The 60,948-nt window shown below is 54.2% G+C and overlaps 2 protein-coding genes across 2 annotated transcripts; one reads left to right on the plus strand and one right to left on the minus strand.

Annotated features, from left to right (window-relative positions):
• Positions 1 to 1,898: 1,898 nt before the first annotated feature.
• On the minus strand, positions 1,899 to 5,719 carry SSR3 (signal sequence receptor subunit 3). Its single transcript, XM_054386012.1, has 5 exons — positions 5,581 to 5,719; positions 4,784 to 4,910; positions 4,149 to 4,247; positions 2,956 to 3,087; positions 1,899 to 2,368 (listed from the first exon to the last, which is right to left on the minus strand). Exons 1-5 carry the CDS (start codon positions 5,717 to 5,719, stop codon positions 2,302 to 2,304), a joined length of 564 nt encoding a protein of 187 aa, XP_054241987.1. The 3' UTR covers positions 1,899 to 2,301.
• An 18,617-nt stretch (positions 5,720 to 24,336) lies between these two features.
• TIPARP (TCDD inducible poly(ADP-ribose) polymerase) lies at positions 24,337 to 46,274 on the plus strand. The gene is made up of 5 exons (XM_054385976.1): positions 24,337 to 25,331; positions 39,751 to 39,919; positions 40,841 to 41,022; positions 42,697 to 42,972; positions 45,567 to 46,274. The coding sequence occupies exons 1-5, from the start codon at positions 24,394 to 24,396 to the stop codon at positions 46,012 to 46,014; spliced, it is 2,013 nt and encodes a 670-aa protein (XP_054241951.1). The 5' UTR covers positions 24,337 to 24,393; the 3' UTR covers positions 46,015 to 46,274.
• Positions 46,275 to 60,948: the final 14,674 nt, after the last annotated feature.

The following is a 60,948-nucleotide window of genomic DNA, read 5'->3' on the forward strand; positions in this document are numbered from 1 at the left end:
CTTGCTCCCCACCCCCCAGATATTGATAAGCATTGATCAGATCCCCTCTCAGCCTTCTCCTCTCCAGCCTCAACATCCCCAGGGCTCTCAGCCTTTCTTCACAGGAGAGATGTTCCAGTCCCTTCATCATCCTCATAGCTCTCCTTTGGACTCTCTCTAGCAGGTTCCTGACCCTTGGGGAGCCCCAAACTGGACACAGCACTCCAGGTGTGGTGTCCCCAGGGCAGAGCAGAGGGGAAGGAGAACCTCCCCAGCCCTGGTGGCCACACTTTGCTTGATGCACTGCAGGACACCATTGGCCCTCTTGGCCCCAGGGGCACACTCAGTGCTTGAACTTCTGCAACTGGCCATAAATAAATATGCAGGAATTTTAAGACCTATTTAGGGTTGTTTTGGTTACTTCACCCCTCCCCAGGAGCTGACAGTAAATATTTCTCTGCTCCTTTCCCCCCTTCTTCTAGCACCAGTTGGCTTGGTAAGATGATTTCAGTCAGCATTTCTTGCTCCTTGAGTACTTCCAAGGGGGTTCAGCTCTGTACAGTTCTTTGTAGGACCCTTGTATTCTAGTCCCTTCCCTCCAGGATGATCTGCAGAGGGTGTGATCCACCTGAGCAGATACTACTACTTGTCTCCTCCTCTATTTACTCTGATGAGCTACGTGTCAATGAACTTGGCTGCTCTAATGCCCAGCAAGGCAGTCTGACCTTGACTTCTGCTTGGACACAATAAAAGCATTTTGTGCATCTGATGTTCTACTTGGGAGACCTCTTACTAAGAGCAGGGTGGACTGGGGCCCACCAAGGGTGCACATGGAAGCTGGCTGTGTACCACCCCCCAGGGACATGCTGACCTTACCCTGGTCAACGGACAATCAGCTTGGGCTGGGGGAGTTGGGTACAGCTGGGGAGCAAAGGGCTGGGCTGGGACTGTCAGAGTCATGAAGGTGGGAAAAGACCTCTGAGTCCTGGGAGATTGAGAGGAGGAAGAAATTCTTGACAGTGAGGGTGGGGAGAGACTGGCACAGGTTGCCCAGGGAGGCTGTGGCTGCCTCCTCCCTGGAAGTGTTCCAGGCCAGGCTGGATGAGGCCTTGAGCAACCTGGGCTGATGAAGGTGTCCCTAGGGGTCCATGGAACTGGATGATCTTTGAGGTCCTTTCCAACCTAAACCATTCTGGGATTCTATGAGAAATGTTCCATCACCTGTGAGCAAGACCCTGCAATCCCAGATTGGTTTGGGTTGCAAGGGACATTGAAGCTCTCCCAGCCCCATGGCCATGGGCAGGGACACCTCCTGCTAGCCCACCTTGCTCAAAGCCTCATCCAGCCTGGGTGTGAACACCTCCAGGGAAGGAGCCTCCAACAACTTCTCTGGGCAACCTGTTCCAGTGCCTCACCACCCTCCTGGGGAAGAATTTCCTCCTCCTGTCTGATCTCAATCCAGCTTCTTCCAGTTGGAAGCCATCAGCCTTTATCTGTCACTCCATGCCCTGGTCCAAAAGTCCATTTGCTGGTGTCACTTCTCAAAGAGCTGAGGATGAAACCAGGGGAAAGCCAAATGCCCTCTGCCCAGAGGTGTTCAGGGGCAGGCTGGAGGAGGCTTTGAGCAGCCTGGGCTGGTGGGAGGTGTCCCTGCCCATGGCTGGGGCTTGCAGCTGGATGGTCTTGAAGGTTCCTTCCAACCTAAACCATTCTAGGAGTCTATGATTTGAAGACTGCTCTCTTCTGGAAGCAGAGCTGACCTCTTCTGCCCCCACACACAGAGCCTCCTCCCACTGAAGGAGGGGCCTGCCCATGAAAACACCTGGGTTGTTTTTCTCTTTTTTTCACATGAAGACTGAAAACACAAAGAATTAAATGACCAAAAAAAAAAAAAACAAACCAAACCCAAAAACCTCTTTTATTAAAACTTTCCAAGTTACAACCAGAAATGGTGGATTTGTCACTTCATGCTGAGGGACTTAGGCTCAGTCCCCAGCCTGACAGGAGGGACAAGAGTTGGAGCAGAACCACTTGTGCTGGTCTGTGGTACCACCACACCTCTGTGGTGCTTCTAAATGAGGTTTGGTAACTGCTCCCTAGGCTTTTCCCTCCCACTGTTAAGCACAACCTAACCATTCTTAATTGAATTATGGGCTGACACCAAATGTGGCTGCAACTCAGTCCTTTTGGAGCCAAACCTTCCCTCCCACACCCTCAAGCATCCAGACTGTATTAAAAAAAAAAAAAACAAAAAACCCCAATAAATGTGTGCTCCTCCTCCATTTTGGGATGGCAGAACTAAACTGCTGTGGGGTTTGGGGTCTACTTGGATCCTGTAGACAGCAGAGCAATCAGGCCAGATGAAGCACTGATGGACAGGATGTAGTTGCTGGAGAGATGAGGTTAAGGATATAGAATTGGTTCACAGCTTGCATTTCTTTTGGATGGTTTATAGGGGAAGGGGGAAAAAAAATCATTTGGAGTAGCTCTGCTGTGAGGCCAGGCTGAGAGAGTTGAGGTTGTTCAGCCTGGAGAAGGGAAAGCTCCAGGGAGACCTTCTGGGGTGGCCTTGCAGTGCTTCAAAGGCTGAGCAGAAAGCTGGGGGCAGGTTTTTGAGCAGGGCCTGTTGGGAGAGGACAAGGAGGAGTGGTCTGGAACTAAAAGAGGGAGATTCAGACAGGAGAGAAGGAAGAGATTGGTTCTGATGCTATGGATGAGACCCTGGAACAGGTTGCCCAAGGAGGCTGTGAATGTTCCCTCCCTGGAGGTGAGGTGGTTTGGGGAGAAGGGACCTTGATGAAGCTTCTCCTGTCCAGCCTGGTCTTGAACCCCTCAAGGGGAGGGAGACATCCACACCTGAGGTTGCCCAGGGAGGTTGTGGGCAGTTGTGGATGTCTCCCTCCCCTTGAGGGGTTCAAAGCCAGGTTGGATAAAGCCTTAAGCAAGCTGGGCTGGTGGAATGGCAGCAAAGGATACACAGTGGGGTTGAAGTTCTTCAGCACAAAGAAGGAAGCAATGATGACCAAGACCAGGAAGAGAGTGTTGTTGTAGAAGATGGAGAAAGTTGTTGCTTCATAGTCTGCAACTTCATTTTTCTTCCACAGAATCCTAGGAGCAAGCAGAGAGATTGTTTTGGGTGGATTTAAATTCAGGCCAATCCTTCACAGCCACCCAGAGTGTAGGAACTGCTGCTCTTGTTCCAGCCAGCTTCCAAAAGACAGCAGCAACTCATTCCTTAAAGCCAAATCGCTGCATCTATACAGGAAAAAAAACCAAACCAGCCAAGAACTAATCCCTAACAACCAGCTTGGAGTCTTAAACCTTCCAGGCATTGCTGCAACAAAGGAATCACAGAATCACTCAGGGTTGGAAGGGACCTCAAGGATCATCCAGTTCCAACCCCCCTGCCATGGGCAGGGACACCTCACACTACAGCAGGTTGCTCACAGCCACCTCCAGCCTGGCTGCAAAAACCTCCAGGGATGAGGCTTCCACCACCTCCCTGGGCAGCCTGTGCCAGTCTCTCACCACCCTCATGGGGAAGAATTTCTTCCTCACATCCAATCTGAATCTCCCCATTTCCAGTTTTGCTCCATTCCCCCCAGTCCTGTCACTCCCTGACACCCTCAAAAGTCCCTCCCCAGCTTTCTTGGAGCCCCTTCAGATACTGGAAGGCCACAAGAAGGTCACCTCGGAGCCTTCTCCTCTCCAGACTGAACAGCCCCAACTCTCTCAGCCTGTCCTCATAGCAGAGCAGCTCCAGCCCTCTGCTCATCCTCATGGCCCTTCTCTGGACACCTTCCAGCATGTCCATATCCCTCTTGTAACAGAGGCTCCAGAACTGGATGCAGTACTCCAGGTGGGGTCTCACCAGAGCTGAGCAGAGGGGGAGAATCCCCTCCCTGGCCCTGCTGGCCACACTTCTGATGCAGCCCAGGCTCTGGTTGGCTCTCTGGGCTGCAAGTGCACACTGACAGCTCCTGTTGAGCTTCTCATCCCCCAGCACCCCCAAGTCCCTCTCCTCAGTCCCCACCCAGCCTGGATTTGTGCTTGGGATTGCCCTGACCCAGCTGCAGGACCTTGCACTTGGTCTTGTTGAACCTCCTGAGGTTGACTTGTGCCCAGCTCTCCAGCCTGTCCAGGTCCCAAGGAGGGACCAAGAAAGTTACCTTTCATCCTTCTCCTTCCGAGACATCTTCCTGTTGTCTGCCTCAGACAGCTTGCGAGTGACTTCTTTGGAAACAGCATCTTCTCTTTTCTGTGCTACTCTGTAGAACAAGAATCCACCATCTGAAACTGAAAAATCAAAAGGAAACCTTCCCCTGGGGCTCGTGGGAAGCTGTATTCACACCAAAGAATGAAGCTCTGTGGTGACACCACACGGTTTGGCTAAGCTAAAGGGCAGCAAGCAACAAGCAAGCAAAGAAAATCATAGCATGGCTCAAGTGGGGAGGGAGCCTAGAGACCATTTGTACTGTTTCCTTGTAGTTTCAGACTCATTATTTACAGAATGAGAGAATCCCAACATGGGGAGGGGTTGAAAGGACCTCTTGAAGTCATCCAACCCCCCCTTCTATAAAGGAGGGTCACCCAGAGTAAGTCACACAGGAACACAGCCAGGCAGGTAGTCCATAATTGCAAGAGGAAAAAAAAAAAGAAGCTAATATTAGGAAATAATTCTGTGTAAAACAGCTTTTGGAGTAATGTTTCAGACATTTTTCTTCATTAAAAAAAAAGTAAATTGCTGGGTTTTTGCCAAATTATTGAACAATCCATTCTGCTCCCACCAGCCAGCAGAACTTACTTGTGTTTGAGAACAAACTTGACATTCTTATAGGCAAAAGCTACCAGGTAGGTACTGATGAGGGTCATTACACTGTACAGGACTGCAGACTGAACAAGATCCATGTGCCATATCCTCCAGTAAAGCCCTTAGAAGTAAGGAAAAAAAAAAAAAAACAGAAAAAAAAAGACATTTTGAGTGGTTTCTCTCTCCAGTGCCTCCACAGGAGTCCTATGCGGTTTACTAATCTGGCACTGCTTCTGCCAGACCAAAGCCAATTCCTGCAAAATCAGCTGGGGGGAGGTGGGGCGGAGGAGGTCGACCTGCATTAAAAAATATTTTCCAACAGAGAAATTCGTTGCGTTTGTGGCTGGAAGGAGCCTTGAGAGAGACCACGTCAGCAGCCTGCCAGCTGCAGGCAGCGCCGGCACTGACACGTCAGTGCTCCACCAGCGGCTGCTCCATCTTTACAGCCCACTCAACAACCACCTACCCCAACCGCCTTCCGAGCTCGATCTAACACAGCACACGCAGCCAACACCATCCTGCGGGGAAGGGTTGTAGAAAGCTAGGCCAGGCCTGGCCACAAGCAACCCGGAGACTGCTCCCCGCACTCGGCAGCCGGCCCGGAGCCCGAGGTGGGATGCGGGAAACCTCTAACCGCCCCCCTCATGATCTGCCTGACCACCTCGGGGCCTGCTGCCACACCTCGGGACCTGCCCACACCCCCCCTCAGGGTCTGCTTCCTCCGCTTAGGGCCTGTCCCTTCCCCCGCTCCCAGACCGCGGGGGCTACCCCGAGCGCTCCCCGTGGCTCACAGATAGGGATGGCGGAGACGATGAAGGCATTGCCGAAGAAGAGCGCCGAGGATTTGGCCGAGAGGTTTCGGCTGAAGTCCTGCAGCAGCAAATCCTCCTCCGACTGCTGCCGCCCGCCGGGACCGCCTTTGGGAGCCATGGCAGGACGCGGGGCCGAGCACCGTCAGCGCAGCAGGAACCGCTTCCGGGTCAGGCCGCCAGGGGGCGCGGGAGGGGCGGGGCCGCCCCCGAGCACTTCCGGGGGACGGCGGCGGGAAGGTGCCGCCGCTCGCGGGCCCGGGTCGATGAAGGCGTTACGGCCGTCATGGCCGTTACAGCCGTTAGTCGCCCGTCTCCGGCGTGGCTCTCATCGCTTCCCTCCGCGGCATGAGGGAGGAGCCCGTCCCCCGCCGCTGCGGCCCCGGCAGGTCTCCGGCAGGAGGGGGCCCGGGGCCCGGTGGCTGAGGCAGGTGAGTACGCGAGGGGCCTGCGGGGCTGGTGGCTGAGGCTGCAGAGGTTTGGCCGAGGGAGGGAGCGAGGCGCGGCAGGGCAGGGGGTTGTTTCCCCTGATGTCTTGACCCGGGGTAAGCCGAAGCCCCTGGGAGCGGTGCAGCTGCCGGTCTCGGCCTGTGCTGCGCTTTGGTCACACGTCCTCGGAGCCAACAAAGCCCATGGCCCCCGGGTTGCGTGAAGAAGAGTGTGGGCAGCAGAGTGAGGGAGGTTCTCTTCCCCGCTGCTCTGCCATGGTCAGGTCGCCGCTGGAGTACTGGGCCTGGTTCTGGGTTCTCCAGGTCAAGAGAGACAGAGAACTGCTGGAGAGAGTCAGGTAGAGGCTCCAAGGTACTGAAGGGGCCTGGAGCAGCTCTGTGAGGAGCAAAGGCTGAGAGCCTGAAGAAGAGCAGCCCCAGAGGGCAGCTGAGCAATGCTCAGCAAGAGCTAAAGGATGGGGCAAGAGGCTGGGGCCAGGCTCTGCTCAGTGCTGCCCAGGAACAGTACAAGAGGCACAAAGTGGAGCCCAGAAGGTTCCATGTGAGCAGGAGGAGAAAATTGTTTGGTGTGAGGGTGCTGGAGGGCTGGAGCAGGCTGGCCAGAGAGGTTGTGGAGTGTCCTTGTGTGGAGAGCTTCCAACCCCCCCTGGGCATTGTGCTGCTGGGCAAGCTGCTGGGGGTGCCCTGCTGGAGCAGGGGCTTGGGCTGGGTCAGCTCCAGAGGTCCCTTCCAACCCCTCCACACTGGGCTTCAAGTCTAGTGAAGTCAACCTTATTGTTTTAATTTCTAGAAACATTCCCTGATCTCTCTATGTGCTCCCTGTTTGGAAAGCCATGGGAAGTGCTCCACACTGCATGCTTTTAACACTCCCTCTGCACATTGGAGTAGTATCATGTGGGAGCCTACAGGCATGTTGGGAATTAACCTCAGGGTCTGCCTTGAAAGAGGCTTTGGTGATGTGATACAGATGTGGTGTTCCTGCCCTGATGAAGTTGAATTCTGACTCTTGATATGGAAATCTGTGATGATAGAGATTTGTCATTCCCATCCCTGCAGGAGTTTCAAAGTTGTGGAGATGTGGTGCTGAGGGATATGGTTTGGAGGTGGCCTGGCAGTGACTGGGTTAAGGGTTGGGCTTGACCTTAAAGGTCTCTTCCAACCTAAACACTTCTGTGATTCTAAGGACTCTGCTTTTGACTTTGTAATAGATTCCCAGCCCCAAACTGAGGGTGGATTTGCCTGGCTGGAAGTGTTTGAGCATAGCCATAGTGATGTCACTTAATGTCATGTTATCCACAGGCAATGAGGAGAGTTGTGCTGCTTCTAGCAAGACCTTCCTCCCTTGGCTTGGAGCAGGGACTCCTGGGCTGGATTAAGCAACACCTCAACCCAGCAGATGAAGTTCAGGAGCTCTGAGGTCCAGCACAAACACCTGTGAGTACCAATAGCAGCTGTGCTGCAGCACAAAGGCAGGTCTGGGGCTCCTCAACTGCCACCTCAACCAAGGTCCCAGCCTTCAGCCACGTCCTGCTCCTCATCCCACAGGCAGGGGTACCTGTGCTGGGTACCAGTACTGTACCAGTGATGGTATTGGGAGATGTGGCCTCTGGGGTTTGTCATCAGTTGCTGGTGCATGAATCCTTGCTGCAGTTAATCAGCACATGAAGCTTTCCTCTGCCTGAATATTACCTTAAACATTGTCCTCAGATGCTTTTAGTGCTGTTGAGCAGGCTGGTGATGCCTCCTAGACCTCATGGGACTGTAGTAATATTGAGCTATGTCTTCTAATTATTATTAAGCTGTGTATTCTAATTATTTCTATGGCTTAAAATGGAAGAATAAAAAAAAAAAAAAACAAACCCTAAACCCCCAACCACACAAAATTTGTTTAAAAATGATAAGGAGCTTGTTTTTAAGGTGAAGTCATTTTCTGTGGACATTACTGAGATCATCAGAGATGTTTTAGTGGGTTGTTACCTCAAGGTCATAGAATCATAGAATGGTTTGGATGGGAAAGTACATCAGAGATCATCCAGCTCCAACCCCCTGCCATGGTCAGGGGCACCTCCCACCAGCCCAGCTTGCTCAAGGCCTCATCCAGCCTAGCCTTGAACACCTCCAGGGAGGAGGAATCCACAGCCTCCCTGGGCAACCTGTGCCAGTGTCTCTTCACCCTCACTGTGAAGAATTTCTTCCTAATCTCCAGTCTAAGTCTTCCTCTTCCAGCTGAAATACTTGGGTACCTCCTCCCTGTTCCTTATGCACTGCACCTCTGTGCTACATGAACATGGTCTGAAATTGCTTCAACCACTTCTTGCTTCTACCAGTGGGAAGTGACCTTAACCTGCCCCAGGGAAGGTTTAGGTTAGATATTAGCAGCAATTTCTTGCTGCAAGGGTGGTCAGGGATTGGCACAGGCTGCCCAGGGAGGTGGTAGAGTCACCGTCCCTGGAGGGGTTCAAGAACCCTGTGGCCATGGCACAGGGCTTGGTGGCCATGGTGGGGTTGGGTTGGTGGCTGGACTCAATCTGGTATTTGGCTGTTAGAAGGCACTGGGGGATCCATGGTGAGAATGGTTCCTCAAGAGGAGTGGAGATTGATCCTAGTTTCTTCCTCAAACACCTAGCAGGTGCCCTCAGTCACTGCTCAGTGTGAGGGTGGAATGGAATGAAGCTGAACTGAAGCCCTTGCTTTGGGCTTCCATGGGAAGGCTGCTGTCCTTCTGTAAAGGTGAAGGACAACAATTGTTCCAGGCAGTGGAATGGTGAAAGATGGCCTTGAAAAAAGAAATGAGGCCTTTGCTTATTTAACAGTCCTGGCATTGGTGAGCTGTGGCTTTAAGCAGAACATTGCACACAACAAACACTGAGGCTTCAGACTCACTTGGATTACATCAGGCTTGCTGCCCCAAAAGTAAACTGGGACACTGATCTCTGTCACAACAATGCAAGTTTCTGCTTGAGTGCTTCAATCTCCATTGTGCTGACCGCATCTTGGCTGAGTCCTGCTTCAGAAGCTGTTGGGAGCATAAGGCATCAAAATCAGAGGAACAATGGCTCCCTGACCCCAGAGCAAACTTCTCCTGACACCAGGAACAAGAGTGCTGTTCTCTCTGCAATCCTTACCCAGTTCCTTTCTAAACCACAGAAGTGGTGGAAAACCCTCTGGAAAATGCACAGGTTGTCTTTGCTGCTCTTGTTTTTCCTTCAAACCTCTAAGCTGGACCAAGGTGAAATTTGCCCACAAGGGCAGTGACATTTCCCAGCAGGGTTTCTTTGCTCTGGTTTGTTGTTGCCACTTCTGTGTGGACCAGGTGAGCCTTGGGGTCCCTTCTGTGACAACACAGAAGTGTGGGGCTGGAAGGCAGAATCTCCAAGGCAGGTGATTGAAGTCACTTTGCTCTTTAGCAAGCTTTTCTTTCTGAAGGAAAAGTGCAGTGGTGTGGAGCTGTTGGGAGCAGTTGATGCTCAGTAGTTCCTTTGGTGGCTGATGTCCTCTTTAACAGAGGGATTCTTCAACACCTTCAGAAGTGTGTCCCTTTGCAGGGCAGTGATCAGCAGCACAGAATCCCAGTGCAGTGGGGTTGGGAGGGACCTCTGCAGATCATCCCACAGGTCCTTTAGTTCTTGCTGAGCATTGCTCAGATCCCCTCTGGGGCTGCTCTTCTGCAGGCTCTCAGCCCCAGGGCTCTCAGCCTGAGCTGCTCCAGGCCCCTCAGCAGCTCTGCAGCCTCCCCTGGACTCTCTCCAGTAGTTCTCTGCCCCTCTTGAACTGGGGAGCCCAGAACTGGCCCCAGGACTCCAGCTGTGGCCTTATCATGACAGAGTAGGGAGGGAGAAGAACCTCCCTCAGCCTGCTGTCCATACTCTTCTTCATGCACCCCAGGAGACCATTTGCTTTGGGCACAAGGTCACATTGCTGGTTCCTAGCAGTGTAGACACAGCCCAAAAGGTTCATGAGTAAGACTTCATCTTGAGCTGTGCATTGAAATTCTGGAGGAATTCTCGTTCTGGCTAGAGGAAATCTGAACAGATTGCTTTCCGTGTTGCCTCTTGCATCCCCCCTGCTCCCCAGCACTCAGCTGGGAAATAAATTCCAGGGTTTTGAAAACTGGTTTAAGTTTTCACATGCAAATTAAATCTAAATTCCAACTTTGCTTCCTCAATGGCATTTGTTCCAGAGCCTGGGAACTAAACTATGTAGAGAATTAAATCAGAGCAGAGCAAAAGCTTGGCTGTGGCTAAGACTGAAACCCTCTCTTTGTTCCCAGCTGCTCTCTTCTAATGTTCTCAAATCCCTCTGTTTGCTTGAGTGTGTTGAAATTTATCCTGCAGCAAGGGATTAGTGTGCTGAGGGATGGCTCAGCTGAGTGGGGATTGCTGAGGCACAAAAGCCAAACCTCCTCTGAGTAAACACATGACACTCATAACCTGAGCAGCATGGAGGAGAAGCTTTCCAACTCCTGTGTGTGCTGCTTTATTAGGGAGCATTCTGGGATGTCTGAGGTTTAAAATTGGAGATCTAATCTGGCTGGATTATTTATTTCAGCCAAATGTTTTCTTGCTGTGGTTTAGAAGGTAGCCCCAGAAAGCCCCAGGAAGGTAGCCTGGAGGAGTAGGCTGGGGAGGAATGGCCCAGTCTGAGCCAGGGTTGTTTCCAGACAGTTTTGAGAGGAAAATTTGAGGAATAATCTGTGACTCTGGAAGGAGAGGAGAATGTTTGAGTTACCCTAAGCATGAGGAAGAACTTCTTCAATGTGAGGGTGATGGAATACTGGAGCAGGCTGCCCAGAGAGGTTGTGGAGTCTCCATCTCTGGAGAGATTCCAAACCCACCTGGATGTGTTCCTGTGTTATCTGCTCTGGGTGAGGCTGCCTTGGCAGGGGGCTGGACTTGACCATCTCTAGAAGTCCCTTCCAACCCTTACCATCCTGTGATCCTCCTCTGTGTTAGGAAAAGGGAAGATAGTTGCAGTAATCACAGAGTGACTGAATCACTTTGGTTAGAAGAGACCTTTGAAATCATGGAATCCTGAGCCTCACCCCAGCACTGCCAGCTCACCACTGAACCATGGCCCTCAGCACCACATCTCCATGGCTTTGAAACCCCGCCAGGAGTGAGGACTCTATTACTGGCCTGGGCAGCCTGGCCCGGGGCTTCATAACCCTTTTGGGGAAGAAATTGTTCCTCATGTCCAACCCAAATCTCCCTTAGTGCAACGTGAAACTGCTTCCTCTTTCCTGTCACTGGTTACAAGCCCCACCTGGCTCCAGCCTCCTTTGAGGGTTTGTAAAGAAAGGTGATGGCAGCTCCAAGCCCACAGGACCATTCCCCACATCTCCACCAGCCCATACATGCAGAATCATGGAGGTGAACCCACAGGAGCACATCCTTGAGCTGATCTTTTTCAACCTGCTGCAGTAATGCTTTGCTGTGCTCACCTTTGATTTCCGAAAGCTGCAATTTGCTGTATTTCTGTGATGCTGTATCTGAAGGGAGCTCAGGGTAGCAGATGTGACCCATTTTTGGTCTCTTCAGATGGTCTCATCTGCTCCAGTTTCCTACTTTAGCCTTTTCAAAGGGCTGGTTGCTGTGTTCTGCCTGCAGGCCAGATGAATGAAATCACTGCTAAGCAGCTTCTCAGGGGCTGGCTTGCTCAGCATTCATACCAGAGACAGTGTGGAGCTGACCACACTGCTGAAGGCAACATCAAATATATGTCAAATATATGGCAAATAACTGAACTTATCCATCTGGCTTGGATGGGTGGAAACTTCACTGCCTTAAAAACTGCCTGGGCCCAAAGAGCGGTGGGGAATGCACTCAGGTCCAGGTTGTGGCCAGTCACAAGTGGTGTTCCCCAGGGCTCAGGACTGGAGGCAGTTCTCTTTAATGTCTTTATCAATGATCCAGATGAGGGGATTGAGGTTGGATGAGGCCTTGAGCAACCTGGGCTAGTGGGAGGTGTCCCTGCCCATGGCAGGGGGGTTGGAACTGTATGATCTTGAGGGTCCCTCCAAACTCAAACCATTCTGTGAATGGAGGCTCCCTCAGTAAGGTCATAAATGACATCAAGTTGGAAGGGAGTGTAGATCTGCTGGAAGGTCAGGGGGATCTACAGAGGGACCTGACCAGGCTGGATCACAGGATGTCACAGGTTGGAAGGGACTTTGCAAAGAGATCATCCAGTCCAACCCCACTGCCAGAGCAGGAATAGAGAGGAATACATCCAGACAGGCCTTGAAAGTCTCCAGAGAAGGAGACTCCACAACCTCTCTGGGCAGCCTGTTCCAGTGGTCTGTGACCCTTAGAGTAAAGAATTTCCCCTTGTGTTGAGGTGGAACCTCCTGTGCTGTAGCTTACATCTGTTGCTCCTTGTCCTATCATAGGGAGCAAGTGAGAATGGATGGTCTGAGGTTCAACAAGGCCACGTGCTGAGTCGTTTGGATCACAATAACCCCATCAATGCTCCAGGCTTGGGGCAGTGGCTGGAAAATGCCCAGCAGAAAAAGGCCAGGGAATGTTGGTTGACAGGGGCTGAATAGGAGCTAGGATGTGCCCAGGTGGCCAAGGAGGCCACCAGCATCCTGGCCTGGATCAGCAGTAGTGTGGTCAGCAGGAGCAGGGAAGTGACTGTCCCCTTGTGCTGGGCTCTGCTGAGGTTGCACTTCAAATCCTGGATTCAGTTTTGGGCCCCTTATTCCAAGAAGGGTTTTGAGGGCTGGAGCAGGTCCAAAGAAGGGTAACAAAGCTGGGGAAGGGTCTGGAGAACAGGGCTGGGGAGGAGCAGCTGAGGGAGCTGGTGTAGAATGAATGTTCCAAACAACTCTACAGTTCCATGATGTTACATTAATCAGTTTGCATTGCTTGTGTTAGTGAAGGACACATCCTGAGTGTGTCCACTGGTTATACTAATCTGAGACCTCCACAAGAGGGTGCAGCAGTTCCACAGAATCCCTGCAAACCAAACCAGGGTGGGACCGTTTCATGTGTCTAAATCAGCTTCCGAGCTGGATGGATGCTTTCCTCAGTTTGATGCCCCAGAGTGTCTCTCTGGTCTGTAAGAGGGCCATGGGTGGCTATGTGATGCTTGGCAGGTGAGCAAGTTAGGAAGGTTCATTTTTGAACAAGAGCTCTGTTTCCAGCAGTCCTGTTTGTACAGCAGTGCTGATCTTCCCCTTTCACACAATCCCAGAACACAGAGGTTGGAAGGGACCTCTGGAGCTCAGCCAGTCCAAGCCCTGCTCCAGCAGGGCACCCCCAGCAGCTTGCCCAGCAGCACAATGCCCAGGGGGTGTTGGAAGCTCTCCACACAAGGACACTCCACAACCTCTCTGGCCAGCCTGCTCCAGCCCTCCAGCACCCTCACACCAAACAACTTTCTCCTCCTGCTCACATGGAACCTCCTGGACTCCACTTTGTGCCCCTTGCCCCTTGGCCTGTCCCTGGGCACCACTAAGCAGAGCCTGGCCCCAGCCTCTTGCCCCCCAGCCTTTAGCTCTTGCTGAGCATTGCTCAGATCCCTCTGGGGCTGCTCTTCTGCAGGCTCTCAGCCCCAGGGCTCTCAGCCTTTGCTCCTCACAGAGCTGCTCCAGGCCCCTCAGCAGCTCTGCAGCCTCCCCTGGCTCTCTCCAGCAGTTCTCTGTCTCTGGAACTGTGGAGCCCAGAGCTGGCCCCAGGACTCCAGCTGTGGCCCCACTAGGGCAGAGCAGAGGGGTCTAAGATTCCTGTCTCTATTCAATAGCAACAGGGCACAAGGAAGCAACAGGAATGAGTTCAGTTGGTCACTTTCTGATCATCTCAATCCCCAGCAAGGAGGGTCCCAGCCTCTTTCTGAGGCTCTAGCATGAAGCTAGGCAGTGGTGGAGTCATGCCCTGGGCAGCCTGTTCCTAGCCTTGAGAAGCCTTTCCATGAAGAAACTGTTCTTTGAGTCCAACCTCGACCTCTGCTGCTGCAGCTTCTGGCTGTTTCCAGAGGGGCCAAAGAGGGATGGAGCCCACCAGGTGTCACTGCAGGCAAGGCTGCCCGAGGCCAAGTGACACTTTGGTGCCCTCCTCTCTCTTCCCATGCATTAGTGAACACCAAGTGCATCCTTTCACCCTCCTGTAAACGCTGCCAGCACTTACTTGACTTAACAACAATCACCCAATGAAAGGGCCAGGGCTGAGCTTGAAGAGGGAGGCTGGAAGTAACCACAGAAAATAAATCCAGCTCTTTATTTATGCAGCTTCTAGGGGAGAGAAAAGAAATTGGATAATAACAGGAATTCTTTTCCTGCAAGAGTGGTCAAGGATTGGCACAGGCTGCCCAGGGAGGTGGTGGAGTCCCCATCCCTGGAGGTGTTCAAGAAACCTGTGGCTATGGTTTAATGGTCACAGTGGTCTTAGGTTGAAGGTTAAACTTGATCTTGAAGATCTTTTCCAGCCAAACCAATTCTGTGCAGAAGGGATGACTAGGTGTGAAATGTGGGTGGTGGAAGCTCTCCTCAGCTGTCTCAGAGGCTCTGGGTGACTTGAAGCTGGGCCAGTGGAGTGCTGCTGGACCCCAGCTGCTTTAGGGGCTCCACCCCAGGGCAGAAGGAAGAGCTAGCAGCAGTTGTGACCAAAAGCAGAAGCACCAAGAAGGCTTCTTCGTGCTCCCATCCTCCTCTTTGTCTCCCCTGGCTGTGAGGAACAGATGCTTGAAGCTCTCTCTCGAGCTGGGGCTAAAATTCTCTTCCAAGCCAAACAATTCTACGATTCTCTGCTCTCTGTGTGTCTGACATTATCTGATGAAAAGTGGACTCTTGCAGAAGTCTGCTTGGTCTGGCAGAGTTGGCACACCTTGGTGAGGGGCTCAATTCTCAGGGCCTCTCTTTCCCCATCTGCTCACTTTTAAAACTGTGTTGTTGACATTTCCTTTCCCCTTGGCACTCACCTAACCTGACTTGCTGGCACAGGTCCACCTCGGAGCAGGGGTAGGGCTTGGAATGTTATTTGAAGGTGATTAGCACTCCTCATCGAGCATTGGTATGGAAAAGAACCATCTGCTTGGCTCATTTGAAAGCATTCCAATGGAAAAGAAAAAATAAAAGGAGCTGCAGAGCTTATTCCTGAGTTTCAGTTTCATTTAGGTAAGAAATGTTCGTTTCCTCTTCCATCCTGCCAATTAATGTAGCAGGGGGAGACCAACTGAAGGCACAAGTTGATATTTTTACTAAAATAAAGGTGGTTTGACTTTAGTTGCAGAAGGAAACAGATTAGAATGATTCAGTAGCTCGAGAGGAACAATTTTCATGCCTTTTTTCTTTTTTCCCTTGACTTTTAACATTCAAATCTGGTGCTCCACAGCCAAGAAAGAGGCAGAGACATTTGGGTGCTCCCTTTGAAGTGCTAAATAGCTCGACCCGATGTTTCAAGTGCTGTTGTGTGACTCAAGGGACCTACATCCTCTTCCACTTGCCTCTGACTTGTTGCTTAACCTTGGCTAGGTCTCATTTTGTGTCTTTGCTTAATAGTTCCTGCAACCAAGCTGAAAAAATATATTCATTTAATGAAATTGCAGCAGAATATTGCAAGCAAAAAACCTCAGAAATTGCAGATTTCAGGATTTTTCTGTAGCACAGTAATGCACTGCTTTGTGTCTGGTGGGAAATCCAATGCTGTAAAGCAATTTAAAAAAGACATTTAAAAGTTGGTTGGAGAAATGAGAGAGAAATTTTGTGGAGGAAACCTCTCAGTAGTCGACATTTTGATTTGCTGTGTGTGGGATTATGGTAGGCACACAGAGAGCACAACTGCACTGAGATTCCTCACCAGAGGGATATTTTTCTTTGGTGCTCTGAAAAGTAAGTTGCTGGTAGCTTCTTATTGTTTCTTTGAAGGGAGGAGCCAGAGCCAGGTGAAGAAGCAGTTTGCAAGACAAAAGCATCCCCAGAACATGTGAAAGGGGAAAAGGTTAGGCCTTGATTGCTGGCTGTCTGCATTAACTGGGTTACACTGGCACCTTCTTGGCCTTGCCTGGGTTTATAATGGTGCCAGGTACCACCCTTGTTGGGAGGGGACAGAGAATGTGGCCAGGAATGGAGAAATCCAGTGGTTTTTTCCTGCTTAGCAGGATTGTAGAGAGAGCTGAGATCAGAGCTTCGGGGGAGGGGGAGGAGGGGGAGTGACTGCTCCTCTCCCTTCTCCTTGCTGAAAATGCAGAGAGCAGGAGTTTGTGCAAGGAGGCTGGCATGGAACTGCCTCAGAGGAGTACATCTCTTGTGTGCCACCTAGCACCCCAGCATCCTTCCAGCTCCAACCAGTGTTTGTTGGGCCTCAGAGGAGCACATCTCTTGTGTGCCACCTAGCACCTCAGCATCCTTCCAGCTCCAACCAGTGTTTGTTGACTTCATGTAAAACCCATCAAGTTCGACCCTGAGCAACCTGATCAAGTTGGGACCCTGATGGGGCCCTGAGCAACCTAATGTAGTTGGAGATGCCCCTGGTGACTGCAGGGGGCTCAGAGAAGGTGATCTCTGAGGGTCCCTTTCAGCCTGATGCATTCTGTGAGGGGCCAGTTAGCCTTCCTGTGTGCTGAGAAGTGAAGAGTGTTCCTTGTTCAAGTGGTGAGGTAGGAAAGGGGATTTTGTTTCTGTCACTAAGGGAAAACAAAACATCGTGTTGGAGCCTGAGAACTTTTTGTTGAGCTGAAGACTGAAGCCAAAGACACTTCCCCTCTTTCATCAGCAGAGAAGTGAAGTGTGCATAGAGTGATTGCTGCACTATTTGCAAGTCAGAGCTGTAAATTGCTGCATTCTCCCTGCTGCATTTCCCATCTGAAAGAAATAATGAGAGCTCTCTTCCTCCTGCTTGAGGCTTTCAACCTCTACTTAAAGCTGAGCTCATCCTTTCCTGGTCCTCGTGGGTGCTCTCTATATTTGTGGGGGTTGCCTTGATGGATTTCCTTTAATTATCCACTTGTTTGGAGAAAGGTGGTTATTCCAGGCCTCTGTCTTCCCTCAGTCCTATCCCTCCAGCCCTGTTGTTACCTCAGCCTCTCCTTCATCCACATATGCTGCTTATTTATATCTCAGGCATCAACCAGGCTGTTCCACACAGATCGTTTCTGTCCTGCTCAGAGAAGATAAATGCAGGAACATGCTGGCTAAATGAGGATGTGACACATACAGCCACTCAGCCTGCTTGGGAAAGCAAGCTCTTGTTTTGTCAAGCCCAGGCAGAGGGCAAGGCTGTGCCTGGTTGGTTTTGCAGACAATTAATTTGCAGATGATCCTTTGGGATTGGATTAGGTGAGCTTTAAAGGTCCCTTCTCACCCAAATCATTCGTCTTGGTGCCTGGATGTAAGTTTGCCACCATGCCCACAGAGCATACAGGTCTTGCTGGCTTAGCTTGGTGCTGAGGGACATGGCTTAGTGGTGGACTTGGCAGTGCTGGGTTAATGGTTGGACTCTATGATCTAGGAGATCTTTGCCAACCAAAATGATTCTGTGATTCATCATTTTATTATTATTATTGCTGTTGTTGTTCCTATTTGCCTTCAGGCTGCTGTTTTAAAATACAATTTCTCAACCCCTGTCCTGTTAATTGTGAGGATGAAGAAAGCTGAGGGATCCGTTTCTGTAGGTTATGCCAGCACACACTGGGCTTGACTGTCTGAAAAGCTCTTGAAAAGTAGGCAGAGCAAGTGCAGGAATCTCTTTGCTTCCCTCAGCTGAGCGGTTCAGTTCCCTGAGCAGTTCAGAAGTGAATAGGAGCTGGATCCCGAAACTCCTTCAGGTCCTGCTCCACGTTGGTGTGTTTCTGGTCCATGGAAGGACCTATGTCAGTGTGCCCACCAGAGTCTGGGTTGCTTCAAGTCCTCATACACCCCTGGAGGTGTTCAGAAGACAAGTGGATGTGGCACTTTGGGCTGTGGTCAAGTGGCCATGGGGGTGTTGGGCAGAAGGTTGGACTCGATGACCTTAGAGGTCTTTTCCAAGTTTAATGTTTCTATGATTTGGTTTTGGTATCTACACCTACAGGAGCTGACTTTACTCAGCCTCTGCTGTGTCAGTTGATGAGTCAGGCCCCATCCAGCCTGGCCTTGAACACCTCCAGGGAGGGGGCATCCACAACCTCCCTGGGCAGCCTGCTCCAGTGTCTCCCCACCCTCACTGTCAGGAATTTCTTCCTGATCTCCATCTCAATCTCCCCTCTTCATCTTAAATCCAGGTGTTCAAGGCCAGGTTGTGGAGCCTCCTTCTGTGGAGAGCTTCCAACCCCCCCTGGGCATTGTGCTGCTGGGCAAGCTGCTGTGAGTGCAACGCAGTGGCTTGGACTGGATGATCTCCAGAGGTCACTTCCAACCCCTACTATTCCATATTCTATATATGGAACAGGTTGCCCAGGGAGGTGGTAGAAGCCTCATCCCTGGAAGTTTTTAAGGCCAGGCTGAATGTGGCTGTGAGCAACCTGCTCTAGTGTGAGGTGTCCCTGCCCATGGTAGTGGGGGTTGGAACTGGATGATCTTGATGGTCCCAGTCTGTGATTCCACAGCAAGAGATACTCCATCCACCCCAATTTTCCCTTCTTGTCATTTACCTCTTGGTAAACGATGTGGTCAAGTTAGTGATGCAGCAACAAGGTAATGGTGCTGTGTGTGAGCTGCTGACCCTGTCCTGCTGAAGTTGCCTGCAGCCACCCAAGCTGTGTGACTCAGCGGGGAAGCGTCCCAGGCTGCCACACCAGCAGCTGCTTGCTCCAGCCCTACCGTGCTCCCTCACACGCACAGCCTGCAGCCAGCAGATGACAGCATGCTGATGGCTCTGGGACAAAGGGAACTTCACTCTGCTCTGAATGGATTCCACCTACCAAATCCCCCCTCCCCAGTGGAATTCAGTCTTCCCTGCCTTCCCCCTGCCCCCTTTCCCCCCCTCCAGTGTCACAGAATTCCACAATCCCAGTGTGGCAGGAGTTGGAAGGGACCTCTGGAGATCATAGAATTGTCAGGGTTGGAAGGATCAGCCAATTCCAATCCCCCTGCCATGGGCAGGGACACCTCACACTACAGCAGGTTGCTCACAGCCACATTCAGCCTGGCCTTAAACACCTCCAGGGATGAGGCTTCCACCACCTCCCTAGGCAACCTGTTCCATATATAGAATATGGAATGGTAGGGGTTGGAAGGGACCTCTGGAGATCATCCAGAGCAATCCCACTGCTAAAGCAGGAACACCAAGATAAAGTCTCACAGGAACACATCCAGGCAGGTTTGGGACGTCCCAAACGTGGAGACTCCACCACCTCTATGGGCAGCCTGCTTCAGTTCTCCATCACTCTTGAAGTTCCTCTTCATGCTTAGATGGAATTTCTGATGTTCCAGTTTGTGCCCATTGCCCCTTGTCCTGTCCCTGGGCACCACTGTACAGCAGCTTGCCAAGGTCAGGGGGGGTTGGAATCTCTCCAGAGAAGGAAACTCCACAACCTCTCTGGGCAGCCTGCTCCAGGCCTCCAACACCCTCACAGCAAAGCAGTTTCTCCTCCTGTCCAGGTGGAACCTCCTTGGTTCCAGTTTTTCCTCATGTTTTTTTTCTTGATGTTTAGATCTCACCCAGGCACAGCTCCAAGTCCTGGCAGCTCCGTGTGAGATGTGGGCTGAGCTCATTCAGGGTAGGTACAGAAAGTGAGTCACGGTGACTTCGTTCCAGGATGAACTTCTGGTTTGCTTCTTAGTCATCAATTAGCCTTCTTTGAGCAACACCCTGTGAAATCCAGCAGGGGCTGGAGCTTCAGAGCCTGGACTGTTTGTTGCTGCTGCGTGACTCGGGAGGGCTGCCGTGGGGTTCAGCTGGCATGTGCCGGGCAGCAGGTCCCTCCCGGTGTGCCAGCAGGCACAGGGACACCCACCCCTGGCTCTGCCCTGCCACCGCTCCCTCTTTGCCTGAGGAAGTGCCCCTTGGTAAGGCTCTGGGGAGGTGGAACTCCAAATGAGAAAGGGCTTTCTGAGCTGGGATCTGCTGGGGATGAGCTTGTCGTGTGCTGGAGGTGTCCGTGCTGAGGTGGGGGCTCAGCGCGGGGCGCCTGAGGCACGCCAGAGGGAAGGAATAATTGTCACCGATTGTGACAACGGTGTGTGGGGACAGGGCAGGCTGCAGCCTGGCCAGCTCTGGTTTTTCATACCGGGGAGAGGGTGGCAGGGGCAAGGAAAGGGCTGCAGGGCAGGGGGTAGGAGGCTGCTGGGACCGGAGGAAGCTGCTGCGGCTGGGAGAAGCTGCCGGGGCTAGAGGAAGCTGCTGGGGCATCCAAACTGTCCGGGGTAAGGAGGAGGCTGCTGGGGCTGGGGGAGGCAGCCAGGGCTGGAGGGAAGTTACGGGGACTGGAGGAAGCTGCCGAGGCACCAGGAGGACTGTGCCTGGAGTAAGGAGGGGGCTGCAGGGGCTGGGGGAGGTTATCGGAGCAGGGGTAGGAGGCTGCTGGGGCCGGGTACAGGGAGAGTAAGGGGCGGGGGGTGCCGGGCAGGGAAGCTGCCGGGGCAGGAGGGAGGTTACCGGAGCAGGGGGAAGGCGGAGCGGCAGGGGCGGATCGGCTTCCCGGTTGGGGCGGTGGGCAGCGGCCTCGTCACCGCCTCCCTCCCCCTGCTTCCCTCAGCTCCTCCTCCTGCCCAGGCCTCGCAGCTGCTGCCTGCCCGAGCAGGCTGGGAAGCGATATTTAAAGCAGCGAGGAGATGTGAGGGCCAGAGGAACGGGCAGGGCGCTGGGACAGCGACCGCGGGGCCGATAGGGCGGCAGACGGCCCGGGGATCGCTTCCCGCAGCGCCCCGGCTCGGCTCCCGCTGCTCCTTCCCTTCCTCCTCCTCCTCCTCCTCCTCTTCCTCCGCCCCTCACTCCCCACCGACCGAGCGACCTCTCCCCGCCGCCGTTTCTTGGTAACCCCGAAGGCAACTCCAGAAGCAGCCCGGGACGGGGGCACCGCAGCCGCTGGTTTCTGCATTTTTAAGGCGGAGATAGAGGTGTGTGAGCAGCACCCGGCTGCAGCAGGAGGGGAATTGCTTTCTACCCTACACACACACTGCAGAAGATTAATCTTGTTTGGAAGGAATCCTTTAAATTGGGTCAAAAGGCTGGAATCTGACTGGAGGGGAGAGCACAAGCCGGTAGGTTTCTGCCTATTGAGAGGCTGCAGCCCTGCAAGAAAGTTAGGTCTGGCCGTCCGGGTGAGCTTGTTTCTATTGTTAGCGTTGCGTTTGGGCTGTCGCTTTGATAGTTTTAATTGATTTTAGGAGCGCTAGACTTGGCTTTCTTCAGCAAAGGAAAGGAAATGTGGTTGGTGTGAGGTTGGGGGTGGAGGAGTGGGGGCTGAAAGCTCCCCTCCAAGAGCTCAGTCCCTGGTGAAATGGATTGTGCAAGCACAGCATTGCCGGGCTGGTTTCGGAATAACAGCGACTGATCGGGGGGTTAAAAGGCTGAAACAGAAAGGCCAACAAACTCTGGTGTCCTTCTTTTGCCACCGCTTTCTGTCTTGGGAGTTGTTTGAGGGGTGGGAGGGATCCAACTCTTTAAGGCAGCTCTTTAAAACCAACAGCCAAACTTAAATGATAACCAAGCGAGCAGTGAAAATACTGAAACAGCATTAAAGGTACGGCTGGAAAGGACCAGAACTCACTTCTTTAGCTCCTCGGTACAGCAGAACCCCTGGGGAGATCCTCTCGCGTATCTCAGGGGTTGTTAAACCTGGGCACCACGAAGTGAAGCAGCTGATTCATGTTGGAACGGAGGATTTTTATACCTTTAAAGCTTGAAGCTGGTTTAGAAAGAGACTTGTTTGATGCATCTGTGGAAGAATAACAGAGGATAGCAATGATTTGGGAGCTTGCTTTAAGTGGCAGACAAGGGATTGCTGGAAATTTTCATCTAGAAACAGTTGCTGGAAAATTCAACTTAAGAAGAGTTGCTTTAGATTTTCATCTAAAAATGTTTTCTTTATTTTTTTCATACCTAAAAATAGTTGCTTGAAATTTTCACCTCGAAATAGTTACCTTCAATTTTTAACCTAAAAATGGTTGCTTGATTTTTTTTTTTTTTTTCCTCCCCCCAATAGAAATAGTTGCTTTGAATTTTCAACCTAGAAATGATTGCTGGAAATTTTTTTCCATCTAGAAATAGTTGCTTTGAAATTTTTCCATCTAGAAATGGGTGCTTGGAGGTTTCCATCTAGAAATGGGTGCTTGGAGGTTTTCCATCTAGAAATGGGTGCTTGGAGGTTTTCCATCTAGAAATGGGTGCTTGGAGGTTTTCCATCTAGAAATGGGTGCTTGGAGGTTTTCCATCTAGAAATGGGTGCTTGGAGGTTTTCCATCTAGAAATGGGTGCTTGGAGGTTTTCCATCTAGAAATGGGTGCTTGGAGGTTTTCCATCTAGAAATGGGTGCTTGGAGGTTTTCCATCTAGAAATGGGTGCTTGGAGGTTTTCCATCTAGAAATGGGTGCTTGGAGGTTTTCCATCTAGAAATGGGTGCTTTGAATTGTAGTTGCTTTAAATTTAATCTAGAATAGGAAGCTGGGGAGGTACAACTCTTCCTTTTTTTTTTTTTTCCTGGCAATCCTGACGTGCTGGTTCCCAGGGCAATGCAAAAACTTTGGGAATGATTGTTCCAAAATAAGGAAGCCTCAGTGAAAAGTTTTCCAGAGCAAATCAGCAGCAGTAAGAAATTATTGCAGTTTTCCCCCCGCCCTGTTTCTTGGGATTTTTGTATTGAAATGAGAAGGTGCTTTGCTTGGAATGCTTTTATCCAGCCAGCAAGTCTTAATGTGCCCCAGTCTAAGCTTCCAGGCTACCTGTGAGGAGATTGAAGAGGGTTTAATTAAATACAATCAAACAGCACAAGATTCCTGATTAAAAGGTGCATGCAGCTTGCTGTCTGGTGACATAGAAGCCAGGCTGTTTATTTATACTTCAGGGGGGATGGAAAAAAGGTATTTCTCATCTTAAAATGATTATTTTTTCTTCTCTGTTCCTCAGTAACTACCTCCCTTCTGCTTTCCTCGGGGCTTAGTTGGAGTTGTTGTTGAGTAGCCATGCGTGGTGGGTGACAGCAGGGTGACAGAGTGCAGGCAGCCTGTGCCACCTGAGTCAGAGGGTGAGAGAGTGCGTGGGCATGTGAGAACCTCTGTGGGCATGTGAGAACCTCTGAGTGTGGAGTGGGAGTGTCTGGGAAGTGAGGATGAGACCAGCTGTGGCGGATGTGGAGCAGCAGGAACAGGGTGTAAGCATTTGGAATTCCTGTCTCCAAAACCCCTTTGAATTCCTGTCTCCAAACCCCCCAAGGATTAAGGGTCACAAAGATGGGGAAGGAGTTGGAGAACAGGGCTGAGGAGGAGCAGCTGAGGGAGCGGGGGGTGTTCAGTCAGGGGGAGGCTGAAAGGAGGTTGCAGTAAGGTGGGGATTGGTCACTTCTCTCTCCTATCAGGTGATAGGGCAAGAAGAAATGGCCTGAATTGTTCCAGGGAAGGGTTAGGTTGGAGATGAGGAAAAAATTTGTTTGCTGCAAGAGTGGTCAGGGATTGGCACAGGCTGCACAGGGAAGTGGTGGAGTCCCCATCCCTGGAGAAGTGGGCATGGCACTTGGGGACTTGGTTTAATGGCTATGGTGGTGTTGGGCTGAAGGTTGAACTCGGTGATCTTGGAGGGCATTTCCAACCTCAACGATTCTGTGATTAAATCCTGGCCCCTCCTAAGCCAGGGTGAAGTTTGCCCTTTGTTTAAGCCAGGAGCTCTCAGACTGCTGCTGGGTGGATGTGAGAGGCCAAATGTCTGGGAATGGAGTGGGAATGTGCACATCTGCCCCCTTTTATCTGCTGGAAGAATAATTGGCCCGTGAAGGTTTCAAGTGTGGTGGGAACACCTAGGGCTGTTTGGCTGCTGATGCTGCTGTTCTCAGGTCCAGGTGTGAGGGAGGTCCAGAATTGGTTCCCTTTGGTTTGAATCTAATCAAGTGAAGCTCAGTGTAATAATCAACATCCTCAGAGGGAGGAGGCCAGCAGCAGACCATCCCCCTTTCCTGGCCCCCCCTGGGGACTGTGTGTGTGCGTGCCTGAGTGGCTGTGAGATTTCATGTGTGAGAAGATGATGAGTGTGTGTTTGGGATTAATTAGCCTGACTTTAGCTGGTTTCATGCTTTACGTGCCTAGGGGCTACCCACAGTCACAGAGGAGGGAGGAGTTTGCTGCTGCTGCTGGCTCCAAATCCTCTCCAGGGGTGATCTTGTTCGTGTCAACCGTGAGCAATTAGAGTGATTAACTGTCTTGTTTTCCTTTCTGCCCCAGATTGATCCTTGGGAGGCTCTGGGACATTTGAAAGTGATTTGGAGGGAGCAAAGTCTGTGTCCGATGGACACCCAACCCGAGGCAGCCTGTGTTGTGCAGGAGGCTCCCAGCCCAGGCATGAAGCACCCTCCTTCAGAGGACTTTCCTCCTCAGATAAGACTCTCTGAAAAGATACCCCCGGTGAAGCCTTGCTTCAAGAAGAAGCAGCAAGTACAGAAGAGGCTGGACACAGAAACCCTCCGTGCTCTGCGGCCCATCTTTACCAGTCTGCTGGGAGCTGGGACCCTGGGCAGGGTCTTTGTGGCCCGAGGCCAAAGTGGTGGTCACAGTGATTTGTGTGAACCTGCTGTGAAGAAGGCTCTGGAGCTCAGTACCTCTTGTCCCCAAGCAGAAAATAACGTGACTGTGCTGGTGCCAACAGCTCCAGATGGGCAGAGTCAATTGCCAGTAGCTGATCCTTCCTCTGGGCATCCTGAGCAGGACAAGGAGTCAGGAGAGCAAAGCTTCTCACTAGAAACTGCTGCTGGAACTGCTTCTGCTAACAGTAATGAATCATTCCAGGATCATCCTTTGCACCCAGCTGCCGCTGATGGTGCAGCTTGTCCTTTGTTCCCAGATAAGATTCTGGAAAGCTACACATCTGGCTTGTTGCAAGAGAATAGCTGCCCAGTGCAATACAGTTTGAACCCAAGCAATAAATTCAGTGCTGGAATCTTCCAGGATAAAAGTGAAGAAGCTTCTCTTGATCTGGTGTTTGAGCTGCTGAACCAGCTGCAGTATCACACCCACCAGGAAGAGGGGATCGAAATCTGTGTGGATTTTCTCCAGGGCACCTGTGTTTATGGCAGTGACTGTCCCAAACATCACACAGTCTTGCCTTATCACTGGCAAGTGAGGAGGACAGCAACCCAGAGCTGGCAAAGTGTGACCAACGACTCCCAGGAGCATCTGGAGAGGCTCTACTGCAACCCTGACAACGACAGGATCAAAGTGAGATATGGGTAGGTGAATGAATTTCCTCTCTCAGCAGCACTGGGCAGAGAGAGAGAGCAGAAAGTGCCCTCGGTTGTTGGGTTTTTTTCCCCCCTGCTGTTTTGTCTACAAATGTTCTCCAAAGTCTGTGCTGATGTTCCTTCAGTCTTGTCAAAGTGTTCATCACAACAGAAAATGGTATTACAGCTCCTGGTTACAAAGAGCTGAAGGCTGAGGGGCAAGAAGAAGGGGGCAGGGTCTTTTCGGTGGTGTCCTGGGACAGGATGAGGAGCAACAGGCATTCAACATGAGGAGAAAATTCTTTGATGTGAGAGTGCTGGAGCCCTGGAGTAGGCTGCCCAGAGAGGTTTGAAGTCTCCTCCTCTGGAGACTTTCAAGACCCATTTGGATGTGTTCCTGTGTGACCCTGCTTGGGCATGGGGGTTGGACTGGATGATTTCTAGAGATCATTTCCAACCCCTGCCAGTCCGTGGTTCCTTGAAGCTGAGGGACTTGAAGTGTGTGAAATGAGAGAACTTGAGCTGAGTAGAAACTGAGAGGCTTGTCAGAGTGTTGGGTAACATCACTTGGGCTTCAGCTTCCTAATTAGTCTCTTTTTTTGTGGTTTTATTTTTTCTGTATGAGGAAAAAGTGGCAGCGTGGTTGAGCCTTGGCAGCCACTGAAACAGGAATGATGCAGCAGCTGCCTCCTGTGCCTCTGAATCCAGCTAGACTGGGGGCACTCCAGGCACAGCTCTCAGAGCTTCACACAATCATTTTGGTGGGAAAAGAGCTTTAAGATCATCAATTCCAACCAGTAACCCAGCACTGCCAGGGCACTACTAACAATCCTGGGATCAGTTTTGGGCTCCTCGCTCCAAGAAGGACGTTGAAGAGCTAGAGAAGGCCCAGAGAAGGGCAAAGAAGCTGGGGAAGGGTCTGGAGAACCAGGGCTGGGGAGGAGCAGCTGAGGGAGCTGGGGGGGTTCAGTCAGGGGGAGGCTGAGAGGAGAACTCATTGCTCTCTACAGCTCCCTGAGAGGAGGTTGCAGTGAGGTTGGGGTTGGGTTCATCTCCCTAGTCTCAGGTGATAGGGAGAAGAAATGGCCTGAAATTGTGCCAGGGGAGGATTAGGTTGGAGAGGAGGAAAAATTTATTTGCTGCAAGAGTGGTCAGGGATTGGCACAGGCTGCCCAGGGAGGTGGTGGAGTCCCCATCCCTGGAGGGGTTCAAGAAATGTGTGGCTGTGGCACCTGGGGCCAGGGTTTGGTGGCCATGGTGGGGTTGGGTTGCTGGTTAGACTCAATGATCTTGGAGGGCTTTTCCAACCCAAACACTTCTGTCATTCTAAGCATCCACAGTCAGGTGCTTTAAGTCCTGTGACTGGAAATTTCTCATAGCTGACAATCATAGAACCACAAACTAGTTTGTGTTGGAAAAGACCTTCAAGATCATCCAGTTCCAACCCCCTGCCATGGGCAGGGACACCTCCCACCAGCCCAGGTTGCTCAAGGCCTCATCCAGCCTGGCCTTGAACACCTCCAGGCAGGGGGCAGCCACAGCCTCCCTGGGCAGCCTGTGCCAGTGTCTCCTCACCCTCACTCTAAAGAATCCCCAGTCTAAATGTGGTGATGTCAGGTGGTGAGCAACCTGAGCAGTGGCTTCAGCAGCACTAAACTCTGTCTCCTCCAAAGGTTAAAGCTCTCCTGGGAAGTTCTTGTTTCCATAGCAGTCTTTATCTACTCCTTTTCTGACATGATAAAAGAGCTTTTCAGTTGCCTTGCTTATCAGGTTAGGCTTGATCCTGCACCCTGAGATCTAAAAACATTCTCTGCTTGTTCCATCTGGAACAGGAGTGGGGAGTGCTGATGTTTACAAGTTGATCAGATCTATGTAGTCCATGTTCTCCTGAGTCAGGCTGTAGGCTGCTGCTCTTCTTGTTTTTTTGTTTTTTGTTTTTTTTTTTTTTCCCTCTGGAGGAAGCACAGGAGGCAAATTTCTTCTATCTTATCTGCCCTGCCATTATCTCCTTCCAATCCCTGTTCCAAGCCACACTTCTGCAGCTGGGGAGTAAAAACTTAGAGTTTGTGTTGGCCATCTGTCCTTGGGGATTTATTCTGCCTGCCTCCTCTTCTTCCTTCCTGAAGAAAGTCAACCTCTTCTTCTTCCTTAATGCTTTCATTTGCATTTGCCATGCTGAGATCTCTCCTGAGACATCAAGTCAGAGGCAGTCTTTACCTTCCCCTGACTGCATGTTGGGTGAGGCACCAAAACTCAGGCTCCTTCACCTTGTGGATTCATCCTTCTTACTGAGGACAAGAGCAAAACCCTAGGAAATGGAATTCACTTCCCCTTCCCACCCTGGAAGGGGCAATTCACTTCCCCTTCCCATGCTGGTAATGGAACTGAAGTAAGAAATAAGATTTGTACTTAATAGGAAATCCTCATATTTTATAGAGTTGTGCTGAAATAGATCTGTTCAGAACACCCAAAGCAACTTGAAGCTGCCCAGCTGAGAACACTGACTGGTGTTTGCCACACAGACTCTTCTGTTTCCCCTAGGGTTTGCAAAGCTTTCTGCAGATGAAGCAGCAGGGGCAGAACTGAGGCAAATCCCTGCTGCTCCTTGCAAACAGGCACCAAGGTTTCCTCCTGGAGCCTGTGTCACCCAATCCATCACTGCACACCTGATCTGCATGTTCCAAATCATGGAGTGAGAGTCATAGAATGGGTTGGGTTGAAAGGGACCTTCAAGATCATCCAGTTCCATCCCCTGTCATGGGCAGGGACACCTCCCACCAGCCCAAGTTGCTCAGGACCTCATCCAGCCTGGCCTTGAACACCTCCAGGGAGGAGGCAGCCACAGCCTCCCTGGGTAACCTTTCCAGAGTCTCCTCACCCTCACTAAAGAATTTCTTCTTCATCTCCAGGCTCAATCTGCCCTCTTCAAGCTCCAATCCATTCCCTCTTATCCTGTCTCTACAAGTCCTTGTAAAAAGTCCCTTTTCAGCTTTCCTGTAGAAAGTTTCAGGTACTGTAAGGCTGCTTTAAGGTCCCCCAGAGCCCCAAATCTACCTACTCTTCTCTGAATCTGGTGCTAACCCATGGGCCTCAGCACCATGTCTCTGCCTTTTTAAACTCCTCCAGGGATGGGGATTCAACTTCCTGTTCCAGTGTTTAGAAAGCCTTTCAGTGAAGAATCCTAGAATTTTCAGGGTTGGAAAGGACCTCAAAGATCATCCAGTTCCAACCTCCTGCCGTTGGCAGGGACACCTCACACCAGATCAGGTTGCTCAGAGCCACATCCAGCCTGGCCCAACCTAAACCTCCCCTGGTGCAGCTTGAGGCCATTTCTTCTTCTCCTGTCCCTTGTTCCTTGGGTGAAGAGCCCAACCCCTACCTGGTTCCAGCCTCCTCTCAGGGAGCTGTAGAGAGCAATGAGGTCTCCCTCAGCCTCCTCTTCTCCAGGCTGAACACCCCCAGCTCCCTCAGCTGCTCCTCCCCAGCCCTGTTCTCCAGACCCTTCCCCAGCTTCATTGCCCTTCTCTGGACCTGCTCCAGCCCTCAGTGTCCTTCTTGGGGTGAGTGCCCCAAATCTAAACAAGCACTGGAGTGCTTTTGATGGGAAGTGGTTGGTCCTGCTCCTCCCCAGCCGTCTTCTCCAGACCCTTCAGCAGCTTGGTTGCCCTTCCTGGCCCCTCAGTGTCCTTTACTGACTGATTAATTGCAAAAGCAACAATGCCTGAGGCTTGCTCATCCCCCCAGCCTGGGCAGTGTGGTGCTGGCTGCTTCTGCTCTTAACTTTGCAGCTTTCCAGTCTGCTGGGTGTTGGTTTTGCTCTCTTGGTACAGAGAGTTTCTGTCTGTCTGAGCTGGCCAGGAAGAAGCTGGTGGGGCATGTTGCCAGCCACATGACATGGCTGTGAGCAGGAGTGAAGTCACAGAGGCAGGGGGGGGAGCTCAGAAACTCCAGGTGTGCTGGGTCAGGGCTCTGCTGCTGGGGGCTGGAGGTGGGGTGACACTGGTGTTGAAGTGGAGACAGTCTCTGAAGCAAACTAAACTTCAGCTTGCTGAATCAGGCTCTGCCCAGGGAGTGTCTGCAGAACATTTTCTTCAGGTGGAAGTGGACTGAAATGGTTTAAAATGTCACAAGGGCTCCTTATGATAGGGCAAGAGGAATGGATTGAAGCTTGAGGAAGGCAGATATAGGCTGGAGGTGAGGAAGAAATTCTTGCCAGTGAGGTGGGGGGTAGGGAGACACTGGAACAGGTTGCCCAAGGAGGCTGTGGATTCCCCCTCCCTGGAGGTGTTCAAGGCCTTGAGCAACCTGGGCTGGTGGGAGGTGTCCCTCCCCCAGTTGGAACTGGATGATCTCCAAGGTCCTTTCCAACCCAACCCATTCCATGACTCCAGGCTAAGTTTTATCTTCACTTTGAGGCCAAACTGCACTGTCTGAGGCATTAAAGAAAGCTCTGCCACTTCCCCTCCTTTAAGATCCCATTGCCTGAGGTGAAAGACAACAACCTGAGCAACCTGCTTGGACTCAGGGAATGGTTTGGGTTGAAGGGACCTTGATGAAGTTTCTCCTGTGCAGCCTGGTCTTGAACACTTCCAGGGAGGGAGACATCCACAACCTCCCTGGGGAATGTTCAAGCCCAGGTTGGATGAGGCCCTGAGCAACCTGGGCTGGTGGAAGGTGTCCCTGCCAGTGCCATGGAGGTTGGAGCTGGATGAGCTTTAAGGTCCCTTCCAACCCAAAGCTTTCTGTGACTCTCTGAAATTGAAGGTGTGATTTTTTGTTTTGATTACTCATCTCAGGGACATTAAGCTGAAGGGAAGATGTCTACTTGAAGAGCCTAATCTTTTGAGTTTCGAGCTGGTTCTTGACCTCAGCCCCAGAGGTTAATGTTTAAATGTTAAAGCTTAATCTGTCACTGAGCCACCAAGCCAACACTTCCTTGAGGCAGCAATATGAGACATGCAGGCTGTCAGCTCTACTTCCTATGCTTCAAACAAAGGAGGATAAACAACCACCACCCACTGGTTGTCAAGCTGGCTTCTGCAGGGCCTTTCTTGGACATGCAAAATGCTGAGCAGCCATTTCCTTGGTGGAGGCAATCTGTAGAGAGATAGGGCCCTGTAAAGCTGGTCTGACCACAAGAGATTAATAGCTTTAGCCAAATAATGCAGTAACCATGTGAACCATGGAGCTGTCCCAGCATGTTTGCAAGCCTGGCTGCAAGGTTCCAACAGGCTGCTTATCTGCATCTTGTTGCCGGGAGACACAACAGCAAGCCAGGAACAGAAGGGGAAAAGCAGGTTGCAGTGACCACCAGTGAAATCCACCACGAGTCACAGCCAGCCCACCTGGAAAGGCTTTTAGAATCATAGAATCAGTCAGGATTGGAAGGGACCACAAGGATCATCCAGTTCCAACCCCCCTGCCATGGGCAGGGACACCTCACACTACAGCAGGCTGGCCAGAGCCTCATCCAGCCTGGCCTTAAACACCTCCCTGGACCTCTCATGGTGAAGAACTTCTTCCTCATGTCCAGCTTGAATCTCCCCACTTCCAGCTTTATCCCATTCTCCCCAGTCCTGTCACTACCTGTTTTGCTCAGATGTGATGTTGCAGAAGGGGAATCACAGAACGGTCAGGGTTGGAAGGGACCTCAAGGCTCAGCCAGCTCCAACCCCCCTGCCATGGGCAGGGACACCTCACACTACAGCAGGTTGCTCACAGCCAGCCTGGCTGCAAAAACCTCCAGGGATGAGGCTTCCACCACCTCCCTGACCAACCTGTGCCAGGCTCTCACCACCCTCCTGGGGAAGAATTTCTTCCTAACATCCAATCTGACTCTACCCACTTCTAGTTTCGCTCTGTTCCCCCTAGTCCTAGGAAGTCCCTCCCCAGCTTTCTTGGAGCCCCCTTCAGATACTGGAAGGCCACAAGAAGGTCTCCTCAGAGCCTTCTCCAGACTGAACACCCCAACCTTCTCTCTCGTGATCTAAATCAGAATTATAGAACAGTTGAGGTTGGAAGAGACCTTTGAGATCTTCAAGTCCAACTACTTGCTTAGAGCTCACAATCCCACCACTGAGCTAAGCTGCTACCACTAAACCACCTCCCTCAGCACCACATCCATGCCTGATTCATCAAAAGGTTCACCAGCCTTGAAGAATCCATCACCCTAAAAAGGCAAAAGAGGCAAAAGTGGTGGTGATAGGCAGTAAAACATCTCAACCTCCACTTGCAAAGCTAGCTTAGACCCCTGTGAGTGGAAATGTTTGAAATCAGAAGCTCTTAAGTTTCATTGCTAGGTTCTCCCTGATCCTTCTCCACAGTCACAGAGCTCTTGCAGTCATAGTCTGAAAGGTTGGAAAAGACCTCCAAGGTCACTGAGTCCAGCACCCTGTGAACCCTCTTCAGGTTGCCCAGGGAGGTTGTAGATGTCCCTTCCCTGCAGGTGCTGAAGGCCCCAGGTTGGACAGGAGGGGGAGAATCTTCATCAGAGAATTGTTTCTGGTTTTGCTTTCTTCAATCTCTCAAGTGTTCAGAGCCCAACCCCCAGCTACTGAAACAAACAGGGCAATGGGAACAGGTTGAAATACTTCAAGCACTCAGTTTTCCTCAGGTATGTGAGGAGAGGCCCTGGAGAAGTTCCAGCTTGCAGCTAAGTAGTGAGGAGAGCAAGGCCAAGTGCTGCTTTCCACCAGGAGAGTATCCAACTGGGCTGTTTCAAGATGCTCTTTAGCAAGGGGAGATACTTGGCTGCAGAACTGAGCAGGTTTGCCCCCACTCTCCCCATGCTGCTTTTCAGCTCTGCTGATTACAGGAGGGTTGGTTTAAAACAACTCTGCAGCTCCTAACCCGTCTGTTCCTCCCTCTCTGGCTGAAAATTCCACCCCTCCTCTTGGCCAGGAGACATCCCTGTGTGCCATGGGATCTGCTGTGGCTGGGACTGGTAGGTCCCAACTCACATGAAGCAGCAAATTCTCTCAGCTTGATTCCTTTCCTGGTATTTTCCCCTGCTGAACCTCCTTCTCCAGAGGCTTTCAAGAGCCATCTGGATGTGTTCCTGTGTGACCTGTCCTAGGTGACCCTGCTCTGGCAGGGGGATCAATGATCTCCAGAGGTCCCTTCCAAGCCCTGTGATTCAGGTTTTCTGAAATGGGTCCTTCCAGCTAGAAGAGAAAGACCACAATGAAATGGTTCCCAGCAAGGAAAAGCTGAGGAGGACCTCCAGTGGTCCACATTCTGCCTGGGAGCAGTTTTCAGATGAGTGTGGCCCCAGGTGGTTCTCAGTGGGCACATGGAAGGACCTGGGAGGGAACAGCAAGGACCAGCTGGGGTGGTTTAGTCTGGAGGAGGCTGAGGGGAGACCTCATTGCTCTCTACAGCTCCCTGAAAGGAGGCTGCAGTGAGGTGGGGGCTGGGCTCTGCTCCCTAGGATCAGGTGATGAGAGGAGATGGCCTCAAGTTGCACCAGGGGAGGTTTAGGTTGGAGATTAGGAAAAAATTCTTTGTAAGAGTGGTGAAGGATTGGCACAGGCTGCCCAGGGAGGTGGTGGAGTCCTCGTGCCTGGAGGTACTCCAGAACCCTGTGGCCATGGCACCTGGGGCCAGGGTTTGGTGGCCATGGTGGGGGTGGGTTGCTGGTTGGACTCAATGATCTTGGAGGGCTTTTGCAACCCAAACAATGCTCTGATTGTATGAAAAGTAGCTGCAGAGGGAAGCAACTTCCCTCTGCTCTGGTGCCCATGGGCTAACCTGTTTCTCTGCTGCTGTTAGAAGATGCTTTCATGACTTTGAAACCCTCCAGAAGCATTTCAGTCACTCAGGGTCTTCTGCAAGTTGCCTGATCAACGGGACAGTTAAATTTAGAGACTTATCTGTGATCTGCAAGGCTGCCACAGTGCAGCAGACAACAGCAGAGCTGGGGAAGCAGCTGAAAGTGGCTGTGCAGCTTGTGGCCATTCTGCAGTGTACACAGCTGAGGGCTTTTCAACTCCCTTTTAATTCCTCCCTGGAAGGAATGCAAGACAGAGACTCCCAAGTGAAAAAAGCATCTGGAGTGGTTTTAGAAGTGTTTGCCCTCTGCTTTATCATGGTATGTGCTGGGGGGTTCCTGTTTGCTCTGCTTGATGGTAGCATTTCCATGTGAAACCCAACTCCTTGGCTTCTGGGGAAGCTGGAGGTGCTTGGCTGAGCTGCTGCAGGCACCAGCAGATCCCTCCTGGATCCCTTCTCTCCTTTCAGCTCAACAAACAAATGGCAGTTTGGGCAACAGCTGTCACCTGGCTGCAGGTTGAGGTCAGGCTGTTCCCTGTGTACTCAGGGTAATAAAGCAAGCCTTGCTGAAACAAAGCTCTCAGAAGTGGTGAAACAGATTGCTCAGGAGAGCTGCTCCCAGGGAAGGCAGGAGGCACAGCGTGGGAGCCTCCTCCACCTGCACACTTTGGGAAGGAGGAGGGACAGGAGCAGTCTGTGGCAATTACTTGCTTAGCAGGAGCAGTGATGGGGAAGGGAAGTTCCTGCTTACAGCACAGGGCACTGGGGGCAATCAGGAGGGCTTTGAGCTGAGTCATGGTGGCAGGATTTGATCCTAGGGAGAAGAAAGCCACCACACCATGGCACTTGGGGGCATGGTTTGGTGGCCATGGTTGGGTTGAAGGTGGGACTGGATGATCTTGGAGGACCTTTGCAACCTGAATGACTCTGGGATACCCATGAAGGGAACCACTTCAACCCAGTGCCTCGTGGTCAGCTGTGTGTTCCGTGGCAAGAGCAGGACAGCACAGCCATACTCCAAACCCACCAGGACATGCTCTTGTCAGAGCTTCTCTAGGTGACCCTGCCTTGCCAGGGGGCTTGGACTGGATGATCTCCAGAGGTCCCTTCCCACCCCTACCATTTGGGATTCTCTGACATGAGGGACCAAATTCAGTAACTGATTTCCTGCCCTGCCACCTGCTGCCTGCCTTCAGCCTGAGAACTGAGATGCTGGTAAGATGCAGACTGTGGGATGGTGTTTAGCATCTTGGGTGTTGTTCCTGCCCTGATGCTGAGTCTTGCCCCTGGGAGGGAAGGTTGCTGTTCTCTTTTCACAGCCCTTGTAGCAACAGCTATGATCTGGCTGTGCCCTGAGGAGCTGTTGCTGAGAGACACAACCTCTGGAGCTCACCCAGTCCAAGCCCCTGCTCCAGTAGGGCACTCACAGCAGCTTGCCCAGCAGCACAATGCCCAGGGGGGGTTGGAAGCTCTCCACACAAGGACACTCCACAACCTCTCTGGCCAGCCTGCTCCAGCCCTCCAGCACCCTCACACCAAACAACTTTCTCCTGCTGTTGAAGTGGAACCTCCTGGGGCCCCTTGTGGCTTACCTGGGCCCTTGCTTACTGCTACTTCCTATGGAAGTTGGCCAAGATGACCTTTGAGGGTCCCTTCCAACCAGATGCAGTTTGTGAATCAGTGTTGGTGGGAGCAGGTTTTGGCTGCTGTTGGGCAAGCTCTGATGTTCCTGGTTCAGTAGCTTTGGTTAAGAAGATCTTAGTAAGATGAGGAGGGCAGACTGAGACTGGAGATTGGGAAGAAATTCTTTAGAGTGTGGATGGTGAGACCCTGGCACAGGTTGCCCAGGGGGGCTGTGGCTGCCTCCTCCCTGGAGGTGTTCAGGGCCAGGCTGGATGAGGCCCTGAGTAACCTGGGCTGGTGGGAGGTGTCCCTGCCCATGGCAGGGGTTGGAACTGGATGATTTGAAGGTCCCTTCCACCCTATTCTATGGATGCTGCATTTTCCATGAGGTTTGGTTTCCTACAGAGGAGCTTCAACACTTGGTCCCTCACCCAGAGCTATAAATAAGATGCAAGACTGTTGACTTTGGGTCTACCTGGGAGCATCTCCTACAGCACCAGAGTTCAAGCTGCTCAGGCTTTCAGCCCAGAGCCTGCCAGCTTTGCATAGCTGTTTGCTTCTCTTCAGTTCATTTCCTCCCTCTCAGGTGGTTGTGCTGCAGAGAGGAGCTGGCTGAAGCAGGGAGCAGCTGAGCAGGTCCAGCAGCAGGCTGTGGCTCTCAGGGCTGCTGGCTCTCACAGCTCTGCTGATGGCAACTTGACTTTCGTTTCCTGTTGGAGCCTTCCGTTACTCTCTTGGTTTGTTTTCCTCTCAGCCCTGTTTGTGGTGAGGCTGCTGACACGTAACTGAACCCAGGAGGGGGCTTGGAAACCACATCTGTGTGCAGAGCACTCAGAGGAGCTTGCTCCTCCCCAGCTTTGGGCAGAACATCTGCTGAAGGTCTGGCTTCCTGAGTGGAAAGAGCACAGATGATTCACAGTCACCTGCCTGGAGAAGACCTTCAGGTTACAGAATGGTTGGGGTTGAAAGGGACCTTCCAGGATCATCCAGCTCCAACCCCCTCCCTGGAGGTGTTCAGGACCAGGCTGGATGAGAGCCTGAGCAGCCTGGGCTGGTGGGAGGTGTCCCTGCCCATGGCAGGGGATTGGAGCTGGATGAGCTTTGAGGTCCCTTCCAACCCAACCCATCCTGTGGTCATCTGATGGCTGCTGCAGGAGCATCTCCCCCAGGGCCAGTGAGCTGTGCAGACTCCTGGCCATGCTGTGCTCTGAGTGCTCTCATGCTCCCTCCAGGGCAGGAAGGTGGTGATGTGTGGCCTCCTGCTCTGCTGCTGGCTTTTCCCTCTGCTCATCTCCATCTTAGCCTTCATCCCTACCTTCTGCAGGCCACTTTTTGCTCTGGGTGCTGCCCACTGTGTCTCAGAAGGTTTCAGTCCTGCTGTGTGAAGAGAAGGTGGTGTTGTGAAGCACACAGCAGGTGTAACCTTCAGCCTCTGCCATTCTTGCTGTTGCTGAACCCTAGGTTTGGGGTCTTTTGGCTGTCCTTAGGCCTGGGGCAGTGGCTGGGTGCAGCTGTCACATCCTCTCTCATCACTGGGGGGGTTAGAGCTGGAGCCAGCAGTGCCAGCACGCAACCGCTCGCTGCAGCCTCAGCTCCTCTGCTTTCCTGCCTCTGCCTTCCCTCAGCTGCCCACAGCTTCTGCAGTGCACACAGGAGGTGCTACACAGGGTCATAGAATGGGTTGGGTCATTTCCAGAGCTGTTCCTGAACAACTGTGAGAAATGCTTTTCTTACCTGAGTGCTGCCAATTGCAGACAGAGTGGGCACTGGAGGTACCAAGTGGCTCCTGGAATCACAGACTGGATTGCCTTGGAAGGGAGCTCAAAGATCAGCCAGTTCCAAATACTCCACTATGGGCAGGGACACCTCCCACCAGCCCAGGCTGCTCAAGGTCTCATCCAGCCTGGTCCTGAACACCTCCAGGGAGGAGACATCCGCAGCCTCCCTGGGCAGCCTGTTCCAGTCTCTCACCCTCACTGGCAAGAATTTCTTCCTAATCTCTCCTCTCCCAGCTCAGAGCCATTGGCTCCTGTCCTGCAGAGCCTGGGAAAATGGAGAGGAGAAAAAACCCTCTTATGGTCCTCATGGATTAAAAGCTGTGTACAGCTCCCTACAACTCCCTGCAAGGAGGTTGCAGTGAGCTGGGGGTTGGAGTGAGCTGGGGTTTGGTCTCTCCTCTCTGGTCTCAGGTGAAATGGCCTGAACTTGTGCCAGGGGAGGGTTAGGTTGGAGATGAGGAACAATTTCTTTGCTGCCAGAGTGGTGAGGGATTGGCACAGGCTGCCCAGGGAGGTGGTCGAGTCCCCATCCCTGGAGGGGTTCAAGAGCCTGTGGCCATGGCACTTGGGGCCATGGTGGGGTTGGGTGGAAGGTTGGACTGGATGACCTTGGAAGGCTTTTTCAACCCAACCTGCTCTGTGATTCTGTGAGTGAGTTTACCACTCGTGGTGCACTAGGCATCATCAACTTCTCTGCTCATTGAGTTACCATCCTGTGAAGGCAGGCTGGGAGAGCTGTGGCTGTTCAGCAGGGAGAAGGCTCCAGGGACATCTCAGAGCAGCCTTCCAGGATCTGATGGGGGCTGTAGGAGAGCTGGAGAGGGACTTTCTCAAGTGCACATGGTGGTAGGATGTGGGTTAATGGCTTCAGACTGGAAGAATCTAGATGTAGATTAGACTTGAGAAAGAATTTTTTTCCCCTGGAGGGTGGTGAGGCACAGGAACTGATTACCCAGAGAAGGTGTGGAGACCTCAAGCCTGGAAGTGTTGAAAGCTAGGCTGGATGAGGCCCTGAGCAACCTGGGCTGGGGGGAGGTGTCCCTGCCCATGGCAGGGGGTTGGAGCTGCATGAGCTTGAAGGTCTCCCCCAACCCAAACCATTCCATGGTGACTCCACCAGGGCAGCCTGTCCCAACACCTGACCAAAGATACCTCAGTGTGCTCTGAGCTGTGTACAGCTTTTGCTTGTTGGAGGAAAATTTTTTCCTCAGTTTGCCATACTGGGGTTGTGTGAGAAGTTCTCCTGTAGCCCCAGCACCATCAGGAGAAAGCCAGGGAGAGCTCCCTCTACTCTGCTGGAGTCCTGGGGCCAGTTCTGGGCTCAGGAGAGACAGAGAACTGCTGGAGAGAGTCCGGGGGAAGCTGCAAAGCTGCTGAGGAGCCTGGAGCAGCTCTGTGAGGAGCAAAGGCTGAGAGCCCTGGGGCTGAGAGCCTGCAGAAGAGCAGCCCCAGAGGGATCTGAGCAATGCTCAGCAAGAGGCTGGAGGGCAAGAGGCTGGGGCCAGGCTCTGCTCAGTGGTGCCCAGGGACAGGCCAAGGGGCACAAAGTGGAGCCCAGGAGGTTCCATGTGAGCAGGAGGAGAAAGTTGTTTGGTGTGAGGGTGCTGGAGGGCTGGAGCAGGCTGCCCAGAGAGGTTGTGGAGTGTCCTTGTGTGCAGACTCAAGCCCCAGCTGGCTGTGTGGTGTGAGCTGCCCTGGGTGACCCTGCTCTGGCAGGGGGTTGGTATTTCAGAGAGATGATTTCCTCATGATTTCACACATTGTTTTCACATCAAGTAGGTTGTAGCTTGTTGTTATGGAACAGGCTGACCACATACCAGGAGGGTGGGGTCATCTCTTATGCTTTGGTCACTCCACAAACTTCAGGGGGTGGTGGTGGTTGTTGTTTTGAAGCCCTCTGTTTGATTTCAGTCCCTTCTGGGGGTTGCTGTGGTCAGGGCTGCTTTTCCTGCTCTCCCTTGTGTCTTGTGATGGTGATGGGTGGTGGGCTGTGGAATGTCAGCTTCTCCTGGTGGGATGGAGCTGGGGTGGGTTACTGGAATTCACCTCCTACACAGGAGCTGGATCCCTCTGGTGCTCCTAACCCTAATGAGTTTGGCTCAGGCAGAGAACATTCTGAAACCTTGCCCAGCTTTGGTGTGGAAGTGTCACCTTCACAGCATTTTTGTTCTCTCAGTGTGGTTCTGTGATGGCTTTTGGAGAACCATGCTCAGGGAACTGGCCAGGAAGTCCTTTTTTGGTAGTAAAGGAGAAGGTGTTTGGAGCTGTTCCTGCTGCAGGAACAACCACCCTCAGGGGGAAGTGTCCCTGAAATCATACAGCCATAGCCTGGGTTGGGTTGGAAAGGGCCTTAAAGATCATCCAGTCCAACCCCTCTGCCATGGGCAGGACATCTTCAACTTCTGGAGGGCCATGAAGATGCAAGGGCTGGAGCACCTCTCCCATGGGGACAGGCTGGGAGAGTTGGGGCTGTTCAGCCTGGAGAAGAGAAGGCTTCAGGAAGACCTCAGAGCAGCCTTCCAGTGCCTGAAGGGGCTCCAGGAGAGCTGGGGAAGGACTTGTTACCAAATGACCAAGTGACAGGACCAGGGTGATGCCTTCAGCTGGGAAGGAGCTGGCTTTAGATTGGACATGAGGAGGGAATTCTTCCCCTGGAGGGTGCTGAGGCACTGGAACAGGTTGCCCAGAGAAGTTGGGGAGGCTCCAAGCCTGGCAGTGTTGAAAGCCAGGCAGGATGAGGCCTTGAGCAAGCTGGTGAGACTGAGCATGTCAGAAGAGACCATCCCCCACCTGGCTCCAGTTTCCTTCCAGGCAGTTGTAGAGGGTGATGAGGTCTCCCCTCAGCCTCCTCTTCTGAAGGCTGAACACCCCCAGGTGCCTCAGCTGCTCCCCACAGGACTTGTGTTCAAGACCCCTCCCCAGCTTCGCTGCCCTTCCCTGGACCTGCTCAATGTCCTTGTGCTGAGGGTGCCAAAACTGAAGCCAGGATTGGAGGTGTGGCCCTCAGAGCTCCTCAGTGTCCTGCTCCAGGCACTCACCTCTGTGTTGTGCCCACACCAAGCTCATGGCACATCCCCATGGACTCCATCACCTTAAAGATCTTTCCCAACCTGAAGGACTCCCAGGGCTTGTGTGCCACGAGCACAGCCAGGCTGAGGCTATCTCTGAAGAGGCTCTGCCTGTTGTTTTCTCTCTGAGTGACCTCTTGAATGCCTTCCACAGAGTGAGAGCTGTGTTTTCCTTGGTTTGTTTCCCAGGGGCCATGAGTTCTGGGTGGATCTGAACGCCATGAAGCTGTATGAGACTGGGGAGTTCGACCACATGCGGCGCCTCTCCACCCCGGCCTGCTCCAGCTCCTCTTCCAACTACTACACAGTCTGGAAGTACTTCTGCAGGGACCACTTTGGCTGGAGAGAGTACTCTGAGGTATTGAACACCTTCCACCCCCTGCTTTTGGGCTTGCAACCCAAGCCCTGCTGGATGTGCTACAAATTCCATCTGCAGCTTTAGGCTCTTTCCTCCCTGGACTTTTGGACCAGGGCATGGAGTGACAGATAAAGGCTGATGGCTTCCAACTGGAAGAAGCTGGATTGAGATCAGACAGGAGGAGGAAATTCTTCCCCAGGAGGGTGGTGAGGCACTGGAACAGGTTGCCCAGAGAAGTTGTTGGAGGCTCCTTCCCTGGAGGTGTTCACACCCAGGCTGGATGAGGCTTTGAGCAAGGTGGGCTAGCAGGAGGTGTCCCTGCCCATGGCCATGGGGCTGGGAGAGCTTCAATGTCCCTTGCAACCCAAACCAATCTGGGATTGCAGGGTCTTGCTCACAGGTGATGGAACATTTCTCATAGAATCCCAGAATGGTTTAGGTTGGAAAGGACCTCAAAGATCATCCAGTTCCATGGACCCCTAGGGACACCTTCATCAGCCCAGGTTGCTCAAGGCCTCATCCAGCCTGGCCTGGAACACTTCCAGGGAGGAGGCAGCCACAGCCTCCCTGGGCAACCTGTGCCAGTCTCTCCCCACCCTCACTGTCAAGAATTTCTTCCTTCTCTCCAGTCTCAAATCTCCCTGTTCCAGCTCAGAGTCATTGTCCCTTGTCCTGCCACTTGTCCCAAGTCTCTCTCCAGCTCTCCTGGAGCCTCTTCAAGCACCAGAAGGCTGCTCTGAGGTCTCCCTGAAGACCTCTCTCAGAAGAGATCATGTCTCAGTGGTCTCAAAGTCCTCATGCCTCAGGGCAGGGGGAAGGGAGCAGAGAGGGGGATTGCTGGAGGTGTGTGGTGGCAGCTGCCTTCCTGAAGCCACCACATGTCACCTCCATGGTGCTGTTGTGTCTCCTGTGTGTGAGCAGCCTGTGGTGAGGCTGATCGAGGCAGCCGTTGGCCGGGGGCTGAAGGAGGTTCGCTTCGTCACCTGGCACAACCAATACATCCTCAACGTCAGGGATGGCTTCCAGCAGAATGCCTGCTTCAGGAGAGAGATCAAGAGGAGGCCTCTGCTCCGCTCCTGCGTGGTCCTGATGCCCTTTCTGCAGTAGGTATCCCAGCACCAGGGCAGCTTGGGGTTTGCTCTCCCTGCTGCTCTGTCCCACCGGTGGCTCCAGGGAGGCTCTCCTGCCCCTCTGCTCTGTCCTAGGGAGGTCACCTCTGGGAGTGCTGGGGCCAGGTCTGGGCTCCCCAGTTCAAAAGGGAGTCCATGGGAGGCTGCAAAGCTGCTGAGGGGCCTGGAGCAGCTCTGTGAGGACCAAAGGCTGAGAGCCCTGGGGCTGAGAGCCTGCAGAAGAGCAGCCCCAGAGGGATCTGAGCAATACTCAGCAAGAGCTAAAGGCTGGGGGGCAAGAGGCTGGGGCCAGGCTCTGCTCAGTGCTGCCCAGGGACAGGCCAAGGGGCACAAAGTGGAGCCCAGGAGGTTCCATGTGAACAGGAGGAGAAAGTTGTTTGGTGTGAGGGTGCTGGAGGGCTGGAGCAGGCTGGCCAGAGAGGTTGTGGAGTGTCCTTGTGTGGAGAGCTTCCAACCCCCCCTGGGCATTGTGCTGCTGGGCAAGCTGCTGGGGGTGCCCTGCTTTAGGAGGGGCTTGGACTGGGTGAGCTCCAGGGGTTCCTTCCAACCCCTCCATGCTGGGACTCCATTGGTAAGGGTCATTGGTAAGATCTGAGGTGATGATGTCCCTTGTGGATCTCAGACCATGAGCACAGATGTGCTTGAAGTTTGCCAAAGTACTGTCCGACCTTCAGCACCTTCATGGCTACCAGGCCCCCAGCTGCCCCATGGGAGAGCCTTCAAAGCTCTCTTGGGGTTCCATAGATTCAAAGAATTGGTTGGGTTGGAAGGGATCTCAAAGCTTATCCAGTTCCAACCCCCTGCCATGGGCAGGGACACCTCCCACCAGCCCTGGCTGCTCAAGGCCTCATCCTGCCTGGCCTTGAACGCCTCCAGGGAGGGGACATCCCCAGCCTCCCTGGGCAGCCTGTGCCAGGGTCTCCCCACCCTGCAGCAATTTGCAAGCACAATGAGAGCTGCCCCGTTTGTGTTGTCACCTGCTTGGGGCTGAGCAGCCTCACCCTTGCCAGGCAGGCTGAGGGAAGTGTTGCACCCTGGTCTGTGGTGATTACAGCTCATAAAAATGCCAGCTCTGTGAGCTCACCCACTGCAAACCCTCTGAGCAGAGTTCAGCAGTCAGGAACAGGTTGTCCTCTTAGCAGAGGGGTGGAAGTCATTAGTCTTGGCTGGCAGCTTGGCACATGGGGCCCAGCAAAGGGGCTCTGAGTGCTGCAGTGGGGCTGGGAGGCTTCTGAGCTTGAGTGTGACTTTGGGCAGAGCTTCCAAATGTGATGGTTGGAAACCTGTGTAGATAAAAGTTTTACAGGGAGGAAAGCTGGATGGCTGGAGAGGGCCTGTTGAGCAAGGCATGGAGTGACAGGATGAGGGCTGATGGCTTCAGGCTGGAAGAAACTGGATTTAGATGAGATGTGAGCAAGCTGCTGGGGGTGCCCTGCTTTAGCAGGGGGGTTGGACTGGATGATCTCCAGGGGTCCCTTCCAACCCCACCAGGCCACGTTGGGCAGGAGAAACTTCCTGTCTGGCCTCATCCAGCCAGGCCTTGAACCCCTCCAGGGAGGGAGCGTCCTGTTGGGGATGTCAGCATGCTCAGAAGCTCTTCAGTCTGTGACATCTTGAAGCAGAACCTCTGTCTCCTTTCTCACCCAGGACCTTAGGAGGTAGCTCTCCAGTCCCTCCTCCAGCAGCTGACCCAGCTTCATCACAAGTCTTATCTCCAACTGCCATTACCTCTCCAAACTTCTATCCTGAGACCTGGATTAGTATGGATCCAGCTCAGGACTTCATCCAAGTGCCTGTTCTGAGTGAGGACAAAAGCTACAGAACCATTTATAACCTGTTCCACAAGACTGTGCCAGAGACCAAATACAAGATCCTGAAGATCCTGAGGGTGCAGAACCAATTCCTGTGGGAGAAATACAAAAGGTAGGAGAAGGGCAAAGATCCTTCTGCTGCAGTGGTGGGAAGAGAGCTGAGAACTGGGATTTGGGGCTGAGAAGTAGGCTTTGGTCACTGAGCAGAGGAGAAGCAGAGTCATGGAATCCTTTGGCTTGGAGGAGATCTTTCAGATACATCAACTCCAGCTGTTCTCTGCTGTGTCTGGAGGTTCCCATCCAGTCACCCCTCACTCCAAGAGGGACACTGAGGTGCTGGAGTGTGTCCAGGGCTTCTCCAGATCATCCATTCCAACCATTTCCCATCAAAAGTACTGAAGTGCTTTGTTCAGCTTTGGGCTTCTCACCCCAAGGACACTGAGGAGCTGGAGCAGGGCCAGAGAAGGACAACAAAGCTGGGGAAGGGTCTGGAGAACAGGGCTGGGGAGGAGCAGCTGAGGGAGCTGGGGGTGTTTGGTGTGGAGAAGAGGAGGCTGAGGGAGACCTCATTGCTCTCTGCAGCTCCTGAGGGGAGGCTGGAGCCAGGGGGGGATTGGTCTCCTCCCAAGGAACAAGTGACAGAAGAAGAGGAAATAGCCTCAGATTGCCTCAGGGGAGGTTTAGGTTGGAGGTGAGGAACAATTTCTTCCCCAAAAGGGTTCTCAAGGCCTGGCCCAGGCTGCCCAGGGCAGTGGTAGAGTCCCCATCCCTGGAGGGGTTTCACAGCTGTGGAGATGTGGTGCTGAGGGCCATGGTTTGGTGCTGAGCTGGCAGTGCTGGGGTAAGGCTTGTGTTCCATGATCTTTAGGGTCTCCTCCAACCCAAACAGTTCCATAATTCCCTACCCTGTCTCTCAGCAATCCTTTTCTGGAGCTGTGTTGGGATCTCAGTTTTGCCCAGCCCTGGTTTTCACTTTGAGGACCAAAGGCCTGCAGGGAGAGGATGAGGAGCAGTGGTTTGAAATGAGAGCAGAGCAGATTGAGATTGGATGTGAGGAACAAGTTCTGCACCAGGAGGCTGCTGGAACACTGCAGCAGGCTGCCCAGGGAGGTGGTTGAGGCCTCATGCCTAGTGATATTCCAAGTGAGCCTGGACAGGCAGCCAGACCTAGTAGGGGCTGTCCCTGTTGAGTGCAGGGGTTGGACTGGATGAGCTCTGGAGGTCCTTTCCAAGCCAGCCCATTCTGTGATTCCTTCCACATCCACACTCAAACACACACAGGGACCAGCAGAGGCTTCTGCAGCTGCATTGCTGTGCTGCATGCAGTGCAGCTCAGCCCAGCCTGCAGCAGCAGCTCAGCACCTCCCCAAGTCACTGTGCAGCTGAAGCAGAGGCCCTGCCCTGCTCTCTGTGCAGGAACCTTTCACAACCTCCTCCTCTTCCAGAGGTCACCACTGATGACAGCCCAAGAGCTGTGGGCTCAGAGCTGTGCAGTGATCCCCACAGAATCAAGCAGGTTGGAAGAGACCTTCAAGATCATCAAGTCCAACCCTAACTGATCATCCAGGCCATAGCACTGAGTGCCTCAGCCAGGCTTAAACACCTCCAGGGATGCTGACCCCACCCCCTTCCTGGGCAGCCCATTCCAAGACCAATCTCTGTGTCTGAGGTTCTTGCTAAGATCAGTCCTGAACTTCCCCCTGCACAGCTTGAGACTCTGTTCTGTTCTGTAACTGCTTGCCTGGAAGAAGAGACCAACCCCCACCTGGCTCCAGCACAGAATCACAGAGTGAATCACAGAGTGAATCACAGAATGGCTGAGGCTGGAAGGGACCTTGGAGGTCATCTACTCCCCACCATGGGCAGGGACACTTCACAACTAGAACTACAACCTCCCTTCAGGTAGTTGTAGAGAGCAATGAGGTCTCCCCTGAGCCTCCTCTTCTCCAGGCTGAACACCTCCAGCTCCCTCAGCCTCTCCTCACAGGGCTGTGCTCCAGACCTCTCCCCAGCTTTGTTGCCCTTCTCTGGACATGTTCACAGAATCACAGAATTGTCTTGGTTGGAAGAGACCTCCAAGATCACCAAGTCCACCCTCACCCCAGCACTTCCGGGGCACCATTGAACCCTGGCCCCCAGCACCACATCTCCACAGCCCTGAAGCCTCCCCAGGGATGGGGACTCCACCACCATCCTGGGCAGCCTGGGCCAGGCCTTGACAACCCTCTTGGGGAAGAAGTTGTTCCTCATGACCAACCCAAACCTCCCCTGATGCAACTAGAGGCCATTTCCATTCATCCTATCTCTTGTTCCCTGGGAGCAGAGCCCAACCCATGCCTGGCTCCAGCCTCCCCTCAGGGAGCTGCAGAGAGCAATGAGGTCTCCCTCAGCCTCCTCCTCCAGACTCAACAACAGTTCCCTCAGCTGCTCCTCCCCAGCCCTGTTCCCCAGACCCTTCCCCAGCTTCCTTGCCCTTCTCTGGACCTGCGGCAAGCCCTCAATGTCCCTCATACAGTGAGGGACCCAAAAGTGAGCCCAGGATCTGGGGTGCCCTCAATGTTTACCCTCCTGCTCCCTTCCCAGGTGGTTTAGGTGCCACTAGACGGTACCAGGAAAACAGAGAGGCTGGGAGCATGATGCAAGCAGGCTCAGCTCCAGCAAGTGCCCCTCACCCCTGAGCCTGCTTTCCCCCCTCCTGTCTTGCAGGAAAAAGGAGTACATGTGCAAGAAGATGAGTGGGCTGGAGAGGATCCTGACAGAGAAGCACCTGTTCCACGGCACCTCGCAGGAGGTGGTGGACGGCATCTGCAAGCACAACTTCGACCCGCGCCTCTGCGGCAAGCACGCCACCATGTTTGGCCAGGGCAGCTACTTTGCCAGGAAGGCAAGTTACTCCCACAACTTCTCCAAGAGGTCACCCAAGGGCCTCCACTACATGTTCTTGGCCAAAGTGCTGACGGGAAGGTACACAGTGGGCAACCACACCATGAGGAGACCTCCGCCAGTCAACCCCGGCAGCGTCACCAGCGACCTCTACGACTCCTGCGTGGACAATTTCTTTGAGCCTCAGATCTTTGTCATCTTCAACGATGATCAGAGCTACCCTTACTTCATCATTCAGTATGAAGAAGTCAGCAACACTGTCTCCATCTGAACCTCCTGCTACTGACTCCCTCTTCACAGAGTCTCACAGCGTTCGGTGGAACCACCAGCAGCCACCTCTTGGCCCTGGAGCTGAGGACTTGCTTGGGAAGAACTCAGCAGCTCTGAAGTGCCCCATCCTGACTTGCTGGTTGATGCTGTCTGTGCAAAGTGTAAATAGGGATTATTTTTTTTTTTTCCTCTCTCCCCCCCCACTGTTTATAGTTGACAAATCTGTGCCTTTTGTTACCAGCCACCAGTTATTTATGGTAGTAAAAGATCCCTGGTTCCAAAGCCTCTCTCTGTGTCCCACCTGCAAAGCACCTCCTGGCCCTCCTCTCAAAATCTTCCAGGTGGCCATTTCTGGTGGATCAGCACAACCAGATTCTTTTCCCTAGACTGACAGAATGGGAATTGGTTGGAAGGGACCTTCAAGATCATCCAGTTCCAACCCTGCACCCACCAGCCCAGGTTGAGCCTCACCAGCTTGCTCAAGGCCTCATCCAGCCTGGCCTTGAACACCTCCAGGCAGGAGGCAGCCACAGCCTCCCTGGGCAACCTGTGCCGGTCTCTCCCCACTCTCACTCTCAACAATTTCTTCCTCATATCCACTCTCAATCTCCCCTCTCCCAGCTCAAAGCCATTGTCCCTGGTCCTGGCACTCCCAGCACTTGTCCAAAGTCCCTCCCCAGCTCTCCTGTAGCCCCTTCAGGTACTGGAAGGCTGCTCTGAGGTCTCCCTGGAGCCTTCTCTTCACCAGGCTGAACAGCCCCAATCCTCCCAGCCTGTCCCCACAGAGGAGGTTCTCCAGCCCCTGATCATCTTTGTGGCCTCCACTGGACTCAGGTCAGCAGTTCCATATCCTTCTTGTGCAGGTAGGGTCCCACCAGGGCAGATCAGAGGTCATCATTCTCACCACTGCAGTGGGGGTGGGAAGGCCACCTGGGCAGAAGGTCTGTGCCATCCAAGCTGTGCCACCAGTCCCCATCACTCTCAGATGTCCCCAGTTAAAGCACTCTGGAGAATGGATTCCTTGGAAGAGAAACCTCAGAGAGAGCCTCTTCTTGGGGAGGTTTGCACTTTAGAGTCAATTTTTAGTCAAGAGCTAAAGGACTTGTGGGTGGCAAGAGGCTGGGGCCAGGCTCTGCTCAGTGCTGCCCAGGGACAGGCCAAGGGGCACAAAGTGGGGCTCAGGGGGTTCCATGTGAGCAGGAGGAGAAAGTTGTTTGGTGTGAGGGTGCTGGAGGGCTGAAGCAGGCTGGCCAGAGAGGTTGTGGAGTGTCCTTGTGTGGAGAGCTTCCAACCCCCCCTGGGCATTGTGCTGCTGGGCAAGCTGCTGGGGGTGCCCTGCTGGAGCTGGGGCTGCACTGGATGCTCTGAAGCAAAGCCAATCACCAAAGTAAGGGACCAGAATCCATTTGAGAAGTGTGAGTTAAAACTCAGGAGGAGTAAAGGACAGTTCCAAACCTTGAGTTCTTGGCTCTGTTCTCTGTCCTCTCTGGAGCACCCTGGCATGGTGGAGCTCATGGCTCCTCCTCCCCAGCCACTGCCACTCCAGGAGCTGGCTCAGCTACTGCCTGGGCTCCTGCCAAAGTCGTTAGAAGCTCAGCACAGAGGTGCTCAGCTCCCTGCTACCCTACCAGAGCTGCACCAGGCTGGCTAGCAGGAGGAGATCTTAGCTGTGTGGCAGTGACAGCTCAGAGCCCAGCCAGGTTCTGCTGCTGCTTCAGTGGTGCACCTCAGGCAGCCCCAGCTGGGAGTGGGAGGTGCCCTCATTAGGATCTTGCCAGTCTCATTCTGAAAGCTGAGATTAGCACAGGTGTGGTCTGGCAGCACTCCCCTGATGTTCAGGAAGCTCCTGTGACTGATGCTCCTCTGCCAGCCCACAGAGCAGGTCTGGTGAGGCACTGGGATGGGAAAGGACCTTCAGACTCAGTGGCTCAGCAGCAAGCCTGCAGCTCTGTGCTTCCTGAGCTAAACCTTCTCAGGCTTCAATCCATGACTTCAGTCTGTGCTGGCAGGGCAGGAGCTGGACAGGGGCTGTGTGGACATCAGGGCAGAGGCTGGTGAGAAGCCAACAGGTCCCTAATCAGGGAGCAGGCTGCTAATTGCCTTCTCCCTGCAGCTCTGCAGCTCCCTCCCCAGCAGTAGCTGCTCCGGAACTGTGTGCAGAGCAGATCACAGAATGGGTTGGGTTGGAAGGGACCTCAAAGCTCATCCAGCTCCAATCCCCTGCCATGGGCAGGGACACCTCCCACCAGCCCAGGCTGCTCAGGCCTCATCCAGCCTGGTCCTGAACACCTCCAGGGAGGAGGCAGCCACAGCCTCCCTGGGCAACCTGTTCAGTGTCTCCTCACCCTCCTGGGAAGAACTTCCTCCCAAGGTCTCATCTCAGTCCAGCTTCTTCCAGTTTGAGGCAGGCTGAGGAAGCTGCTCCTGCTCCAGAACTGGCCCCAGGAAGAGAGGCAAACCACAACCACTTCCTCTGTGCTGCACACCCCAGCTGCTGACTCCCATCCCTCCATGCCAGGGTCCTCTCCTGCAGAGCCAGGGAGAGCTGGAAGCCAGGAACAGCTCTGAGCTGCAGCCCTCCCAGCAGGTCCCTCCCAAGCCTGCCCCTTGCTGTCTGCTGGGGAACTTGGCTCTGCCCTGTACCAGCTAGGAGGTTTCTGGAGCAGGATCCATCCCAGTCCATGGATCCACAGGATCCCATGCAGGGCTGAGCCGTGGCTGCCCAGCAGGCTCTGGGGTCTGGCAGGGTGGGAATCCAGAAGAGTCTCTCCTTGTCCTGCACTTGGTGGTGTCACTTCTCAAGGAGCTGAGGATGAAACCAGGGGAAAGCCAAATGCCCTCTGCCCGGAGGTGTTCAGGGGCAGGCTGGAGGAGGCTTTGAGCAGCCTGGGCTGGTGGGAGGTGTCCCTGCCCATGGCTGGGGCTTGCAGCTGGATGGTCTTGAAGGTTCCTTCCACCCCAACCCATTCTGTGACGCCTGTGATGAAGATCTCTCTGTGTCCCTGTTGGGGCCAGGTCCTGACCTTGTCAACAGGCACCCAGCACAGCTCCTGCCTTGGGGTGGGGTGGCAGTGGTGGTGCTGAGTGCCAAGAAGGACCTTCTGCCACAGGTTGCCCAGGGAGGCTGCAGCCCAGGCTTTGAGTCAGGCTTGGCCCAAGCTGCCTCAGGGCATGGGGGTTGGAACTGGGTGATTCTTGAGGTCCCTTCCACCCCTACCCTTGCTTTGATTCCTGCTGGCAGAGCCCCCAGGAGCAGCCCCACTCTGGGAGCTGAGAGCTCTTGGGTTTTTTGTTTTCCCCAGGTGGAAACTTGAGCTTTCCAGCCTGTGCTGAGACCTTGGAGCTGGGCTGCAGCAGTGAAGAGCACCTGCTGCTGCTGCTGGGTTTCCTCCCCCAGTGGCCAGCCCAGGCCAGGCTGTCACTGTCACCCCAACATGCCAGCTGCCAAACCCATCCTCCCCATCCAGGAGGTTTTGTCTCTGGTGGCTCCAGAGGCTGTTGTCAGGAGGATGTTTTCTCCCAGGCTGGATGACCAATGTCAGGTTGACCTGAGGGTTTGTTCTTCCCTGGCTCTCCTCAGGGCTGCCTCTTCCCCAGCTCTGCTGGGTACAAGTTGTCTCTCCAGTGTAATGAGTCCATTATAAATCAGCTGCTGCCTTTCTCCTCCCTTCCCCTCCCCAGGCAGCAGTTCCCTGCTTGGGCCTTGTGTTGTCTGTTGGCCTCTGCAGCTGCCCAGCAGCAAATTGTTTACCCAAGCTCCAGAGGCAGGAACCTGCAGTCCCCCTCCCTCCACTGTTTTCATGGACTCGATCATAAGGGTTGCAAAAGACCTCTGAGATCATCGAGTCCAGCCTTGGAGGAGACCTCTGAGATCACCAAGGCCAACCTTCTACCCAACACCTCCATGACCACTGAACCACAGCCCCCCAGCACCACCTCCACCCCTTCCTTGAGAGGATGGGGACTCTACCACCTCCCTGGGCAGCCTGCTCCAGTGCCTGACCACTCTGGCACCAAAGAAATTCCTCCTGAGGTCCAAAGGAGTTTGAGGAACCAAATATCCTAAGGGTGCTGACCTGCAGGGTGAGCTCCTGGTGGGACACAGGTTCAGGTTAGTGGAGATGACCTCTTGTTGGCCGTGCATGGACCTCTTGGCCTGCTCTGGCATCAGGTCATGGATCAGCTTTGGGTGGGACCTTCCCTTTTGTCCATCCCAGCCAGTGGGGGAGTTCCCAGCCATGTTCATGGAATCACAGAATGGTTTGGGTTGGAAGAGACCTTCAAGATCAGGGAGTCCAAGCCTTACCCCAGCACTGCCAGCTCAGCACCAAACCATGGCCCTCAGCACCACATCTCCACAGCTGTGAAACCCCTCCAGGGATGGGGACTCTACCACTGCCCTGGGCAACCCTTTTGGGGAAGAAATTGTTCCTCATGGCCAACTTAAACCTCCCTTGGAGCGATTTGAGGCCATTTCCTCTCATCACTTCTTACTAGGGAGCAGAGCCCAGCCCCTTCTCAGGAGCTGTAGAGAGCAATGAGGTCTCCCTCAGCCTCCTCCTCTCCAGACTGCACACCCCCAGCTCCCTCAGCTGCTCCTCCCCAGCCCTGTCCTCCAGACCCTTCCCCAGCTTTGTTGTCCTTCTCTGGACCTGCTCCAGCTCCTCAGTGTCCTTCTTGCAGTCACTTCAGGCTACTTCTGAGCTCCTTCAGAGCTGGGCAGTGCAGGAGGCTGCTGAGTGCCTGGAGCTGCAGCTGAAGCCAGGAGGTGAGCAGCTGCTCCAGGTGCTCCCCACAGCAGCAGGCACTTGGGGCCCTTCCCCCTGCAGCAGCTCCTTGCCTGCCTGCCCACTGCTGTGCCCCTGGGCCTCCAGCTTACCTGTCCCAGCCTAAACAACCTGCCTGGCTCTGGGGGCTTCCCCCAGGCCCTGCTCCTGCTGCTTCTGCCTTACCCCACAGCAGGCTGTGCCTCAGGTCACACCTGGTGGCCTGCAGCAGGGTCCCCCAGGGCTGACAGCAGCAGCCAGTCCTGGGCACTGCCCCAGGCTGGGATTTGCTGCTTTGGGTTCTTTGGGTTGGGTTTTTTTCCCCTTTAGGCAAGAGCTGCCATTAGTGGTTGTGCAAGGAGCAGCCTAAAGGAGCAGCTTGGGGGTGAGATGAGCTCAGGTCCCCCAGGCTTTGGGGTGCTGGGCTTAGGTGGCCTTTAAAGAGCCTTTCCAAGCCAGCCCATTGGGGGATTCTCTGACCTCTGTCTTCTGTGGGCTTTTGCTGCTCACCACAGCCTGGGCAGAGGGCTGGGTATCCTCCCTGCTCACACAGGAGGTCTCCAGCCTTCTGCAGCTGCTAGCCAGGCCAGCACAGAAGCCCAAAGCACAACCAGCCCTGAGCCAGGGCTCCTCACTGCTTCTCTGCAGGGCCAGAGGAGGGCAAGGAAGCTGGGGAAGGGTCTGGGGAAACAGGGCTGGGGAGGAGCAGCTGAGGGAGCTGGGGGTGTGCAGCCTGGAGAAGAGCAGACTGAGGGACACCTCATTGCTCTCTACAGCTCCTGAGAGGAGGCTGCAGCCAGGTAGGGGTAGGGCTCTGTTCCCATGGAAAAAGAAATAGGACAAGAGGAAGTAGCCTCAAGCTGCCCCAGGGGAGGTTTAGGTTGGACATGAGGAACAATTTCTCTGCTGCAGGAATGGTCAGGGATTGGCACAGGCTGCCCAGGGCAGTGGTGCAGTCCCTATCCCTGGAGGGGTTCCAGAAACCTGAGGCTGCCCAGGGAGGCTGTGGATGTCTCCCTCCCCTGGAGGTGTTCAAGGCCAGGTTGGATGAAGCCTTGAGCAGCCTGGGCTGGTGGGAAGTGTCCCTGCCTGGGCTGCTCACCACCACCTCTGACCTCAGTGCTGGAGCTTCTCCAGAGGCAGAAGACAAATTTCCTACCAACCCTCCTCTCCTGCAGGCCTTGGGGAAGGAGCTGTGGGGGTGGGGGCCAGGTCTGACTTCCCTCTTGAGCTGTGAACTTTCAGGAGAAGTTGGGGGATTTGTGGATCTGCTGCCAAAGCATGTTCCTGCAGCTCAGTAGAAGTGCTCCAGCCTGCAGGAGGTTCATGGCAGGACTCTGGGACGTGGTTTGGTGGCACTCTGGGACATGGTTTGATGGCACAGCAGAGGCAGGAATGGGATGGCAGCAGCTCCTCCTTGGTGAGGACACAGATCTAGGAGGGGGACACCCCACAGCCTGTCCCTTCCTCATGCTCAGCACAGGGGTTTGCAGCCCTGGGGGGGCTGAGGAGGAGGTTGTGGAACTCTCTCCAGTGGTTTATGGTCCCTTGGATTTAAAGAGAGGTGTGGACCCCGTGGGACATGGTTTGATGGCATTTTGGGATGTGGTTTGATGGCACTTTGGGACATGGTTTGATGGCACCCTGGGATGTGGTTTAATGGCCATGGTGGTCTTAGGCTGAAGGTTGGACTGGATGATCTTGGGGATCTCTTCCAGCCAAACCAATTCTGTGCAGAAGGGATGACTCTAGGTGTGAAATGTGGGTGGTGGAAGCTCTCCTCAGCTGTCTCAGAGGCTCTGGGTGACTTGAAGCTGGGCCAGTGGAGTGCTGCTGGACCCCAGCTGCTTTAGGGGCTCACCCCAGGGCAGAAGGAAGAGCTAGCAGCAGTTGTGACCAAAAGCAGAAGCACCAAGAAGGCTTCTTCGTGCTCCCATCCTCCTCTTTGTCTCCCCTGGCTGTGAGGAACAGATGCTTGAAGCTCTCTCTCGAGCTGGGGCTAAAGCTCTGTCCTGAAGGAAGCCCAAAACCATTGCTGGTTGGATCCAGGCTGGGGTTTGCTGTCACCCCCAGTGCTGTTCTGGACCTGCTGCTGTTGCTGCTTTGAAATCCAGTGGGCTCAGCTGGAGCTGTCCCAAGGAGGAACATGCCCCAGGGCCTCCAGAACTCAACCAGTCTCCATCTGGGGTGAGGCTGAAGGGCTGCAAGAGCTGGAGCCAGCAGGCTCCCTGGGAGGCAGGTGGAGCTCAGCTGCCCTCCTGGGCTGGCTCCATGAGCTGCTGGGGGAGGCTGTTCCAAAGGGGAGGCCTCGGGGTGTGAGTTGCTCAGATTGTTCCTCCTGAGAGCCAGGGCCTGCTCTGTGTCTTCCCTGCTGGCTGGGTGCTCCAGCCCAGCCCAGCCCAGCTCTCCTGGCCCACTGCTGGAACAGGGCAGGATTGGCTGCCCTGCTCTGTGCTTCATCTCCTGGGTTGGGTGAGGAGAAGCTGGGGCTGGGCTGGCTGCTCTGTCTCCTCTCCTTTCCCCCCTTCCCTCTCAGGCAGCAGCAGTCTTTTGGCAGCCAGACTTTGCCTGTCCTGCCTGCTTGGCTGAGAGCTGCTCACCAGGGGTTGACTCACAAAGCTGCAGCAGGTTTCCAGACATGGTTTTGTCACAGATAAGGCTTCTGGAAGCTCCTTCTCTGGAGGATTCCTCCTCTGGAGTGAGTCGTCCTCTTCTGGAGTGAGTCATCCTCCTCTGGAGTCCTTCAAGAGCCAGCTGGATGCATTCCTGTGTGACCTGCTCCAGGTGGTCTTGCTTTGGCCTGGATGCTCCAAGCTGAGAGGTACAGGTCACACCAAGCTGAGAGGTGCAGATGCCACCAGAAGGTCTCCCTGGAGCCTCCTCTTCTCCAGGCTGAACAACCTCAACTCTCTCAGCCTGGTCCCACAGCAGAGAGCTTCCAGCCCTGCCAGCATTGCTGTGGCCTCCTCTGGCCCTGCTCCAGCAGGTCCCTGTCTGTGCTGAGGGCTCCAGAGCTGCCCCAGCACTGCAGGGGGAGTCTGAGCAGAGCACAGCAGAGGGGCAGAATCCCCTCCCTGCCCCTGCTGCCCACACTGCTGGGGATCAGCCCAGGCCAGGCTGGGGCTGGGCTGGCAGCACTCAGTGCTGGCTCCTCTCCAGCTCTGCACCCCCAGCACCCCCAAGCTGTCCTCCATGGGGCTGCTCTCCAGCCCTTCATCCCCAGCCTGGATTGATACCAGGGATTGCCCTGACCCAGGTGCAGCACCTTGCCCTTGGCCTTGCTGAACCTCATGAGGCTCACAGAGTTGCACTCTGGGCTCCCATCTCTCAGCTTGGTGCCACCTGCCCCTCTCAGCTTGGTGCCACCTGCCCCTCTCAGCTTGGTGTCACCTGCACCTCTCAGCTTGGAGGCCTCAGCCTTGGGGGTGAATTTTCTCCTGTCCAACCTGGGCTTGAGCACCTCCAGGGAGGAGGACATCCACAACCTCCCTGGGCAACCTGGTTGCCCAGGGAGGTTGTGGATGTCCTCCTCCCTGGAGCTCTGTGTCCTTCATGCTCCTTTTGCAGACATCTGGCAGGCTTTGGTTTGTTGCCTTCCCACACTGAGTCATCTCTGGATGCTGCTGGGGGGGAGCCTGCAGGAAGTCAGTCTAGCCAGGTCAAATCCCTCCCTGCTCTGGGAAGGAAGTTGGGAAGAATATTTACCCTCTGGCATCAATTTCCTGCCCAGCATTCCCCAAAGAGCAGCTGGAGAGCAGCCAGGAGCACAGATGGACACATTTGGGCCCTTCCAAGCCTCACACAGCTCCTCAGGAGACCTCCACAAGCTCCTTGGCTTTGTTACCCACAGTGGCCTGGAATGGTTTCCTTTAGGAGCCTGGAGGGTGGTAACTCTGGGCTGTGTCCACTGCTGATGTCCTGATCATGGAAGCTCTCCCAAGATCACGGAGTCCAACCATCAACTCTCCAAGATCATGGAGTCCAACCATCAATTCTCCAAGATCACAGAGTCCAACCATCAACCCTCCAAGATTACGGAGTCCATCCATCAACCCTCCAAGATCAGAGTCCAACCATCAACCCAACACCACCATGGCCCAAAGAGTCAATGTCACAACTTTCTGGAACACCTCCAGGGATGGGGACTCCACCACCTCTCTGGGCAGCCTGGGCCAAGCCTTGACAACCCTTCTGGGGAATGAATTGTTCCTCATGTCCAACCTAAACCTCCCCTGGGGCAACGTGAGGCTGTCTCCTCTTGTCCCTTGGGAGCAGAGCCCAACCCCCCCCCCGGCTCCAGCCCCCTCTCAGGGAGCTGTAGAGAGCAATGAGGTCTCCCTCAGCCTCCTCGTCTCCAGGCTGCACACCCCCAGCTCCCTCAGCTGCTCCTCCCCAGCCCTGTTCTCCAGACCCTTCCCCAGCTTGGTTGTCCTTCTCTGGCCCTCAGTGTCCTTCTTGGATCAAGGGCCCCAAAGCTCAGGGCAGGACTCAGCAGTGCTGGGCAGGGCTCAGTAGAGCAGGGCAGAGCTGGGTAGTGATGAGTAGAGCTGGGCAGGGCTGGGCAGAGCTGGGCAGTGATGGACCGAGCTCAGCAGAGCTCGGCAGTGCTGGGCAGTGATGAGCAGAGCTCAGCAGAGCTGGGTAGTGATGAGCAGTGCTGGGCAGAGCTCGGCAGTGCTGGGCAGTGATGAGCAGAGCTGGGCAGTGCTGGGCAGAGCTGGGCAGTGATGGACCGAGCTCAGCAGAGCTCAGCAGTGCTGGGCAGAGCTGGGCAGTGATGGGCAGAGCTCAGCAGAGCTGGGCAGGGCTGGGCAGTGATAAGCAGAGCTGGGCAGGGCTGGGCAGAGCTGGGCAGTGATGAGCAGAGCTCAGCAGAGCTGGGCAGTGATGAGCAGACCTGGGCGGGGCTGGGCAGAGCTGGGCAGTGATGGGCAGAGCTCAGCAGAGCTGGGCAGAGCTGGGCAGGGCTGGGCAGTGATGAGCAGAGCTGGGCAGAGCTGGGTAGTGATGGGCAGAGCTCAGCAGAGCTGGGTAGTGATGAGCAGTGCTGGGCAGAGCTCGGCAGTGCTGGGCAGTGATGAGCAGAGCTGGGCAGTGCTGGGCAGAGCTGGGCAGTGATGGACCGAGCTCAGCAGAGCTCAGCAGTGCTGGGCAGAGCTGGGCAGTGATGGGCAGAGCTCAGCAGAGCTGGGCAGGGCTGGGCAGTGATAAGCAGAGCTGGGCAGGGCTGGGCAGAGCTGGGCAGTGATGAGCAGAGCTCAGCAGAGCTGGGCAGTGATGAGCAGACCTGGGCGGGGCTGGGCAGAGCTGGGCAGTGATGGGCAGAGCTCAGCAGAGCTGGGCAGAGCTGGGCAGGGCTGGGCAGTGATGAGCAGAGCTGGGCAGAGCTGGGCAGTGATGGGCAGAGCTCAGCAGAGCTGGGCAGGGCTGGGCAGTGATGAGCAGAGCTGGGCAGGGCTGGGCAGAGCTGGGCAGTGATGAGCAGAGCTGGGCAGTGATGAGCAGAGCTGGGCAGTGCTGGGCAGAGCTGGGCAGTGATGGACCGAGCTCAGCAGAGCTCAGCAGAGCTGGGCAGGGCTGGGCAGAGCTCAGCAGAGCTGGGCAGTGATGAGCAGTGCTGGACAGGGCTGGGCAGTGATGAGCAGAGCTGGGCAGTGCTGGGCAGGGCTGGGCAGTGCTGCTGATCTTTGCCCTCAGAGGCTCAGAGCCCAGCTGAGGGCAGCCAGAAGAGGAGTGGAGGGAGGCCTGAGCGGGGGGGGGAGGATTAGCTGGGTGAGGGCAGCAGATTGCACACATCAGCTCCACTGGCAGCACAGGGGACAGCTGGGGGAGTGCCACATCCACGAGGAGCCTCTCTGACAGCTCCTGACACAGCTCTCCCTCCTCTCCTGCCCTGCAGCAGCCTGGCTCTGGCTGTCCATCTGAGCCTGCACACAAAGCTGTGGCTGCCAAGGCTGCAGGGGTGCCAGGAGCAGCCTCCAGCATCCTGCATCAGCAGCTCACAGCTGGGCTTTTGTTTTTTTTTTTTTTTTTTTTTTTCCTTTTTTGGCTGATTTCACTGTGGAGCTGAGTCAGGAATGGGTTGAAATCTTCTTTGCAGGTCAGACAGAGGCTGGAAACGAAGCAGCTGCTAAGCAGTGCCCTGCTGCAGGCTGCCAGCAGTGGGGCTGGGGGTGGGTTTTAGTCCTGGGATGCAGCCCTGGGATACTAGAGCAGAAGTAATGTGACTGAATTCCTGTGGCACAGGAATGCCACAGTGAAACTGAAGCTTGGGAGGGGGAGGTGAAGCAAAAGGGAGCTGGTGAAGAGTCAGGCAGAGAATGGTTTGGGTTGGGAGAGACCTCCAGGATCATCCAGCCCAGCCCAACACCACCATGGCCACTGAACCATGGCCACAGGTTTCTTGCCACATGGTAGGTCCCTGTCCAGACAGCCCTCTGGAGATGCTGCACCAAGGTGATGGGACTGGGGCAGCTCTGTGAGGAGCAAAGGCTGAGAGCCCTGGGGCTGAGAGCCTGCAGAAGAGCAGCCCCAGAGGGATCTGAGCAATGCTCAGCAAGAGCTAAAGGCTGGGGGGCAAGAGGCTGGGGCCAGGCTCTGCTCAGTGCTGCCCAGGGATAGGCCAAGGGGCACAAAGTGGACCCCAGGAGGTTCCATGTGAGCAGGAGGAGAAAGTTGTTTGGTGTGAGGGTGCTGGAGGGCTGGAGCAGGCTGGCCAGAGAGGTTGTGGAGTGTCCTTGTGTGGAGAGCTTCCAGACCCACCTGGCTGCGTTGCTGTGGGACCTGCCCTGGGTGACCCTGCTTGGGCAGCTGGGGGTTGAACTCAATTATCTCCAGAGTCCCTTCCAAGCTGTGAGTCTGTGAGTCCTCTGCATGGTCCTGACCTCTTCCACTCAGGCAGGAGAATTCCCTGAGGAAGTGCTTGCAAAGGAAAAGCAGCAGAAATGCTGAGAAACTTAACCCAACCCATTCTATGAATCTATGAACAGAGTCCCAGACTACTTTAGGTTGGAAGAGACCTCCAGGATCATCCAGCTCCAACCCCCTGCCAGGGGCAGGGACACCTCCCACCAGCCCAGCTTGCTCAGGGCCTCCTCCAGCCTGGCCTTGAACACCTCCAGGGAGGGGACATCCACAGCCTCCCTGGGCAACCTGTGGCAGAAGGTCCTTCTTGGCACTCAGCACCACCACTGCCACCCCACCCCAAGGCAGGAGCTGTGCTGGGTGCCTGTTGACAAGGTCAGGACCTGGCCCCAACAGGGACACAGAGAGATCTTCATCACAGGCGTCACAGAATGGGTTGGGGTGGAAGGAACCTTCAAGACCATCCAGCTGCAAGCCCCAGCCATGGGCAGGGACACCTCCCACCAGCCCAGGCTGCTCAAAGCCTCCTCCAGCCTGCCCCTGAACACCTCTGGGCAGAGGGCATTTGGCTTTCCCCTGGTTTCATCCTCAGCTCCTTGAGAAGTGACACCACCAAGTGCAGGACAAGGAGAGACTCTTCTGGCAGCCACAGCCTCCTTGGGCAACCTGGAGGACCCCTGAGCAACTCACAGGATCCAGCACTGATGCTTTCAAGTCAGGTGAAGCTCCCTGCAGAGGTGCCTTCTGCCTCCTCTTCCTCACAGGGAGGAGACAGCAGTCCCTGCCCTGCCTCTTTGCATGCTGCTGATGTCTCCTCCATGGATCCAGTAGACAAATCTCTGCTCTCTCCTTTCCCCTTCAGCCTCTCCTGCTCCATGGAGAAGAGGTCAGGAAGGCAGCAGAGCTGATCCAGCCTCTCATGGCTGAGAAAGGAAAGGAAAACAAACCCAGACTGAGGAAAGAAGGCTCAGTTTTGGCACCCAACAAGGATTTCCTGGCTGCCTGCTAACAGCCAAGGGGAGATCAAGAGGGAAATCCCAGCTGCTCCAAAAATAGCAGGAAAGAGCTGGGTTGGAAACCAGGAGAGAAAAGTGGGGAGACAGTTTGAGGGGGGAAAACCAACAACCCCAAACCTTCTCTGAAGCTTCTTTGAAGTGCTCAATCCCACCCCAAAGAGGCTACCAGAAGATGAGGATCTCCAGGTGGCTCATGAGGAATGGGTGATGCCTTGAGCAATCTGTGGTGGAGTTTCTCCTCATCCAGCCTGGGCTGGAACCCCCAGCTGGATGAGGCCTTGAGCAACCTGGGCTGGTAGGAGGTGTCCATGAGGGGTTGGAGCTGGATGACCTTGAAGGTCCCTTCCAAGCCAACCCCTCCTAGGATTCTGTGACTCCATCTTTCAGTTGATGGCCATGGTGGAGTGGTGCTGAAGGTTGGACTTCAATGATCTTGAGGCTGTCCTCCACCCAAAGCAATTCTGTGCAGCCTGCAAGGGAAAAGGCTCTGTGCAGGCAGATCTGAGGTAACTTCCACCACACTCATATCCTCCTGGTCTCTTCCTCCCAGCCAGGAAGGTGTTCCTTGGTCAGGAGGAAGCTGAAGGAGGTCCTCACATCTATTTTGAAGAGCTCTGAAAGGTGACACCTGTCTGGGAAGTCACTGCTGGCCTCAAAATAGAGCAGAGGGCAGCTCCAGGCACTTTGCCATTCAGGGAGCAAGCAGAGCAGCAGCAGTGTGGCTTTCACCCAGGGAAGGGTTCCTGGTGTGTCCTACCAGCTCTGGTGCCCTCAGGTGGGAAAGGACCCTGGGGGTGTTGCTAGGCAGCAGCTGAAGATGAGCCAGCAGTGTGCTCAGGGCACCAGCAGCCTGGCCTGGGGCAGCAGGAGCAGGGCAGGGGTTGTGCCCCCCTGGACTGGGCACTGGGGAGGCTGCTCCTTGACTCCTGGGGTCACTTTTGGGTCCCTCACTCCGAGGTTTGTCTCCTGGCCTCATCATCAGGTCCAAGCACTCAGGAGGCTTCTGCAGTTCCCAGCCCTGAAAGGAGCTCAGAAACAGGCTGGAGTGACCTGACCCAGGAGGCACTCCAAGGACACTGAGAGGCTGGAGCAGGGCCAGAGAAGGGCAAGGAAGCTGGGAAGGGTCTGGAGAACAGGGCTGGGGAGGAGCTGGTGGGAGCTGGGGGTGTTCAGTCTGGAGAAGAGGAGGCTGAGGGAGACCTCATTGCTCTCTACAGCTCCTGAGAGGAGGCTGGAGCCAGATGGGGCTTGGGCTCTGCTCCCAAGGAACAAGGGACAGGATGACCTCAGCTTGCACCAGGGGAGGTTCAGGTTGGCCATGAGGAACAATTCCTTCCCCCAGAGGGTTGTCAGGGCCTGGCCTGGGCTGCCCAGGGCAAGGAGGTGGTCAATCCCTGACCACTCTGGCAGCAAAGAAATTTTTCCTTCTCTCCAAGCTAACCCTGCCCTGGCACAATTTCAGGTCACTTCCTCCCCTTCTATCACCTGAGACTTGGGAGCAGAGCCCAAGCCCCAGCTGGCTCCAACCTCCTCTCAGTTTGCTGTAGAGAGCAATGAGGTCTTCTCTCAGCCTCCTCCCTCCAGACTGAGCCCCCCCAGCCCCCTCAGCCATTCATTCCTGCCCACTCCAGGGATGCCTCTCACACAAGCCAAGGTCCTGGTGGAAGGTCCTCACCTGCAGACCAACCTGAGCCAGAAGGCAGCACTGAAACAAAGCCTCCCCCTTGCCTACCACTGATAAGGGAATGGAAATGGGCCTGGCAGGAGGGCTGAGGCAAACAACCTCCCCAGGGCTCCCCAGGCTCTTATCCTGGAGTTTGTGGAGCAGCAGGGCAGTGCTGGACCTTCACCCCTCTGGGGTGTGCCAGCTGGGTAAATATTGAATGTGCCTTTCATCTCGGGGTGGGGACTGGCCTTGGATCCCCAGCAGGAAGTGCTGACCCTCCCCAGGGCTGTGATTGTGCCACTGCTCTACTCCAAAGATACCACCCTGAGTATCTACTATGGGATGGACCCAGACACCCTGCACTGGATGCAGAGGGAGCAAACAGCAGCACTTTGCTCCTGCTAGTCCCAGCTCTGCCAGCCAAGCACTGCAGAGCTCCCAAAATCAGAGTCTTTGGGGGGTACCAGACTGGGATCCTAGAAACTGGAACCCAGGAGGTTCCTTCTGAACAGCAGGAGAAAATTCCTTGTTCTGAGGGTGCTGGTGAGACCACAGCTGGAATACTGCATCCATTTCTGGGCTCCCCAGTTGCAGAGAGACAGAGAACTGCTGGAGAGAGTCCA

Source organism: Indicator indicator, chromosome 13 (genome assembly GCF_027791375.1).
Source record: "Indicator indicator isolate 239-I01 chromosome 13, UM_Iind_1.1, whole genome shotgun sequence".
In the NCBI taxonomy this organism is placed as follows: domain Eukaryota; kingdom Metazoa; phylum Chordata; class Aves; order Piciformes; family Indicatoridae; genus Indicator; species Indicator indicator.

Bases quoted from the DNA above. Each gene is read 5' to 3' on its own strand.
- SSR3 (XM_054386012.1), bottom strand. From the start codon at position 5,719: ATGGCTCCCAAAGGCGGTCCCGGCGGGCGGCAGCAGTCGGAGGAGGAT. The intron at 4,248-4,783 runs GTAAGTTCTGCT...CTTGTTCTACAG, and splicing joins AAGTTTGTTCTCAAACACAA to AGTAGCACAGAAAAGAGAAG. The intron at 3,088-4,148 runs GTAACTTTCTTG...GCTTGCTCCTAG, and splicing joins CGGAAGGAGAAGGATGAAAG to GATTCTGTGGAAGAAAAATG.
- TIPARP (XM_054385976.1), top strand. From the start codon at position 24,394: ATGGACACCCAACCCGAGGCAGCCTGTGTTGTGCAGGAGGCTCCCAGC. The intron at 25,332-39,750 runs GTAGGTGAATGA...TTTGTTTCCCAG, and splicing joins AGGATCAAAGTGAGATATGG to GGGCCATGAGTTCTGGGTGG. The intron at 39,920-40,840 runs GTATTGAACACC...GTGTGTGAGCAG, and splicing joins GCTGGAGAGAGTACTCTGAG to CCTGTGGTGAGGCTGATCGA.